Source organism: Mustelus asterias, chromosome 11 (assembly GCF_964213995.1).
Source record: "Mustelus asterias chromosome 11, sMusAst1.hap1.1, whole genome shotgun sequence".
NCBI lineage: Eukaryota > Metazoa > Chordata > Chondrichthyes > Carcharhiniformes > Triakidae > Mustelus > Mustelus asterias.
The window spans coordinates 9,658,937-9,731,025 of record NC_135811.1 but is presented as its reverse complement, the minus strand read 5'-3'; the positions used below and the strand labels follow the sequence as shown (position 1 = coordinate 9,731,025).

Below are 72,089 nucleotides of genomic sequence, written 5' to 3'. Positions count from 1 at the left end.
TCAGGGTAATTAAACAGGGTGGTGCAACAGCTTAAGTTGCTATGCTCCAGGATGATTTAAAACATGAAATATGCACATCTGAAATGGAACTGGATAAACACTGAAGTGACTTAACAAGCTAGTGAGTATCAGGCAGGTTAAAGTTAAGGCAGTCCTTCGTCAGAAATGACATGATTGGACTTTCATCTACTTTGACAGGTTGAATCAAGCACCTTGAGAAGGCCAGTCAGGTGTTGGGCGTTCCTCACTGGGCTACGTGACAATTTCCAACAACTTTTCCATATATTGAGAGAACTAAGAAAATAAATCTACAAATGTCACACATTCAGTGTGTTATTACCCAAATTAATGCAAGTTTAATTCTGCGGCTGATAATGCATCAGAGCACTAATTATTTTCTTGAAATGTCTGGTTTTCTAATGGGGCCACGGCTAAGATGGCTCCGCGTTAGTTATTTTCTCTCTCTGTTCAGAGTGGTTGTCCACCATTCACTCTGTTGGTTTGGTAGTTCTGTACTTACTATGGTTTGTTACTGTTTCACATTGTTCTCATAGAATCATAGAAACCCTACAGTGCAGAAGGAGGCCATTCGGCCCATCGAGTCTGCACTGACCACAATCCCACCCAGGCCCTACCCCCACATATTTTACCCGTTAATCCCTCTAACCTACACATCTCAGGACTCTAAGGGGCAATTTTTTAACCTGGCCAATCAACCTAACCCGCACATCTTTGGACTTTTGTAGGTGTTAAAATTATCAGTGAAAACCAGTGCATAACCAATCAGACACACCATTCCTCCATTTCTCCTTTTCCCAAGTACCATTACCTCTTTTGTCATTTGATCTCTCCTGCCTTCTGCCATATCAGTAAGAAGTTTAACAACACCAGGTTAAAGTCCAACAGGTTTATTTAATAAACCTGTTGGACTTTAACCTGGTGTTGTTAAACTTCTTACTGAGTTTACCCTAGTCCAACGCCGGCATCTCCACATCATTTCTGCCATATCACCAACCTTCACTTTTGTCCTTTCTTTCTCTTCCTCCCCCCCTCACCTTCCCAGCCTCTTGCTCAAAACCCGTCACATTTCTAACATTTTCCAGCATCGACAAAATGTCCTCAGCCCGAACCGTTAACCATTTAACTCTCCACCGATGCTGCCAGCATTTTCTGTTTTGAAATTGTCCAGGACTGTCACCCTTAAGATTTACTCAACAGTATCCAGAGGTAAGGTGGGAAATAGATTGGTGTGAGCCTCTGCTCCCTTCCCGATCTGCCAACCTTTAGATGAGGATTTGGCCGGATGGGCAAGATGCCAAAGAGTTGCTCAGCTAAGTTTTTAAGTTTAAGTTTTTTTTAACTTTATTCATTAGTGTCACAAGTAGGCTTATATTAACACTGCAATGAAGTTACTCTGAAAACTTCACAGTAGGCCAGACCAAATAGGGATGTTACATTTCCTTCCCTAAAGGACATTACTGAATCAGATGGGTTTTTCATAGAAATCATAGAAACCCTACAGTGCAGAAGGAGGCCATTCGGCCCATCGAGTCTGCACCGACCACAATCCCACCCAGGCCCTACCCCCACATATTTTACCCACTAATCCCTCTAACCTACGCATCCCAGAACTCTAAGGGGCAATTTTTTTAACCTGGCCAATCAACCTAACCCGCACATCTTCGGACTGTGGGAGGAAACCGGAGCACCCGGAGGAAACCCACACAGACACGAGGAGAATGTGCAAACTCCACACAGACAGTGACCCGAGCCGGGAATCGAACCCGGGACCCTGGAGCTGTGAAGCAGCAGTGCTAGCCACTATGCTACCGTGCCGGTTTTTCTGACAATCGACAATGGTTTCATGGTTATCAGTAAATTCTTAATTCCAGACGTTTTTTATTGAATTCAAAATCCACCATCTGCCGTGGCGGGATTCGTACCTGGGTCCCCGGAACATTAGCTGAGTTTCTGCACTCCATTCCAGCACCTGTTTGGGTACACTGAGGGAGAATTTAGCATGACCGGTGCACTTAACCAGAACGTCTTTCAGACTGAGAGTGGAAACCGGAGTACCCGGAGGAATCTCATGCAGACACGGGGAGAACGTGCAAACTCCGCACAGTGAGCCAAGCCGGGAATCGAACCTGGGTTCCTGGCGCTGTGAGGCAGCAGTGCTGATCACTGTGCCACCGTGCTGCCATAGCTCCTGTGGAATTCAACCTCACCAAGGGTAAATTCATCAATCTCACACTCCCAAGGGGGAGCTACACTCAAACGGAGCTCAAGTCACAATATTGGTGTTCTGATATTACATCCTTGTCCCTGATCCAAGCTCCCATCAAACTTCCCACTGGCAGCAAGGGAGAAAATCCAGAAAAAAGTAAGGACAGAAGAACCTTAGTCATAGAGTCATGGCGGTTTACAGCATGAAAACAGGCCCTTCAGCCCAACTTGTCCATGCCGCATCTTTTTTCTAACCACTAAGCTAGTCCCAATTGCCCACGTTTGGCCCATATCCCTCTATAGCCATCTTACCCATATAACTGAACATTTTTTAAAAGACAAAATTGTACCCGCCTCTACTACTACATCTGGCCGCCTGTTCTGGACACTCATCATCCTCTGTGTGAAAAGATTGCCCCTCTGGATCCTTTTGTACCTCTCCCCTCTCACCTTAAACCTATGCCTTCTAGTTTTAGTCTCCCCAACTTTAGAAAAAGATATTGACTATCTAGCTGATCTATATCCCTCATTATTTTATAGTCAAAGTAGGATTACAGCTGTCTCTAAACTAGATATATTATTGTCGGTACAAATATTACATATAATAGAAGGAATGTCCACAAAGTCTGTTAAGACGTGATGTGACATAAATTTGTCTTGTGTGATAGCACAGAAATCATCTGATAGTCCATTTACGTTCCGTCCAATTTTTAATTTCCTTTCACCCTAATCTCAATTCAATTTTGATTCTCAGATAATCCAGGAGGATTCACAATCTTACTTCTCACTAGCTCCCTGGTTTGAAATGGGTGAGAAGTCAAGGGAAGGAGTGAAGATATCGCAGGCCCGGCTTTTGCTACAGCAGCTGAATTTTGGAATGGAAACCCAGGCCTTTGTCTTTCTGTGCAGGCCAGAATCCACTCAGCTGAAACGAACCAGTGTGGGACCAAAGAAAGAAAATGCAGAAACGGTTGCCTGGCCAGGTACCTGGTGTACACACCAGATGTCTGTGTGTGTGGTCTCCCAAGGATATTGTGCAATGGTTGCGGGGGTGTGGGAAGAGAGGAGAGGAACCAGCAAAAACACTGACTTGGCAATCCCGTCAGTGAATTGCGAATCCTTCGTCTGTGAACCTGAGCAGATTTGGCCGAGCAAGCAGTTGCTGAGGTGAGAGTTGCTGTGTCCATTTCTGCAGAGCAGTCCAAATTGCTGAATCGAAGTGTGATATCATGTACGTAGCACAAATGCCAGGTCTGTCAGAAGGTCATCAGCCGGAAGTGTTAACAAGGAACAAAGAACAAAGAAAATTACAGCACAGGAACCGGCCCTTCGGCCCTCCAAGCCTGCACCGACCATGCTGCCCGACTAAACTAAAACCCCCGACCTTGCGGGGACCATATCCCTCTATTCCCATCCTATCCATGTATTTGTCCAGACACCCCTTAAAAGTCACTATCGTATCTACTTTCACTACCTCCCCCGGCAGCGAGTTCCAGGCACCCACCACCTTCTGTGTAAAATAACTCGCCTCGTACATCTAACCCTGTTTCTTACTTCCTGCCTGCTCCACAGAAGCTGCCTGACCTGACCAGCATTTTCTGTTTGCACTTCAGATTTCCAGTATTTTGCTTATTCATTTTATCTTGTTTGTTTTAACAGGGAATGCAACAGTGGTAATTGTATCCCATTCAGTGAGAGGAAGTAGTCATTTGTATGGTTCTGTTGTGGAATGTAATTTAAGAGAGATGTTTATAAACTCAAATACTGCTGGTGATTCCAATCCACAAATATTGACACAAATGCATATTGTGGATCTCTGGCGGATAGGAGACATTACTGTTTCAATGCAGAAATGCAACAATCAGTAGTTCAGTTTTTTTTTGAAATATATGATAAAATGAAACACAAAAGAAAACTGAAATATTTTCAAGGTCTAAGTAAAGGATTAGTGCTCACTTTCTGTAACTGTGTAGTAAATCTGTGACAAATTTCGTGCTGACTCACTGCACAATTTTTGTAACATTGTTAAACACTCTCAGTCAGTAGGAGCTAGAAGAACCTACACCAGTTGCCTGGAACATCACACGCCGGAGGCTTGATAAAGACGTCTTGCTAAATGCCTGCTTGCCTGAGATGTGTGTATGAACAGGAGAAAAGGAACAATTGCCAATCACGCTGTAATTTAGCTCTTTAAATGACATATTCAGTTAACACGTACACTACTCAACATTTAAGTGTACACTGTAATTTAATATCATCTTGGTTGTACCATAAATACTCACATATAAGGTGAGTCATTTACATAACATACAAGTCATCGGGTCCAGAGTAGGCCATTTGGCCTTTTCTGCCTGTTCTGCCCACCGCTAATCAGTAAGATCATGGCTCATCTCCTACCTCAACTCCACCTTTTTCCTTTGTATGCAATAGTGAGATTTTCCAGCCGCTCCGACCGGCGGGATCTTCCAGTCCCGCCGAAGTGAATGGGAGTTTGGATGGCCCGCCATATCCACAGCGGCAAAGCGGGATAATCCCAGTCCAAAAACTTATCAGCCTCAGTCTTGAATAAACTCAGCATGGGGCAACATGGTGGCACAGTGGTTAGCACTGCTACCTCACAGCGCCAGGGACCTCGGTTCAATTCCCGGCTTGGGTCACTGTCTATGTGGAGTTTACACATGGGTTTCGTCCGGGTGCTCTGGTTTCCGCTCACAGTCCGAAAGATGTGCTGGTAGGGTGCATTGGCCATGCTAAATTCTCCCTCAGTGTACCTGAACAGGTGCCGGAGTGTGGCGACTAGGGGATTTTCACAGCAACTTCATTACAGTGTTAATATAAGCCTACTTGTAACTGATAAATAAACTTTAACTTTGAAACTCAAAGACTGAGGGACGGAATTGTCCCGTCTCGCCCGCCACGGGAATTGTAGCGTGCAGGGGCGGACCACGCCAAGGTCCGTTGACCTTGGGTGGGAATTTCCGTCCATGGGGCAAGCGCAGACGGAGGATCCCACCCTGAGCATTTATAGCCCTCTCTGGGGTAGAGAATTCCAAAGATCCACAACTCACCGCTCCCACCCCCCTCAAATGAAGAAATTTCTCCTTCTCTCAGTTCTAATTGCCTGGCTCCTTACTCTGATACTCTGACCCCGTGCTTTAGATTCCCCCAGCCAGGGAACAAAGGAAAGAAGAAAGGACTTGCATTTATATCCCACCTTTCATTTCTTTCAGTTGTCCCAAGTGCACAGCAAGATCCCACATATAAGTGGGATAAATAGCCAGTTAATTTGATTTTAATAATGTATTCAGGGGATCATTGCTGACTAGGACAGCGGCAAACTTCCCTGCTCTTTGAGTGCCACGAGACATTTCCAGTACAAACAGGCTGGATCTCAGTTTGAACTCTCAACCAGAAAAGTGGCACCTCTGACAATGCAGAATTCCCTCTGCACTTCAAGGGAATGTCAGTACTGGAAACGTGAACACATAACTTTCCAAATGGAAGGCTAGCTACCAGCTGAACCCAAGTTGACAGTAGTTATCCAGTGATTTGGGAAACGGTATTAGGGAGGAAGTCACTTTACACGGGTGTGTAGAACCAATCACAGGAATCATTGCAAGTATAATTGGCAAATCAACACTCTATCTCAATTCACTGCATTACTCTATTTTACTCAGCATCATTTATTGAATCATAGAATTCCTACAGTGCAGAAGAAGCCATTGGGCCCATCAAGTCTGCACTGTCTGACAGAGTCACTTACCCATTTCCTCTCCTGTGATGTGCAGGTTAGGTTGATTGGCCATGATAAATTAACCCCAGTGTCAGGGGGATTAGCAGGGTAAATATGAGGGGTTATGGGAATAAGGCCTGGGTGGGATTGTGGTCGGTGCAGACTCGATGGGCCAAATGGCCTCCTTCTGCATTGTAGGGATTCTATGATTCTCTGCCTTATTACCGTACCCCCACATATTTATCATAGCTAATCCATCCAACCTACACACCTAGGGACACTAAGGGTCAATTTAGCATGGCCAATCCACCTGTCCTGCATATCTTTGGACTGTGGGAGGAAACCAGAGCACCCAGAGGAAACCCACGCAGACATGGGGAGAATGTGCAAACTCCACACAGACAATCACCCCAGGCCGGAATTGAACCCAGGGCCCTGGCTCTGTGAGGCAGCAGTGCGAACCATTGTGCCACCATACTGCCCCATGTATTCAGTACGAAGAAAGAGAGATCTCTTATATATGGGCCAGCCTACAGGTACATGATAAATTCATTGGGTCATTTAGTGAATAATTTCATCATCTATACTTCTCCGCTCTGCTTCCTTCTTCCCCTAAAGCAGTGGTTCCCAAACCTTTTCACTGGGCCGCACTTTCGGAATAAAAATTTGCTCACGCCACACCGAATTTTTTATTGATAAGAAATACTTTCAAAAACAAAAAAAAACAACTCCTTGCAGTGCTTGATTCATAACACAGAACACAACTACTTTATAATATGATCATGGGACATCCAGAAAGTATAAAACAATGCTTGTTTAAACCATGTTTAAATGTTTCTTTGATTGTCCTTGAATCTTCCCGCCACACTTGCCATCCCCTCTCGCCGCACCAGTGTGGTGCGCCATACCCTTTGGGAACCACTGCCCTAAAGGGACTAATTTGTGCTGTGATAGAGTTCCACTGGTGCTAAACCGCTCTCCCATAATTTACTCAAATGTTTTTCTGTCTTTGTGAGCTTTGGATTGAGATTCAAGAGGTTCCTTCATGTTGTGATGGAGCAACAGAGGCAATAACATGATTTATGTAGCAACTTTAATGCATTAAAATGTCCCACAGCATTTCACAGTAGCATTATAAGTCAAAGCTTGACACTGAATCACATTTCGCTAAGGTCCCCCATGCAAGACTTCTCGAGAAAGTGAGAGGGCATGGGATCCAAGGGGCTGTTGCCTTGTGGATTCAGAACTGGCTTGCCTGCAGAAGGCAGAGAGTGGTTGTAGATGGGTCTTTTTCTGAATGGAGGCCGGTCACCAGTGGAGTGCCCCAGGGATCTGTTCTGGGACCGTTTGCTGTTTGTCATTTTCATAAATGACCTGGATGAGGAAGTGGAGGGATGGGTTGGTAAGTTTGCCGACGACGCGAAGGTTGGTGGTGTTGTGGATAGGTTGGAGGGATGTCAGAAGCTGCAGCGTGACATAGATAGGATGCAAGACTGGGCGGAGAAGTGGCAGATGGACTTCAACCCGGATAAATGTGTAGTGGTCCATTTTGGCAGGCCAAATGGGATGAAGGAGTATAATATCAAGGGTAAGACTCTTAGCAGTGTAGAGGATCAGAAGGACCTTGGGGTCCGGGTCCATAAGACTCTTAAATCGGCCTTGTAGGTAGAGGAGGTGGTTAAGAAGGCGTATGGTGTGCTGGCCTTCATCAATCGAGGGATTGAGTTTAGGAGTTGGGAGATAATGATGCAGCTTTATAAGACCCTCGTCAGACCCCATTTGAAGTACTGTGCTCAGTTCTGGTCGCCTCATTAGAGGAGGGATGTGGAAATGATTGAAAAGGTGCAGAGAAGATTTACAAGGATGTTGCCTGGATTGGTTGGCATGCCTTATGAGGATAGGCTGAGGGAGCTCGGTCTTTTCTCCTTGGAGAGACGAAGGATGAGAGGTAACCTGATAGAGGTGTGCAAGATGTTGAGAGGTATAGATCGGGTGGATTCTCGGAGGCTTTTTCCCACGGCTGAAATGGGTGCTACGAGAGGACACAGGTTTAAGGTGCTGGGGAGTAGGTACAGAGGAGCTGTCAGGGGTAAGTTTTTCACTCAGAGGGTGGTGGGTGAGTGGAATCGGCTGCCGTCAGTGGTGGCGGAGGCAAACTCGATAGGGTCTTTTAAGAGACTTCTGGATGAGTACATGGGACTTAATAGGATTGAGGGTTACAGGTAAGCCTATATATAAGCCTAGGTAGGCAGGGACATGGCCGCGCAACTTGTGGGCTGAAGGGCCTGTTTGTGCTGTATTTTTTCTATGTTCTATGTTCTATAAGGAGATATTAAGGCAGTGGCGTAGTGGTATTATCACTAGACTAACAATCCCGAGACCCTTGGGAACTGGGTTCAAATCCCACCATGGCAGACAGTGAAATTTAAATCCAATAAAAATCTGGAATTGGAAGTCTAATGATGGCCGTGAAACCATTGTCAATTGTTGTAAAAACCCATCAGGTTCTGTAATGTCCTTTAGGGATGGAAATCTGCCGTCCTTACCTGGTCTGGCCTACATGTGACTCCAGAGCCACAGCAATGTGGTTGATTCTTAAATACCCCATGAAATGGCTGAGCAGGGCAATTAGGGATGGGCAATAGATGTTGGCCCAGCTGGTGATGCCCACATCTCATGAATGAATTTTTAAAAAATTAGGACAGGTAACTAAAAGGTTTTAAGGAGCGTCTTGAGAGATAGGGAGGTGGAGAGCTGAATGAAGTGAATTCTACAGCTCAGGGCCCAAGTAGCTGAAGCAGGCGGCCATTCGGCCCATCGAGTCTGCACCGACCACAATCCCACCCAGGCCCTACCCCCATATATTTACCTGCTAATCCCTCTAACCTCCGCATCTCAGGACTGTAAGGGGCAATTTTTTTTAACCTGGCCAATCAACCTAACCCGCACAACTTTGGACTGTGGGAGGAAACCGGAGCACCCAGAGGAAACCCACACAGACACGAGGAGAATGTGCAAACTCCACACAGACAGTGACCCAAGCCGGGAATCGAACCTAGGTCCCTGGAGCTGTGAAGCAGCAGTGCTAACCACTGTGCTACCGTGCCGCCCTTGGTGGAGTGATTAAAATCAGGAATGCTCAAGAAGCCAGAATTAGAGGAGCGTAGATATTTCGGAGGATTGTTGGCTGAAGAAGGTTACAGAGAATGGGAGGGGCAATCATAGAGGGATTTTAAAACAGGGAAGCATGATAGTTTCCACACGTGTACATGCACATACACATACATAGACACATACATGTACACATGAACATGCACACTCCTGGAGAGCAGGAGCACTGGCTTCATTTTCTCTTCCTGAGCCAAGGGATGCTGAATCTAATTGTATTGCTCTAACTGCGTAGAGCTAACCAGCGTATAGCAGGCACCAAACCTTGCACCCTCCTGCCCTACGTGTCTCTACTGTGCATTGTAACTGCTCTCAAGGAGCACAGTCTCACATGAAGCAACTAATGCACACATATCATAGTTTGTATGGAGCTTTTTCTATAAGCAATGTTACAATCTAAATCTAAGTTTTCAGGGAGTCAGCGTACTTTATATACTCGAATCTCTGGAGTGGGGATTGAACCCTCTCAATGTTGGCCCTCTCTTTCTGAAGGTTATTCTTGTCCCTCAGGCATCTCAGAGAAGATAGGTAGTCTGCCCCAATCTCTCTCTGAACCAATAGTAAGCCACACACAAGGTCAGGGGAGATGCCTAATGATAACTTTCTCCCTTTTTTGCAGGAAGATGTCTAGGGTCCATCTACTTCTCACACATCAATAGATATAGCACTTGGGGTGAATGGGATCAAAAGTTATGGGCAGAAAACAGGATTAGGCTATTGAGTTGGATGATCAGCTATGATTGTGATGAATGGAAGAGGAGGCTTGAAGGGCTAATGGCCTCTCCTGCTGCTGTCTTTTATGTTTCTGTGTTTCCTACAGATGAATAGTACCATTTTTTAAAAAAAGTCACTTAGAACAAAGAACAGTACAGCACAGGAAACAGGCCCTTCGGCCCTCCAAGCCTGTGCCGCTCCTTGGTCCAACTAGACCAATCGTTTGTATCCCTCCATTCCCAGGCTGCTCATGTGACTATCCAGGTAAGTCTTAAACGATGTCAGCGTGTCTGCCTCCACCACCCTACTTGGCAATGCATTCCAGGCCCCCACCACCCTCTGTGTAAAAAACATCCCTCTAATATCTGAGTTATACTTCGCCCCTCTCACCTTGAGCCCGTGACCCCTCGTGATCGTCACTTCTGATCTGGGAAAAAGCTTCCCACTTTTCACCCTATCTATCCCCTTCATAATCTTGTACATCTCTATTAGATCTCCCCTCATTCTCCGTCTTTCCAGGGAGAACAACCCCAGTTTACCCAATCTCTCCTCATAGCTAAGACCCTCCATACCGGGCAACATCCTGGTAAACCTTCTCTGCACTTTCTCTAACGCCTCCACGTCCTTCTGGTAGTGCAGCGACCAGAACTGGACGCAGTACTCCAAATGTGGCCTAACCAGCGTTCTATACAGCTGCATCATCAGACTCCAGCTTTTATACTCTATATCCCGTCCTATAAAGGCAAGCATACCATATGCCTTCTTCACCACCTTCTCCACCTGTGTTGCCACCTTCAAGGATTTGTGGACTTGCACACCTAGGTCCCTCTGTGTTTCTATACTCTTGATGACTCTGCCATTTATTGTATAACTCCTCCCTACATTATTTCTTCCAAAATGCATCACTTCGCATTTATTTGGATTAAATTCCATCTGCCATTTCTCCGCCCAATTTTCCAGCCTATCTATATCTTGCTGTATTGCCCGACAATGCTCATCGCTATCCGCAAGTCCAGCCATCTTCGTGTCATCTGCAAACTTGCTGATAACACCAGTTACACCTTCTTCCAAATCATTTATATATAATCACAAATAGCAAAGGTCCCAGTACAGAGCCCTGCGGAACACCACTGGTCACAGACCTCCAGCCGGAAAAAGACCCTTCGACCGCTACCCTCTGTCTCCTTTGGCCAAGTAAGAAGTTTAACAACACCAGGTTAAAGTCCAACAGGTTTATTTGGTAGCAAAAGCCACACAAGCTTTCGGTGCTCCAAGCCCCTTCTTCAGGTGAGTGGGAATTCTGTTCACAAACAGGGCATATAAAGACACAGACTCAATTTACATGAATAATGGTTGGAATGCGAATACTTACAACTAATCAAGTCTTTAAGAAACAAAACAACGTGAGTGGAGAGAGCATCAAGATAGGCTAAAAAGATGTGTATTGTCTGCAGACAAGACAGCCAGTGAAACTCTGCAGGTCCAAGTTCCTCGTTTAAGATGTTTAACCTGGTGTTGTTAAACTTCTTACTGTGTTTACCCCAGTCCAACGCCGGCATCTCCACATCCTTTGGCCAAGCCAGTTCTCCACCCATCTAGCCACTTCTCCTTGTATCCCATGAGCCTTAACCTTCTTAACCAACCTGCCATGTGGGACTTTGTCAACTGCCTTACTGAAATCCATATAGACGACATCCACGGCCCTTCCTCAATCTCTCCATATAAGACATCACTCATCCCAGGACTCAATCTAGTGAGCCTTTGTTAGATTCTGCCTGAGGATATTAGAATTTTAATTGAGTCAAAAAAAATTCTTCGAGAATACTAAGATAAGTATCCCCGTCAACCGAAAGAATACTTCATAGAAATCATAGAAACCCTACAGTGCAGAAGGAGGCCATTCGGCCCATCGAGTCTGCACCGACCACAATCCCACCCAGGCCCTACCCCCACATATTTACCCGCTAATCCCTCTAACCTACGCATTTTAGGATTCTAAGGGGCAATTTTTTTTTTTAACCTGGCCAATCAACCTAACCCGCACATCTTTGGACTTTGGGAGGAAACCGGAGCACCCGGAGGAAACCCACGCAGACACGTCTTAGTATTCTCGAAGAATGTTTCTTGACTCAATTAAAATTCTAATATCCTCAGGTAGAATCTAACAAAGGCTCACTAGATTGAGTCCTGGGATGAGTGATGTCTTATATGGAGAGATTGAGTAGAATGGGCCTATGCCCTCTGGAGTTAAGAGTTAGAGGTGATTTCAATGAAACTTATGCAATCTTAGAAGACTTGACAGGGTAGAGGCTGGTAAGCTGTTTCCCTTGGTTGGAGAATCTAGAATTGGAGGATCATAGTCACATGTTAAGGGATCAGCCATTTACAACTGAGATGATGAAAAATGTCTTCCCTCAGAGGGCTGTGAGTCCTTTGAATTTTCTACCTCTGGGGGCTCTACATGCCCAGCCATTGAATATATTCAAAACCGAGACTGAGAAAGTCTCATTGAGGTAATCAAGGCATGTGGAGATCAGGTACAAAAGTGTTGAGATCAGCCACGACCTTATTAAATGGTGGAGTGGAGTCAAAGGGCCATATGGCCCACACTTGCTGCTATTTCTTATGTTCTTATGAGTATCCTACTACACTTCTGAGCTTCCCAGCCAATTGTTATCGCTTGCCCAAGTAAATGATGAACCATTCTCAGTCTGTGCCGAGGATTCAGATTGGGAACTCGACGTTCTAAGGAATCACAGGCACAATTCAAGTCCTACTCTTCCGCAGTCTCCATAATGCCAGCTTAGTTCAGTTGGTTCACCCCTTAATCACAAGGTTATGGATTCAAGCCACAGTGTAAGACCTGAACGCACAACTTGACTAAAGCTTCAATGCTGAATTACTGGCAGTGTTGTCCTTCTAATGAAACACTAAACTGAGGCCTCATCCAGCTGCTTAAATGTTTCAGATGTGGGTAGGGCATCTCAAGGTGTCATGTTAAGTGCAGCAAGATCATAACCAAAAGTCAATCAAAATTAATTCATTCCATTACTATGGTTCACTTAGGGTAAGATTCTGGGGTTATCATTGGCCAGAAACTGAACTGGACTAGCCATAGAAATATTGTGACTAAGTGTAGGTCAGAAGCTGAGGAGTCTGCAGTGAGTAACTCAACATCTGACTCTCCAAAGCCTGTCCAACATCTTCAAGGCACAACCCAGGAGTGTGATGGAATACTCTGCATTTGACTGGATGAATACAGTTCCAACACCAGTCAAGAAACTTGACACTATCCAGGACAAAGCAGCCCCCTTGACTGGCACTCCATCTACCACCTTAAACATTCACTCCTTCCATCACTGTCACACAATGGCAACCGGGTATACCATCCACAAGATGCACTGCAGCAATTCACCAAGCATCCTTCAACAACACCTTCCGAAACTGCAACCCCTACCATCTAGAAGGACAAGGGCAGCAGCGTCTAGGAACACCACCACCTGCAAGTTCCCTTCCAAGCCACTCACTACCCTGCCTTGGAAATATATCGCTGTCCCTTCAAAATTCTGGTTCTCCCTCTAACAGCACTGTGGGTGTACCTACACCACATGGACTTCAGCAGTACAAGAAGGTGGCTCACCACCACCTTCTCAAGGACTGGTAGGGATTGTTATAGTGCAGAAGGAGGCCATTTGGCCCATCGAGTCTGCACCGACCACAATCCCACCCAGCCCCATAGCCCCACATACTTACCCAAGCTAGTCCCCCGACACTAAGGGCAATTTAGCATGACCAATCAACCTGACCCGCACATCTTTGGACTGTGGGAGGAAACCATAGCACCCGGAGGAAACCCACGCAGACACGGGGAGAACGTGCAAACTCCACACAGACAGTGACTCAAGCTGGGAATCGAACCCGGGTCCCTGGCGTTGTGAGGCAGCAGTGCTAACCACTGTGCCACCGTGCCGGGTAACAGATACTGGCCTGGCCAACGAAGCTATGGGAGATTCATTTTGAAACTCCCACTGAAAAAAACCAGTGGGATTTACTCCAGCTTTCATGCGAATTCGACACTTGGAATTTTTTTGGATAGTCCCGGCCATACTTCAGCAGTGAGGTGACCATTTACACACTGAGTAGGAATCTTTTTAATTTTCATGGGGAGAAACAGTTAAGTGGAATCTTTTATTTTTTAGTCAGGGACAGACATGCAATGCCAGATATTCCACCATTAACATGTCTCATCAAAGTCACACAATGCTCTTTCAAAAGAAAACTAGCTATGCAGAGTATTCGCAAAGGTGATAATTTTGGGACTGATTGCCTTCCCTCTTTTTTTTTGTTTCCATTTTGCATTCTGTACCCGTATAGTACACCACCCTCGAAGAGTGAAATTGTAATCCTTTACTGTCTGTTCATCGGTTATGACATTCTTGTGCTGGCCTGCCTAGAAAGGCTGTAATTATAACACATTCATGCTGATAAGTACCACTTAAGGAGCCAACTTGTTCTCCTGGAACGCCGGATTAATCCCTCCTTTCCTGAAGTTTGTGAAGAGTTCTTTAAATTCTATTTCTCTAATCTCTTCATTTGTTTTTTTGTTAAAAAATAAGATCGATAACTGTATACACACACACACACAGATAATGATGTTTAAAGTTTATTTATTAGTCACAAGTAGGCCTACATTAACACTGATGTGGAGTTGCCGGCGTTGGACTGGGGTAGGCACAGTAAGTAGCCTCACACCAGGTTAATGTCCAACAGGTTTATTTGGTAGCACGAGCTTTCGGAGCGCTGCTCCTTCATCAGGTGAGTCTCTGCACAGACAGTCACCCAAGGCCAGAATTGAAACCAGGTCCCTGGAGCTGTGAGGCAGCAGTGCTAACTACTGTGACACCGTGTAACCATCCAGATGCCTCTTAAGTGTTGCTAATGTACCTGCTTCCACTACCTCCTGTGGCAGCATGTTCCAGACACCCACCACTCTCTGCCCCGCACATCTCCCTTAAACTTTCCCCCTCTCACCTTGAACCTGTGCCCCCTTGTAATTGACACTTTCAACCTGGGAAAATGCTTCTAACTAGCCACCCAGTCTACGCCTCTCATAATTTTGTAGACCCCTATAGGTCTCCCCATAGCCTCCGTCTTTCCAGTGAGAACTGTTTGAGCCTCTCAGCTGCTGTAGGGGAAAGAGACATGAGTTCTGCTTCTTCATAAAATACCTTTATTTCTTTGAATCAACTCCACACACAATTCTCCACCAACCAATAGTGCCACCTGTGCCTTTATATATCAGTGACTTTTATTGAATAATTGACATCAAATTAGGACTTAATTGGAAGGTCTGTTAACACATTCCAAACAAAAACGATCCTAGTTTATTCAACCTCTCCTCATAGCCAATGTCCTCGAGACCAGGTAACATCCTGGTGAACCTTCTTTTTGCACTCTCTCCAAAGCTTCCATGTCCTTCCGGTAGTGTGGCGACCAGAGCTATATGCAAAACTCCAAAGGCGGCCTAACCAAGGCCTAATTGCAAATTCAAATCTATGCTTTGTGATCTTCTAGGGGTTGGAAAGCTCAATTGACTAGAGTGTGGTGCAGAATGATGCCAATGGTGTAGCTTCAATCCCGGTACTGGATGTGGTAGTTCATGGATGTCTGTCTCCTTACCCTGCCCAATGCTTTATGTGGAGTGATGCCCCTTGAGCTACACAACCACCTGTCTCTCTCCAACAGAGAAAGGTGCTATGGTTCCTTGTGGATATTACCTCAGCTAAACTTTGGGATCTTTTATCCCCACCTTTGTTTAATATCTCATCTGAAACTGAAAGAATGAAAAGTCAACCTAGGTTCCTGTTCCTGATAACTATAATTGAAGATTTTTTTCCTTCCTTCAGACTAGGTGTGGTTAACTGTACTGGTTCACTCGGATCCTGGTTGAGACTCTCAACCTCAATGCAAACTATGACCTGATCTAGCTTTCATGGCATCACATCACAAGATGCATTTAGCTCCTAGGCAGGTTGAGGGGCTATAAATCTCTCTCCTGAGTCCTGATGGAAAATGCAAACAGTAGATAAGATAAAGGGTTCCAAAGTCAAATAATTCCTGGGTTCATATGCGAAGAGTGATGCATTTAGATAAGCACTTGAAATGCAATAACATACAAGTGGTTAGCACTGCTGCCTCACAGCGCCAAGGACCAGGGTTCGATTCCGGACTTGGGTGATTGTGTGAAATTTGTATGTTCTCTATGTGTCATAGAATCATAGAATCCCATCAGTGCAGAAGGAAGCCATTCAGCCCATCGAGCCTGCACTGACAACAATCCCACCCAGGCCCTATCCCCGTAACCCTAGCCCTGTAAACCGATGTGTTTGCCCTTGCTAGTCCTCCTGACACTAAGGGGCAATTTAGCATGGCCAATCAACCTAACCTGCACATCTTTGGAGTGTGGGAGGAAACCGGAGCACCCGGAGGTAAACCCACGCAGACATGGGGAGAATATGCAAATTCCATACAGACAGTGACCCGAGGCCAGAATCGAACCTGGATCCTTGGCACTGTGAGGTGGCAATGTTGTGCCGCCCAGTGCCTGTGCCTGCATGGGTTTCCTCCGAGTGCTCTGGATTCCCCCCACAGTCCAAAGGTATGCAGGCGAGCTGGATTGGCAATGCTAAATTGCCCCTCAGTGTGTCAGGATGTGTGCATTCGGAAGTAAATTCGTGAAGTAAATACATTGCGTTACGGGGATAGGGCCTGGGTAGGATGCTCTGTCAAGGAGTCGGGGAAGACTCAATGGGCCGAATGACCTCTTTCTGCACTGTATGGATTCTATGATTCCAAGGCTCCGAACCAAGTGCTGGAAAATAGGATTAGAATAGCTAGGTGCTTGATGGCCGGCGTAGACACAATGGGCTGAAGGGCCTCTTACTGTGTTGTAAAACTCAATGACCATGGCTGGAGCCGGTTTGAGAAGAGGAGCTACCAGTTACTCAAGGAACAGTATCTTGATTTGGGGAAGGGGAACAAAGGACTGACTTGCAGTGACGGCTTTACACACCCCTTTTATTGCTGAAATAGATTCTATAGTGCCATGATTCCATAATTCCATAACGTCTTACAGCAACCCAGTGATAAACATTTCATACAGTGCCCTCCTTTGTTGGAGAATTATCTGGAAGCTCGATATAAAACTAATCTTTTGTTTGGAACTAAACCGTGACCAAGAGAGATACATCATGACAACTGCTACAATGTTGTCTTCCAACAAGATGCAATATTTAAGAGAATCTAGAATTAAGGACTCTACAGTGCAGTTAATAATCGCGTTTAGATTACACCAGAATTTGCAGGAATATCGCAACTTGTTACCAAACAAGATTGCCTGCACAGGCCTTGATTCAAAACAAGAAGATGTTTAAAAAGGTACATTTTTTGAACACAGAAAAAAACCTTATCAGACATATCTTGTTGAAACTTGATGCAAAAGAAACAGAACGGTTGAACAAGAATTACATAAGGTAATGAGGTTGAAAGAATCCATGAGATTGAAATTGTGTCACACAACCCCAATACTATCACGTATCCACAGCACTGATTTTTGCAATGATCTCTTTACATCGACATTTTCCTTCAAATGGTTTTTCTCAACTCTGGTAAAAAGATTAACAAAGTAACTTGCATTCAGATTCCACCTTGCATAGCATCCCGAGATCCCAAAGCACTTTGCAGACAATGAACTCATCTTTGGAGTGTCGTCACCGCTGTAACATCAAAAATGCAGCAGCCAATTTGTGCATAGAAAGCTCCCATAAACAGCTGCAAAATATTCAATCGTGGGACATGGGCGTCGCTGGCTGGCCAGTATTTCTTGCCCATCCCTAGTTACCCGAGGGCTGTTGAGAGTCAACCACATTGCTGTGGCTCTGGAGTCACATGTAGGCCAGATCAGGTAAAGATGGCAGATTTCCTTCCCTAAAGGACATTAGTGAACCAGATAGGTTTTTCCAACAATCAGCAATGGTTTCATGCTCATCTTTAATTCCAGACTTTTTAAAATTGAATTCAAGTTCCACCATCTGCCGTGGCGGGATTCAAATCCAGGTCCCCAGAACATTAGCTGAGTTTCTGGATTGATAGTCTAGCAATAATACCACTAGGCCATTGCGTTCCCAGGTAACCTACTCTTAGAACTTAAGAACATAAGAACTAGGAGCAGGAGTAGGCAATTTAGCCCCCTGAGCCTGCTTCACCATTCATTACAATCATGGCTGATCTCATCTTGGCCTCAACTCCACTTTGCTGCCCGTTCACCATAACCCTTCAAACCCATTACTAATTAAAAACCTGTCCACCTCTTCCTTAAATTTACTCAATGTCCCAGCATCCACTGCACTCTGGGGTAATGAATTCCACAGATTCATGACCCTTTGAGAGAAATAATTCCTCCTCATCTCCGTTTTAAACCTGCCGCATATCCCAAAACTATGACCTCTCGTTCTAGACTGCCCCACAGAAGGGGAAACATCCACTCCACATCTACCCTGTCAATCCCCTCTATCACCTTGTACACCTCAATTAGATCTCCTCTCATTCTTCTAAACTCTAGAGAGTATAGGCCTTAACTGCTCAACCTCTCTTTCAGTGATGTTGGTTGATAAGTATTAGCCCAGACTCCAGGGAAAACTCCCGGATCTGCTTCAGAACAGTGCCAAGGAATCTTTTGCACTCACACGAGAGATCCCATGGGATCTCGGTTGTACATCTCTGAAAGACAGTGCCTCTGATTGTACAGCACTCTGTCAGCACTTTACTGGAATGTCGGCCTAGATATATTGTTCAATGGAGTTGGAGTTGACCCCATGACCCTTCACTGAAACTATTCCAGAAAATGTTGCCTGGCCTCCCTGAGCCCCTGGTGAGCCCCTGTCGCTGGTCACTGAACCTCCTTCCTGTGGCATCAGTTTCCCCTTATATACTCCATCAAAGTTTCAAGTAGGGTGACATGGTGGCACATTGGTTAGCACTGCTGCCTCACAGCTCTGGAGACCTGGGTTCGATTCCTGGCTTGGGCCATTATCTGTGTGGAGTTTGCACATTCTCCCCGTGTCTGCATGGGTTTCCTCCAGGTGCTCCGGTTTCCTCCCACAGTCCAAAGATGTGCAGGTTAGGTGGACTGACCATGCAAAATTACCCCTTGGTGTTCCAGGATACGTAGGTTAGAGGGATTAGTGGGGTAAATATGTGGGATTATGGGGGTAGGGCTTAGATGGGATTGTTGTCGGTGCAGACTCGATGGGCTGAATGGTGTCCTTCTGCTTTTTTTATTCATTCATGGGACATGGGTGTCACTGGCTGGCCAGCATTTATTGCCTATCCGTAGTTGCCCTTGGAGGGCAGTTGAGAGTCAACCACATTGCTGTGGCTCTGGAGTCACATGTAGGCCAGACCAAGTAAGGATGGCAGATTTCCTTCCCTAAAGGACATTAGTGAACCAGATGGGTTTTTCTGACAATCGACAATGGTTCTATGGTCATCAGTAGGGTTCCTGTACTGTAGGTATTCTATGATTCACTTTTATTAAATCTCCCCTTAAACGTCTACACCATGAGGAGAATATAGTCTCAGCTTCTGTGGTCTGCTCCAAAATGGAAATCTCCAGTGGAGGTCTTAACCTTCCCAAAATGTGATGGCCAGAATCGGGCACAGTGCTCCAGCTAACTGAAGTCCTATTTGAAAGATAATTTCTGACCTGCACCTTCCAAAGTGCATGAAATGGGAGCTAGGAGAGGATCTATTTTGCAAGAGTTTGGTTTTAGTAAATATTAACCCGAGTAGAGAATTCCATCCCCAGGAGGTCAAAGGGTTTGTTTATTCAGGGTTCTGTAGAGCTGAGGCTCCGTTTCGCCATGTAGAACTCACTCTGAATTGATCACTGGATTCCAAACGCGAGTATTATGAATCCTCTTCTCATCTGGCCATTCCTCGTCTCCCAGGCCATCACCGCCGACCCAATCCCCTGCCAAGCCAGGGAGCCGGCAAGCTACTCCCTCAGCTTCCTGGCAGAGTGGAACAGCCTTTCCTTTCCAAAGCAATATCCGACACACAGGCCTCCAGCCCAATGGTCCATGCTTTTCGGTAAGTCACGACGTTTGGTTGCATTTGTGGTTGAGACGTCTCTCATTCTGCTTCAAATAAATCTTATTGCAGAAAACCAGTAGGCTGAATCACTCCAGCCACGAACTGATAAATAAAAAGGGATTTAACGAGAGAACTGTTTCTCCTCTGAATCCATTGGCCTAGATATTCCACGGTGCTGCATCCGTTTCTCAAGAGCAAAATGATTGCCTGAGCTTCACAATAGGGGGTAGGGGGAGCCATCTCATCACACCCCAGAACTGGCTGCCTGCCATACTCGTTGAGACCAAAAGAGAGGTACCCAAGGCCCTGCTCTTCGGTAGGTATTTAGCTGTTTGCCCATCTGTAATGCCTGTTGAGAGGCCCCTTTGCAAATTTGGGGAGTCCCTGAAAGCACACTGTGGTGGCAGCATCCAGGAAAACACAATTCCCATCCCAAAGGGCTGGGCTCAGAGTTCAAAATCCCATCAGCGTAGTTTGTGAATTTGAATTGGGAGCTGAAATGAAAAACTGGTTTCAGTAAAAGTGACCATGAAGCTGTTGGATTGATATAGAAATTCCAATGGTTCACGAATGTCCTTTCGGGAAGCAAGCATACTTTTCCGGCCGCGCTCACCCCAAAACCGGAAAATCCCACCCGAGATCAATGTACCCTTGCACGCTCTGCCCCAATGCCTGCCACAATTCCAATGGTGTGCAGGACGGGAAAAATCCCCTCCACTGTCCTGACCTGTATCCTCTTCCAGTCCCGACATCAACATGCCCTCTGAGGGGAAGAAAGCCACTCAGTTGAATGAAACCACAACAGCGGCTCAAGAAGGAGGCTTGCTACCATCATCTTCTCATGGCCAACGAGACATGGACAATAAACTGCTGGCTTTGCCAGTGACGCTCACTTTCTGAGAAGTATCTTTTTAAAAAAAAAATCACCCTGTACAATGATATAAATTCAACTGAACTGTAAATTCAATTGAACTGCATCGTGGTGAACATATGATCCCATGAGGTAACGCACCTTTAATTTATTAACTGTAGATAAAAATTGTTCTTTGTTTGCACCATAAGTCGCTTTAATGCTGCCAAGGATCCAGTGCTTGTCCTGCAATGCTCTCAATTTACAACAGTATGAAAGTTGAATAACTCAATCAGTCGACACATTTGGAAACTGTACCGTGACATTTATTTGAACAAATAGGAAATTGTGCGGCAAATAAATTTTAGTCATCCTTTATTCTGAATTGTTGCTCAGTCATCCAATCAAATTAAAAATAAATACAGGCAGTCCTTGGACTTACGACACAGCTGGTTCAGAAAACCACATCTTAAGTGCCATGTGCTAGTGAGGCTAGGAACAGGGAGATTGTGCAGCTGAACACGTGGCTAAAGAACTAGTGCAGGGGGGAGGGTTTCGGATTCGTGGATCACTGGGAAGTCTTCCAGGGAGGATGGGACCTGTACAAGAAGGACGGGTTACACCTGAACTGGAGGGGCACCAATATCCTGGCTGGGAGGTTTGCTAGTGTGGTTCGGGTGGGTTTGAACTAACGTGGCAGGGGGGTGGGGATCAGAACAATAGGTCAGCAATGGTAGAGACTGGGCACGAGCATGGGGCCAAGACAAGGCTACCTAAGAGGAAGAGCAATCTGGGGGAGGATGAACTCAGTGGGCCTGGAGGTCTGGAGTGCATCTGCTTCAATGCAAGGAGCGTCACGGGCAAGACAGATGAACTTAGAGCCTTAATGCATACGCGGAACTTGGATGTGGTTGCAGTGACAGAGACTTGGTTAACAGAAGGACAGGACTGGCAGCTGAATATTCCGGGGTATAAGTGTTTTAGGCGAGACAGAGGAGGGGCTAGAAGAGGTGGGGGAGTAGCAATACTGGCTAGGGAACATATTACAGCGGTACAGAGGGTGGACAATTTGGAAGGATCATGTAACGAGACACTGTGGGTAGAGCTCAGAAACGGGAAGGGCGCAGTCACTATGCTGGGGGTATACTACAGGCCTCCCAACAGCCCACGGGAAGTTGAGGAACGGATATGTAAGGAGATTCTGGACAGGTGTAGAAAAAATAGGGTTGTTGTAGTGGGAGACTTTAATTTCCCTCATATAAACTGGAAATCCCTTAGGGCTGGTGGTCCGGACGGGGAGGAATTGTAAAATGTGTCCAGGAAGGTTCTTTGGAACAATATGTTGATAGTCCAACTAGAGAGGGGGCTATACTGGACCTAGTACTGGGGAATGAGCCCGGTCAGATCATCAAAGTTTCAGTGGGGGAACATGTGGCGAACAGTGACCACAATTCTGTAAGCTTTCAGATAGTCATGGAAAAGGATGAGTGTTGTCCTATGGGTAAGGTGCTGAATTGGAGGAAGGCTAACTACAGCCAGATTAGACAGGATTTGGTGGCTGTTGATTGGGAGCGGCTGTTCGAGGGTAAATCCACATCTGGCATGTGGGAGTCTTTTAAGGAGCAGTTGATAGGAGTGCAGGACAGGCATGTGCCTGTAAAAAGGAAGGACAGGAAAGGTAGGATTAGAGTGCCGTGGATAACCAGAGAAATTGTGGGTCTAATCAAAAAGAAAAAAGATACATACATAAGGTCCAGGCAGCTAAAAACAGATGAAGCACTGGAGGAATACAGAGAAAGTAGAAAAGAACTCAAACAGGGAGTTAGAAGGGCAAAAAGGGGTCACAAAATACCCTTGGCAGACAGGATTAAGGAGAATCCCAAGGCATTTTATACATACGTTAGGAACAAGAGGTTGTCAGAGAAAGAGTCGGACCTCTCAAGAACAAAGGAGGGGAATTATGCTTAGAACCCAAGGAAGTAGGTGAGATCCTAAATGAATACTTTGCATCAGTATTCACAAAGGAGAGGGACACGTTGATTGGTAGTGTTTCAGAGGGATGTGTAGACCCGTTCGAACAAATCGCAATTACAAAGGAGGAAGTGTTCGGTGTTTTAGGAAGCATTAAGGTAGACAAATCTCCAGGGCCAGATGGCATCTGTCCTAGACTACTGAGAGAGACAAAAGATGAAATTGCTGGGCCTCTAAAAGAAATCTTTGTTTCTTCATTGTACACAGGTGAGGTCCCAGAGGATTGGAGGATAGCAAATGCGGTCCCGTTATTTAAGAAGGGTAGCAAGGATAACCCGGGTAATTATAGGCCAGTGAACTTGATGGCCATTGTAGGGAAATTGTTGGAGAAGATTCTTAGAGATAGGATCGATACACATTTAGAACTGAATAGTCTCATTAGCGATAGACAACATGGTTTTGTACGAGGGAGATCATGCCTCACAAATTTGGTTGAGTTTTATGAGGAGGTGACAAAAATGATTGACGAGGGAAGGGCCGTGGATGTTGTCTACATGGATTTTAGTAAAGCATTTGACAAGGTCCCTCATGGCAGGCTGGTGCAAAAGGTTAAATCTCACGGGATCAAAGGTGAACTAACTAGATGGGTACAGAACTGGCTTGGCCATAGAAGACAGAGGGTAGCAGTGAAGGGGTCTTTTTCTGATTGGAGGTCTGTGACTAGTGGCGTTCCGCAGGGCTTTGTACTGGGACCTCTGCTGTTTGTGATATATATAAATGATTTGGAAGAAGATGTAGCTGGTCTGATTAATAAGTTTGCGGACGACACAAAGATTGCTGGAGTTGCGGATAGTGATGAAGATTGTCAGAGAATACAGCAGGATATAGATAGGCTGGAAAATTGGATGGAATTTAATCCAGATGAATGTGAAGTGATGCATTTTGGTAGATCTAATGCAGGGGGGAGCTATACAATAAATGGCAGAACCATCAGGAGTATAGACACAAAGAGGGATCTGGGTGTGCAAGTCCACAGATCCTTAAAGGTGGCAGCACAGGTGGAGAAGGTGGTGGAGAAGGCATATGGTATGCTTGCCTTTATTGGACGGGGCGTAGAGTATAAAAGTTGGCATATGATGTTGCAGTTGTATAGAACGTTGGTTAGGCCACATTTGGAATACTGCATCCAGTTCTGGTCGCCACACTACCAGGAGGACGTGGAGGCTTTGGAGAGAGTGCAGAAAAGGTTTACCTGGATGTTGCCTGGTATGGAGGGTATCAGCTATGAGGTGAGATTGAGTAAACTAGGGTTGTTCTCCCTGGAAAGACGGAGGTTGAGGGGCGACCTAATAGAAGTTTATAAAATTATGAAGGGCATAGATAGGGTGAACCGTTGGAAGCTTTTTCCCAGGTCAGAAATGACAAACACAAGGGGTCACAAGTTCAAGGTAAGGGGGGGCATGGTTCAACACAGATGTCAGGGTGACGAATGCACTACCAAGCAAGGTGGTTGAGGCAGACACGCTCGGATCATTTAAGACTTATCTAGATAGCCACATGAACAGACTGGGAATAGAGGGATACAAACGGATGGTCTAATTAGGAACACATGATCGGTGCAGGCTTGGAGGGCAAAAGGGCCTGTTCCTGTGCTGTATTGTTCTTTGTTCTTTGTTCTTTTGAAACTTCAGGGCCGGGATTCTCCCCAGAAAATTCTAAGTGCCGTATTCGTGCAAAAACTGGAGTTGGTTTCTTTCGCGGGATTTTCAAAATGAATCTCCCACACTCCAAGCACTGCAGTACCTCAGGGAGATTCACGCTGTAAATCGGGGACGGGGCCTATTCCCGCCCAAGAGGCAGGCAGCATAGTGCTGAGCGGGCCACTGTGCGTGTGCCAATCTGGCAGCGTTGAGATTGACGCATGCGCAGTAGCGCCACACTGCCGGCCTCCCGTTCGCTGGCCAGCTCAAGCACAGCAACACCCTATCCCTGCCCCTCCGATTCCCCCCACTCCCCTCCCCCGATCACTGGCCTTCCTGACGTCTCTGGGACAGCCCTGATGCCCCCCTCACCCCCGCCAACCCCGATCTCCCCAACCGGCAGACCAACCCCACCCCATGGCCAGCCTTGAAGAGACCTTTCCCTCCGTCTGCCCACGATCCTGACTGCAGAGTGGCAGCGGGACACCCCCATCGATCTCCCCCTGATAGGCCAGATCCCAATATGGCCTGCTTCCTCTGGCCCTCTCCCTTTGGCACTGCCCGATGCCCCGTGGGCAGTGCCAAGTTGCCCTTTAGCATTGCCAATTTGCTCCTTGGGCAGTGGCAGGAGACCAGGCTGGCTTTGCCCAGGGGCCCCCCCTTACGCACAAGCTCCTGGGAGTACCTCCATGGCCTCTGTTCCCTCTAGGGGGGCTGGGCCATCAGCTCCCCGTTAGTGGGGAACTATTGTAAACCCCGCTGGAGTGAACCACTCCTGGCAGGGGAAGAGGCTAGTGGCTCCGGAGACTTCAGTCCCAGGGCCGCTAATGGGATTCAAATACAGATTTAAATATGGAAATCAACTCTGCGCCGAGACGCGCGAAGGCTGTGGCACCCAGCGGGGAGCCCACTAAACAGCCTCTGCTGATGCTAGAGCAGCGCAGCGGGCTGGGAGAATCACCGTCCCGGAACTCGGAACTGATTCACCCATAAGAACAATGGCCGGAATTCTCTGGCCATTCACGTCCCGCTACTGCTGCCAGTGAGAATGGAGAATTACACGTTCAGCCAAATCTCCATTCACAGCAGCGGGACTGGAGAATCCCAGCTGCGGGTGAAGTCGGAGAATTCTGGCCAATGTTATAAATGGAGGGGTTGGTTCCTGAACCAAGGCTCAATACTCAACTTTCACCAAAATAACCCAGAATTTTTAGGCTAGAGCAACATTAGTTTATTTACGTTGCAACTTGCAATCATATTTTAAAAATCACATATAATGATACATATAGAAATATGGTGTTGTACTGTACACTGAGTGAGGGAGATGGGCAGTGCAGAACATCAATGCGCACATATAAACATTTGAACCTGTTGGTTGGTGAGGCGTCATGTCGGAGCGAGCATTGGAAAGTCGACTTCCTGCAATTGGGATTCAGGAAGAATGTCATCTCCATATAGGATTGAAACAGATCCTGCTCTCAGGATCAGATTATACCAAGAAATGCTGGCTAATTGTTTTGGTTACATCTCCATGGTGACAGTTTATGGTGCTGATTCAGAATCTCAGTGCATTTGGTGTCAAGGGGAAGAATACCACTCACAATGAATAACTGATGAGTGATCAATGAAAGGCCATTTGATCGCACATAACTCTAATCCAGTGTCTCTTCATTCTTGGCCCTTTGTCCTTTGCAGGCTGTGTCCATAACTATGACTTCACTCTGTGGGCTGAAGGGGCCATGGCTTCTTCTGGCATTAAAATGTTTGTGGAGGATGGCGAACTTAAAACTCTATTGGAAGAGGTGAACACTACGCTGGGCGCTGTGCAGAGCTGGTTTCACGCCAACCCCATCATGGCAGGAGAAGGAAAATCCAGCACAGTGTTTACTGTCACTCCTACACACCCTCTGGTAAGTAAAAAGAACAGAAAGCTTCTTTGCCTCAACACGTGTTTTGTAACTCTCCAGGGTGATCATAGAAATCATTGAATCCCTACAGTGCAGAAGGAGGGTCATTAAGCCCATCAAGTCTGACCACAAGCACCGGCAACAATCCCATCCAGGCCCTATCCCCATAACCCCATGTATTTACTTTAACTAGTCCCCCCTGACACTAAGGGGCAATTTAGCATGGCCAATCCACCGAACCCGCATATCTTTGGACTGTGGGAGGAAACTGGAGCACCCGGAGGAAACCCACACAGACACGGGGAGAATGTGCAGACCCCACACAGACAGTGACCCAAAGCAGGAATCAAACCCGGGTCCCTGGCATTGTGAGGCAGCAGTGCTAACCACTGTGCCAGTGTGGCGTCCGTGAGGGTGTATATTTTATCCACTCTCTACTTTTAGACACCTTTGGTAGACTCCTGAAGGCAGTGACTCTTGCTGATGTGTAGTTAGTGTTTGCAGCACCATTATCAGTATCTGGTGGCCCTTCCTCATCCATGAAATTTGAATGTATTTGGCAATGTGGATGGCAATGGAGCACCCTACAGCCCAAGCCATTGGTGTCCTTCTTGCCCGTGAAGACACATATGTGTACACACATGTACATGCACACACACATACTTTCCAGCAAAATTTCTCTGCATGCCAATGTAATGACTACTTTGGACAAATTATCTGCTCATTATTTCATCACTGCCTGCAGAACCTTGCTGCCACGTTTCCTATATTACACTGGTGACTATACTTCAAAAGTACTTTATCAGCTGTGAAGTGCTTTAGGACAGCCTAAAGTCCTGAAAAACACACACAATAGAAATGCAAGTCTTTCTTTTCTTTCTTTCAGGCAGGACCAGCAACACGTTTGGGTTCTTTTTCTCCTTTCCAAGCTCAGAAACATTGAGGCCAATTGTTTTGTTGTGATTAATCCAGTGCTTAAACCTTCAGAAACCCATCACCATATTTGGGATTGAACCAAATGCCTCAGAATTCTAACTCATTGTAACTTATGTTTGTTTGATATGGAGGCACATCCTCTCCCTTGAGAGTTTAGAAAGGGAAATTATTCCTACTGGTGGAGGGGTTGGGAACAAGAAATCAGCCATTTAAACTGATTGGCAAAGGAACCAACAATGTAACAACAAGAAACTTTTATATGAAGCAAGTGGTTAGGGACTGGAAGGCACTGCCTGGATATGGTGGAGGCAGGGGCAATTGGGGCTTTGAAAAAGGAATAGGATAAGCAATGGAAAATAAGAGAAATTGTAAGGCTTTGGGGAAAGGGCTCGGAGTGGGATTAGCTGAGTTGATCTTGCAGAGGAGCACCAGGAACAAGATGGGCCAAACAGCCTCCGTTCTGTATTCCAACCATTCTCTGGCCTGGACATTCCAGTTTCTGGGTCATGAGAGACCAGATGTGTAACCAAAGGTGCGCAATGGGACCCTGTGAATGTCCTGACACATTGACCTCCGAGGGAATTACCCAGGAAATTTGAACTTCCAATGCCAATTTCCCTACTCCCCAGGACACTCCGCAAAAGTCTCCTACTTATTTTGGACTGTTCCAACTAACTTACTTAGAAATCATAGAAATCATAGAAACCCTACAGTGCAGAAAGAGCCCATTTGGCCCATCGAGTCTGCACCGACCACAATCCCACCCAGGCCCTATCCCCATATCCCCACACATTTACCTGCTAATCCCTCTAACCTACGCATCCCGGGCCACTAAGGGGCAATTTAGCATGGCCAATTAACCTACTTGGATAGCCAACCAGGAAATGTTAGACAGAAAATTCATAGTCTCCTAGGTAACTACAGAACTGATCCCCCAATCCCCCTTCAATTCTCCCCAAGCTCCTGACGAACAGCTGACTGCCCCCTAATCTTTGACCACCCCCTATCTGACTAGTTCCCCAACCCCCACCCCCAGTCTTTGGTAACCCCACCCCAGGACATTGATTGTGGGGGACTCAGCGATAGTGATGTCATTGAATGTCAAGGGGGTATGGTTAGACTCTCTCTCGTTGGAGATGGTCATTGCCTGGTACTTGTGTGGCACAAATGTCACTTGTTCCTTATCAGCCTAAGCCTGAATATTGTCCTGGTCTTGCTGAAAGCTGCTTCAGTATCTCAGGATTGGTGAATAGTACTGAATATTAAATCTTCCTTAATAGCATAAAAGTGTTTTACTTTATAGATAATCAGAGTCCAATGACAGACTGCCATCTTGAGTGGGGCAGGAGCTGTAAGTTTAGTGTCTGTGGAATCACTATCGGCCATGTTGAGTGTGGCAGGGGCTGTTTCAGGCTTTCTACAAACAAGGAGATAAAATGGCCACATGAACAAGCAAATGTTTTTTTTATGTTGGCATGTTTGAAATGTGAGAAAAATGTGACAATTTAGCAAAAGTCGAAAGACAGTGAACTCCATAGAAACACTGCGTCTGTATTTTCTCATGAGCCTGCTATGGAGTTAAGAAGAGTATTTATGGGATGAATGATCCAGTTCAAAGGTTGTGGTTTTATCATATGATTGAGGTGAGGTCACATAACTCCCAAGTACTTACCACAAACATCATCTGATAAGGAGCTTCAGCTGTGTCTTGTTCTTATCCTCGATATTTTTCTGCTCCTCAAGGTGAGGTACATCAGTGTGAAACACTCTCCAGATTTTGCAGCTGCGATCACCACCAAGTGCATTATTTATCCCATTTTTATTTTTGACCAGTGTTTGACATGCACATAAAGACAAACTTTGTCAGGCCTCATGCCACTGACAAGGCCCCACGTGCAGTCAGAGTGCTTGCTGGGAAGAGTTGTTGGAAGTGTATAAGGCCCAATTCCTGGCTTTGCAGAACTTACTTGTTAACTTTTCATTCCAGATTTCTTAGTAGTCAAAATTACAGCCTGTAGACAAAAAGAAAACACAAGAAACCCAAAACAGTTCCCTGCCACTGTCACCGCTCTCAGTTATGACAGATAGACAGCCATATCAGGCAAATTGGGCAAAACATTTCTCATCAGTATAGGCACCCAAACTGAATAAAATGCATTGTTATTTTGCACAGTTCAGTGTTTACTGGCTTACTTTTTATAAGCCATTTGAAAATTTTTTTTTCAACACCAAATTAACATCTTATTTTAGAATATAAACACGAAGATATTGTGTGACTGATCCCATGTTAAGAGCATAAGAACATAAGAACTAAGAGCAGGAGTAGGCCATCTGATCCCTCGAGCTTGCGCCGCCATTCAATAAGATCATGGCTGATCTTTTTGTGGACTGAGCTCCACTTACCCGCCCGCTCACCATAACCCTTAATTCCTTTACTGTTCAAAACTTTTATCTATCCTTGCCTTAAAAACATTCAGTGAGGTAGCGTCAACTGCTTCACTGGGCAGGGAATTCCACAGATTCACAACTCTTTGTGTGAAGAAGTTCTGCCTCAACTCAGTCCTAAATCTGCTGCCCCTTATTTTGAGGCCATGCCCCCTAGTTCTAGTTTCACCTGCCAGTGGAAACAACCTCCCTGCTTCTATCTTATCTATTCTTTTCATAATCTTATATGGTTCTATAAGACCTCCCTTCATTCTTCTGAATTCCAATGAATATAGTCCCATATTAAACACATTGGCCGACTGAAGTTTCCCAAGACTTCATTAGCCTTTCAGATGGTGAATAGTCAGTAAGTGGAGACGTTGGGGAGTTTCAGTAGGCTGACACAACTGAAATGTGATCAGACCAACCTCAACAACATCATTCATCACGGGATGTGGGCATCGCTGGCTAGGTCAGCATTTATTACCCATCCCTAATAGCCCTTGAGAAGGTGGTGGTGAGCTGCCTTCTTGAACCACTGTGGTCCATGTGATGTAGGTACAGCCACAGTGCTGTTAGGGAGGGAATTCCAGGACACTGGCCCTGCGACAGTGAAGGAATAATGATAAGTTTTGAAGTCAGGATGGTGTGTAGCTTGGAGGGGAACTTGCAGGTGGTGATGTGTCTGCTGCCATTGTCATTCTAGGTGGTAGCAGTTGTGGGTTTGGAAGGTGCTGCTAAGGAGCCTTGGTGAGTTCTTGCAGTGCATCTTGTAGGTAGTAGACACAACTGCCACTGTTTGACAGTTGTGGAGGGAGTGAATGTTTGCGGAAGGGGTGACAACCAAGCAGGGCTGCTTTGTCCTACAGCCAGGCAAGTGTAGAACAGTCCACCACATTCCTGATTTGTGCCTTTTAGATGGTGGCCAAGGATTGAAAAGTCAGGAAGTGAGTTACTCTGCAGAATTCCCAGTCAGTGACCTGCTCTTGTAGCCACAGTATTTATATGTCAAAGTCCAGTTCAGATACTGGTCGATAGTAACCCCCAGGATGTTGGTTTATATTTTAATGTACTAAAGTGCCTCAGGTACTACACAGGAGCCACATAAGGAGGCATTAGGTGTCAAAGTGGTAGTTTTAAGGGGCATCTTAAAGGAGAAAGGATGGCAGAGGTGAAGAGGTCTAGGGTGGCAATTGCAGAGCGTAGGACATGGTGTCCAGCCCCTATGCTCTGCAATTACCACCCGAAATTTGTTTTATAGTCATGTTATTTGAGGGATAAATGTTATAGAATCCCTACAGTGCATAAGGAGGCCATTTGGCACATCGAGTCTGCACCGACCACAATCCCACCCAGGCCCTATCCCCATAGCCCCATGAATTCCCCCTGACACTAAGGAGCAATTTAGCATGGCCAATCCACCTCACCGACACATCTTTGGACTGTGGGAGGAAACGCAGACACGGGGAGAATGTGCAAACTCCACACAGACAGTGACCCAAGCTGAGAATGTTGCACAGAACATGAGGGCCACCCTGCTGTCTTTTGAAATAGTGCCTTGGGGTCTTTGACATCGAGGTTGGAGGGCGGGCCTTGGTTTAACTTCTCATCCAAAAGATGTCACCTCAGACATTGCAGCACTCCCTCAGCACAGGAGCTGGATCCCGTGCTCACGTCTTCAGAGTGAGAATGAACCCACGACTTCTGATTCAGAGGTGAGAGTATTACTCACTGAGCTGCGTAAGGTTTTTGTTTAAAACGCAGTGATGGAATTAAAAAGAAAGAAGCAGCTTTTATAGAATACCTTTCACAGCCTCGGGGCATCCAAAAGCAGCTTACAACCATGTACTTTTGAAGTGTAGTTGCTGTTATGGTGTTGGAAATGCTGTAAAGTTTGCATGATATTCTTTTTGTTTATCAAGCCTTAGGGGCCTCGATATGTACAGAAATGTAACATTTCTACTAATTGAAAATCTTCAACATCAATCAGATATCAGGATGTAAAGGATCAGAATGATCAAAGCCCGGCAAGGCCTTAGCCAGTCCTTTTCGAGCTCCGTCTTACACTGTGATCCAGTCCAGGTTTTGTTATTTACTCTTCTCACTTGTCGAGAAGTTTCTTGAAATGTGTTTTATTTTAATGAAAAAAGGATAGTTTGCCGATTAATCTCCCCATCTCCTTTTGAAATTCAGACATAAATACTGCTGTCAAGCCCAGTCAATCAGAACCATGCATTCCGAGTATCAGGCATGAATCTTATTTTTACTTTAAGATTACATATTTTGACAGTAGTCATGCATGCCCAACTGTGACATTCCATTACGAGGATAAAGGCATGATGGAACCTCTACTGACATCGTGGTTGTCAAGAGCAAAAGAAAATATGCTACCTTAAAATTACATGATGCTTCCAACCTTCTTCCGTCGGGAAAAAGATACAAAAGTCTGAGGTCACGTACCAAACGACTCAAGAACAGCTTCTTCCCCTGCTGCCATCAGACTTTTGAATGGACTTACCTTGCATTAAGTTGATCTTTCTCTACACCCTAGCTACGACTGTAACACTACATTCTGGACTCTCCCCTTTCCTTCTCTATGAACGGTATGCTTTGTCTGCAGAGTGCGCAAGAAACAATACTTTTCACTCTATACTAATACATGTGACAATAATAAATCAAACTCAAATCAAATCAAACATTCAATATTTCCTCCGAACATTTTGGTTTCCTCCCACAGTCCAAAGATGTGTGGGTTAGGCTGATTGGCCATGCTAAATTACCCCTTAGTGTCAGGGAGATTAGCTGGGTAAATACGTGGGGTTACGGGGATAGGGCGTAGGTGGGATTATTGGTGCAGGCCCGATGGGCCGAATGGCTTTCTTCTTCTTGCACCGTATGAATTCTATGATTCTATGATGTCACAAATTGATTTGTGCATGGACTGCGAACATGGCAGTCACCAATAGCAGCACCACCCCATAAACAACACTAATGGCCAATGAAGCTGTTTCAGTGGCGTTGATTGGCTAGGAAATGTTGGCAAAGACACCAGGAGAACTCCTTTCTGTTCGTAACTGCTGTGGAATCCTTAATGTCACCCACGTCACCTCAATAATCAGACAGGAACCTTGTCTCAATGTCTCTGCTGATGATTGGCACCTCAGACTTTGCAGCAGTCCTTCAATATCACACTGGAATGCCAATTTAGATCCTACAGTCAAAAGCTGACATGGCAAGTTAGAAAGCTATCAACTTGGCCAAGAAACATTTGCAATTATTTTATGAATTTTATTAGTAAATTATATCTTTAGAAATTTTAATTGTAAAGTCCGATTTTAAAAATAATTATTCTTAATATGGAATCATAGAAAGCCAACGGCACAGAAAGAGGCCACTTGGCCCATCATGTCTGTGCTAGCCGAAACATGAGCCACCCAGCCTAATCCCACTTTCCAGTATTTGGTCCGTAGCCTTGTAGATTACGGCACTTGAGGTATAAATCCAGGCACCTTTTAAATGAGTTGAGGGTTCCTGTCTCTGCTACTCTTCCAGGCAGTGAGTTCCAGACCCTTACAATCCTCTGGGTGAAAAACCTTTGCTTCATCTCCCTTCTAATCTTTTTACCAATCATTTTAAATCCATGTCCCCTACTCACTGATCACTCTGTTATGATAAATAGGCCTTTCCCATCCACTCTGTCCTGGCCCCCCACAATTTCACCCATCTCAATCAAATCTCCCCTTAGCCTCCTCTATTCCACGGAGAACAATCCCAGGCTATCCAATCTTTACTCGTAGCTGCAATTTTCCAGTCCTGACGTCATAGAATCCCTACAGTGCAGAAGGAAGTCATTTGGCCCATCGAGCCTGCACTGACTCTCCGACAGAGCATCCCATCCAGGCCCTATCCCCGTATTTACCCACTAATCTCCCCTAACCTACACAGCTTGGGACAATTTAGCATAGCCAATTAACTTAACCCGCACATCTTTGGAGTGTGGGAGGAAACTGGAGCACCAGGGGGAAACCCATGCAGACACAAGGAGAATATGCAAACTCCACACAGACAGTCACCCAGGGCTGGAATTGAACCCGGGTCACTGTGAGGCAGCAGTGCTAACCACATCCTCATAAATCTCCCGGCACCGTCTCGAATGCAATTACATCCTTTCTGTAATGAGGTGACGAGAATTGCAGACAGTATTCAAGCTGTGGCCTAAGCAATGCTTATCATAGTTCCAGCATAACCTCCCCATCCTCACATTTGATACCTTGGCTAATAACTAGAATGATTTCATATGCCTTGTTAACTATCTTATCAAATTATCCTGCTACCTTCAGGGATCTGTGGACATTCACTCCAAGGTCCTTCACTTCCTCTACACCGTTCAGTATCCATCCATTTATTGTGTATTCCTTTGCCTTGTTTGACCTCCCCAGATACATCATCTCAAACTTCTCTGGGATGAATTCCATTTGCCATTTTTCTGCCCACCTGACCAGTCTATTGATATCTTTCTGCAGTCTACAGTTATCCTCCTCACGAGCAATTGCATGGCTAATTTTTGTGTCACCTGCAAACTTCTCGATCTACATTTACATCCCTACATTTACATCCAAGTCACTCATACATACCTCAAAAAGCAGGGGACCTAATACTGAGCTCTGCAGAACCCCACTGGAAACTGCCTTCCAGTCACAAAGATATCCATCAATAATTACACCTGGTGAATGTACTGGGAATCTTTGGAATTCTCTCCCCGGATGCGGATGCTCCATTGTTGAAGACATTTAAGGCTCGGGATGGACAGATTTTTAGTCTCTCAGAGAATCAAGGGATATGGGGAGGGGACGGAAAGTGGAGTTGAGGCCCAAGTTCAGACATGATGATACTGAATGGTGGAGCAGGTTTGATGGATCATATGCTCTACTCCTGCTCCTGTTGCTTGTGTTCCAGGGTATAGTTTACTTGAAGTTCCTCAAAGACTCATAGAAACATAGAAACTAGAAGCAGGAGTAGGCCACTTGGCCTTTCGAGCCTGCTCCGCCATTCATTATGATCATGGCTGATCATCGAGTTCAATATCCTGATCCCCCTTCCTCCCATATCCCTCGATCCCTTTAGCCCCAAGAGCTATATCTAATTTCTTCTTGAAATCAGACAACATTTTGGCCTCACCTATTTTCTGTGGTAGTGAATTCCACACATTCACCACCCTCTGGGTGAAGAAATTTCTCCTGATCTCAGTTTTAAAAGGTTTACCCCTTATCCTCAAACTATGACCTCTAGTTCTGGACTCCCCCACCATTGGGAACATTCTTTCTGAATCTGCCCTGTCTAAAACCCTGTTAGAATTTTACAAGTTTCTATGAGGTCCCCTCTCACTCTTCTAAACTCCAGGGAATGTAATCCTAACTGACTTAGTCTCCCCTCATATGACAGACCTGCCATCCCAGGAACCATCCTGGTAAGCCTTTGCTGTATTCCCTCTATAGCAAGGACATCCTTCCTCAGATACTCTGTGGGTAAATAACACATAGGGTGAGATTTTTGGCTTGGCCACCAAGTGGGCACAATAATGGCAATGTTCTTATGGTGCCCACCCAACACAGCAGTTGGGAGCTTTGAACCACTTTTAGGTTCCAATCTCTTCATTACTTTCTTGGTGAGCTGCCAGTGGTGGGCAAGTACAGGTTGGTGGCAGGCCAGAAGGTTTTGATGGCGAGTTCTTGCACTTTGAGATCCCACAACATTTTTAAAATCGAAATGCCACGCCCCCCCGCTCCCCCCCCGCCACCCCCAGATCCCACCTTTTGAGAGAGAGGCATCTAACAATCAGTTTAAGATTGCTGAGCAGGACTCTTATTACCTGGAGAAATTAGACTGGCATGGGCTATTTGTGCTTCACCCATTTCCCCTCGAAAATCGCAGTCAGGGTCTTAGCACAGGTGTTAAACCTTAATGTGTACATCAAAATGGTCTCTCACCTGTTTTAGGCAAGAGTGTTGGTGCCCATCCAAAGCCCTGACTTGACTGGTGGTTGATTTAGACAGACAAATGGACACATAAGGTGCCCGCCCAGACTTTCAAATGCTGATTGCCTGTTGCTTGGGTGCACTGCCAAGGTTGCCATCTTTCAGATGATCTCAGCCAAGATTGGGTTCATCATTGCCAGGCTACTTATTTTGTTACGATTGGGTTTCTGGGAAACAACATTACCCAGGACTGCCATTTCTAATCATTGTACAATTCTACTGGAAAGTGTGAGTGCGTGGGTGTCAGGCAGAACAGGGTTGACCCGTCAACACTTGTTAATTTCCGCTATCAGAGTGAGTGTAAAAGTATCTATTATGCACCCTATCATTCCAATGACTCAGAATCCAAAAATATTGCACCCTTATTCAAAAACAAAGGTGTAAGGACAACCCAGCAACCACAAGCTTGTCAGTTTAACCTCAGTGATAAGAAAACTTTTAGAAAAGATAATCAGGGACACATTAAACAGTGATTTGGCCAAGTGTGAATCAATTAAGGAAATGCAGCAAAGATTTATTAAAGGCAAATCATGTTTATCTGACGTGTTTTAAGTTTATTTATTGGTGTCACACATAGGCTTACATTAACACTGCAATGAAGTTATTGTGAAAATCCCCTAGTCGCCACATTCCGGCGCCTGTTCTGGTACACTGAGGGAGAATTTAGCACGGCCAATGCACCTTATCAGCATGTCTTTCGGACCGCGGGAGGAAACCGAAGCCCCCGGAGGAAACCCACGCAGACACGGGGAGAATGTGCAAACTCCATACAGCAGTGACCCAAGCCAGGAATTGAACCCAATGCCCTGGTGATGTGAGGCAGCAGTGCTAACCACTGTGTCACCATACTGCCCCAACATTTATGAGGCCGTACAGGGGTTGGTGAGGTCAATCTTGTTGATGTCATGTACTTGGACATTCAAAAGACATGTGATGATGTGCCACATGATAGGCTTGTCGGCAATGTTGGAACCCACGGAATAAAAGGGACCATGGTCGCATGGATAGAAAATTGGCTGAGTGAGAGTAGAGGTGAATGGTTGTTTCTTGGTCTGGAAGAAGCTTATAAAGTAGACTTTCACAGGGGTTGGTTACAGCATCAAAGCTTTTCTTGCTGTATATTAATAACATAGACTTGGGGGTACAGAAAACAATTGCAAAATTTAAAGATGACATGAAACTTGGATATATTGTGCATTGTTATGAGGATAGTGACAGCGAACATAATCAAGTCGGTGCACAGTATTGGTCTCCTTACTTAAGGAAAAATGTAAATGCGTTAGAAGCAGTTCAGGGAAGGTTTGCTAGACTAGGATGGCATAGTGGCACAATGGTTTGCACTGCTGCTTCTCAGCGCCAGGGACCTGGGTTCAATTCCAGCCTGTCTGTGTGGAGTTTGCACGTTCTCCCCGTGCCTGCGTGGGTTTCCTCCGGGTGCTCCAGTTTCCTCCCACAGTCCAAAGATGTGCGGGTTAGGTGGATTGGCCATGTTGAATTGCCTCTTAGTGTCCCAAGGAGGATTAGCGGCTAAATATGTGGGGTTATGATTCCATGAATATCAGGAATGGGTGGGTTGCTACTGCATCACCATCTATGCGCAGACAGCCCACCTTCTGAAATAGCAGTTGAGGACTCAGTAAATGTATTCCGACCGCAACATTTTAAATGAATTGAAGAAGTATTTGCAAAGGGAGAGGAGATTACAAGGAAAGGGCAGGGAAATTTCATGAGGAAACTTGAAGATTCAAGGCAGTTTTACAACCTCGCCCGATCTTACTTACCACTAAATCCAATGGTAAACCCAATCCGGGAGTAAAACAGGTGGACAACGCAGAGTAATCCTGGCAGGCATGTTAGGTTAAAATGGCCTCTGATGGGTCAGTGCCTTGAGGGAAGGAGGGTAGATAATGAGGTTGTGGAGGGGTAAAGGATCTGCTTTGTAAGGTGGTAGTAACTCAGCAACCTCTTTTAGATTGCACCAATTTCCTCATTGCCAATTCGCCACCACCTGCTTTGCACTGCCCCCAGGGTGAATTTCATCCCTTAGGAACGGGGATGGTAGGGGACAGGGGAGGCAGTGGTGTCGTGGTTTTATCACTAGACTAACAATCCAGAGATCCAGAGTAATGCTCTGGGGGCCTAGTTCGAATCCCACCATGGCAGATGGTGAAAATTGAATTCAATAAAAATTTGGAATTAAGAATCTACTGATGACCATGAAACCATTGTTGATTATTGTGAAAAACCCATCTGGTTCACTACGGCCCTTTAGGAAGGAAATCTGCCGTCCTTATGTGGTCTGGCCTACGTGTGACTCCAGATTCAAAGAAATGTGGTTGGCTCTTAATTGCCCTCAGGCAAACAGGGTTGGGCAAATGAATTTTTTTTTAAAAGTTGGGATTCTTTAATTCTTTCCTCTTGTGAGTCAGACTTTATTTCTTATCAGGTCTGGCAGCATCTGTAAGGAGAGAAACGTTGTTCCTATCCCTATGAGCACATGGTCTAGCTAAGGCTTGCTGAAACGTTCCAGTGAAGCTCAACGCAAACTGGAGGAACAGCATCTCATCTTCCGGCTGGGCACTTTACAGCCTTCCGGCCTCAGCATCGAATTCAACAACTTCAGATGATTTGCTCTACCCCACCTCCACCCCTTTGTTTTCATTCTATTTTATTTAATTTTTTAATGTTCTCCACCTTTTATGTCTTTATTGTCTTTCTTCAATTTTCTTCCTCCCCCCCTCCTCCCCCCCACTTTACACCCCTTTCCTTCCCTTTTCTCCCCTTTTGCTTCTCCTTTTCTAAATCTTACCTCTGTCCCATCCATTTTCCTCCCCACCCCACCCCGTCCTCCGCTCCCCCCCCTCCCCCCCGCCTCCCCCAACACCTTCATTTTAGCTTCTCTGCCGTTTGGCCAGTCTCACCCTTTATTCTCTCTGTGGACAGCTATTAGCTGGTTTCCGCTGGTTTCTGTGGCTATGACTCATCTTCCATTCCCTCGCCCTGCAGTATAAATATCTCCCACTTTCTATGCCTTTTAAGCTTTGACAAAGGGTCATCTGGACTCGAAACCTCAGCTCTTTTCTCTCTCCACAGATGCTGCCAGACCTGCTGAGATTTTCCAGCATTTTCTCTTTTGGTTTCAGATTCCAGCTTCCACAGTAATTTGCTTTTATCCAGACTTTATTTCTTTGTAGTTTTGAGTTTACACAAAGATTGAGGAACTAACTGGGCTTTTCACTTTGCTGTTCAGGTGTCATTTTTGGTGCGTATAATTCCCAGTCCCGATTGGTTTCTTGGCGCTGACAATATCAACCTGTGTGAGGATAATAGCTGGAAAGAATCCTACACCTTGGATCTATTCCCTTGGGACGCTGGGACAGACAGTGGATTTACATTTTCATCTCCAAACTTTGCCACCACCCCTCAGGAGACAATATTCCAAATAACTGCCAAGCACCCGTCCCATCCAGCTAATTCCTTCTACTACCCACGTCTGGAAACCTTGCCCAGAATGGGCCGCTCAGAGTTCACTCTGCTCTCCGCCGTCTCGCCCTATCAGGCACCGACCGAGGGACCTGAGCAAACACAATCAACCCAAGGATGGAAACAAAACTTGACAGAACTTCCGCAGTCCAACCGGACGTTCACTGAGAATGGGACGAAGGCTGAAGCTGAGCTCTTCAAAGTCGACGATGTTTTCAATGACGTGCTTGAAAAGCCCTTGAAAAAGGAGCTCGGAAGTAGGTACAACACAAGTGGAAAGTGTAAGTGATAACCTTAGCTGGACCATGCGCTCACAGGGATAGGAACAACATTCAATCTTCTGAGCCCCTTCTGCCATTCTATTAGATCAAGGTGGATCTGACCCTTAACTCCACTGACCTGCCTTAACTTCACATCCCTGAACACCGTCAACCATACAAAAATCTATCAGTTTCAAACTTGCAAGCTCCAATGCCCCAGTATCCACAGTTTCGTGTGGGCAGCGAATCACACATTTCTCGTTACCCTCTGTGTGATTATACTGCTGAACAACTGGCTGTAATGTTAAAACAAAGTCCCCTCATTCTTAATTGCCCCACTAGAGGAAACAGTTTCTCTGTATCACCTCTAATGTGGGTGGCACGATAGCACAGTGGTTAGCACTGCTGCTTCACAGCACCAGGGACCCGGGTTCGATTCCCGGCTTGGGTCGCTGTCTGTGTGGAGTTTACACGTTCTCCCCGTGTCTGCGTGGGTTTCCTCCGGGTGCTCCGGTTTCCTCCCACGTTCTGAAAGACGTGCTGGTTAGGGTGCATTGACCCAAACAGGCGCTGCGCTGTGGCGACTTGGGAATTTCACAGTAACTTCATTGCAGTATTAATGTAAGCCTTACTTGTGACTGATAAATAAACTTTAATGGATCGATTTAAAGGTGTGGACACCTCAATCAGATCACCTCCTAAATGTGTAAGTACAATGGCACGGTGGCACAGTGGTTAGCACTGCTGTCTCACAGCGCCAGGGACCCGGGTTCAATTCTGACCTTGATTGACTGTCTGTGTGAAGTTTCCACAGTCTCCCCGTGTCTTTGTGGGTTTCCTCCGGGTGCTCCGGTTTCCTCCCACACTCCAAAGATGTGCAGGTTAGGTTGATTGGCCATGCTAAATTGACCCTAGCATCAGGGGGATTGGCAGGGTGAATATTTGGGGTTACAGGAATAGAACCTGGGTGGGATTGTGGTTGGTGCAGACTCGATGGGCCAAATGGCCTCCTTCTGCACTGTAGGGATCCTATGAAGACAAGCTGATGTAACCCCCTCCTTATCACTTACCCTCTAAGCCTGATTAGACTCCAATTTTTAAAAAAAGTTTATTTATTAGTCACAAGTCGACTTACATTAACACTGCAACGAAGTTACTGTGAAAATCCGCTAAACCCCACACTCCGGCACCTGTTCGGGTACGCTGCGGGAGAATTTAGCATAGCCAAACCACCTAACATGCACATCTTTGAACTGTGGGAGGAAACTGGAGCATCCGGAGGAAACCCATGCAGACACGGGGAGAATGTGCAAACTCTACACAAACAGTGACCCAAGCTGGGAATCGAACCCGGGTCCCTGGCACTGGGAGGCAGCAGTGCTAACCCCTGTGCCACCGTGCCGCTCCAATTTGTGGTAGTTGGCTCAGAAATTCTTCAGATCTTCATCTGCCTTGACTTTGTTAGGTTTCCACTGCACTTTTGGTGGAGCAGCTCCAAGGAATTCTCCAGCCGTTGTGATAGGCAAAACTAAAAGAACATTTAGTACACAAATCAACTTATTACATTTCATTTGTTTACTTTTGAGAGGTAGTTTAAGGCAGCTACAATATGATCTGGAACTTATTCACTGGGATCACATATTGGGAACTCAGACAGAGGATTTGTATAGACTTTCCATCCATTAAACTTTGCAACAGAAGTGTCAATTCACAAGATTCATTTGACCATTGGAAGTCATAAAATCTGATTTTGTAACCAATGCTCCTATAAAGAGAGCCACACAATATTGCTGCTCCACCTCTGATTTGTACTCCCTTCAAAAGTGAATTCCGTGCTGGAAGTGGGAAATCATGGAATTGACCCTTTTTTCCCTCTATTATCTTCCACTGCATGGATCCGATCACAAAGTCTAATCTGACACCCTGCGGCAGTGTACTGAGTGCTGCACTGTCAGAGGTCCTGTCTCTTTAGTTTTAGCATTCAACCACGACACCAACTACCCTCTCAGTTGGATGAAAAAACGCCAATTTGAAAAAAGACTGGCGAGGTATCCCCAGTGTCCAGGACAACATTTAGTCACTAAAGGCAGATAATCAAATTACTGACACATTGCTGTTTGTTGTGTGCAAATTGACTCCCATGTTGCCTCCAGCAAAACTACCTAATTGATGGGAAAGCACTTTGGGACATCCTGAGATTGTGGAAAGTGTCCCAGAAATGCAAGTTTTTTTCCTTTTACTGCTATGCACGGTACACCGAGGGACTTTCCCCTGTTGTTCCTCTGATAAGACTAAGACATAGGAGCAGAATTAGGCCACTCGGCCCATCGAGTCTGCTCCGCCATTCAATCATGGCTGATATTTTTCTCAGCCCCATTCTCCTGTCTTTTCCCCATAACCCCGACCCCCTTATTAATCAAGAACCTATCTATCTCTGTCTTAAAGACACTCAATGACCTGGCCTCCACAGCCTTCTGCAGCAAAGAGTTCCACAGATTCACCACTCTCTGGCTAAAGAAATTCCTCCTCATCTCTGTTTTAAAGGATCATCGCTTTAGCCTGAGGCTGTGCCCTCTGGTTCTAGTTTTTCCTACTGGAGGAAACATCCTCTCCATGTCCACTCTATCCAGGCCTCGCAGTATCCTGTAAGTTTCAATAAGATCCCCCCTCGTCCTTCTAAATTCCAACGAGTACAGACCCAGAGTCCTCAACCATTCCTCATACGACAAGCTCTTCATTCCAGGGATCATTCTTGTGAACCTCCTCTGGACTCTTTCCAAGGCCAGCACATCTTTCCTAATTTGATTTGATTTATTATTGTCACATGTATTAACATACAGTGAAAAGTATTGTTTCTTGCGCGCTATACCGTTCATAGGGAAGGGAACAAGAGTGTGCATAAGAACATAAGAAATAGGAGCAGGAGTAGGCCATCTAGCCCCTCGAGCCCGCCCTGCCATTCAATAAGATCATGGCTGATCTGAAGTGGATCAGTTCCACTTACCCGCCTGATCCCTATAACCCCTAATTCCCTTACCGATCAGGAATCCATCTATCCGTGATTTAAACATATTCAACGAGGTAGCCTCCACCACTTCAGTGGGCAGAGAATTCCAGAGATTCACCACCCTCTGAGAGAAGAAGTTCCTCCTCAACCCCCCTTTATTTTGAGGCTGTGCCCTCTAGTTCTAGTTTCCTTTCTAAGTGGAAAGAATCTCTCCATCTCTACCCTATCCAGCCCCTTCATTATCTTATAGGTCTCTATAAGATCCCCCCTCAGCCTTCTAAATTCCAACGAATACAAACCCAATCTGCTCAGTCTCTCCTCATAATCAACACCCCTCATCTCTGTATCAACCTGGTGAACCTTCTCTGCACTCCCTCCAAAGCCAATATATCCTTCTGCAAATAAGGGGACCAATACTGCACACAGTATCCCAGCTGCGGCCTCACCAATGCCCTGTACAGATGCAGCAAGACATCTCTGCTTTTATATTCTATCCCCCTTGCGATATAGGCCAACATCCCATTTGCCTTCTTGATCACCTGTTGCACCTGCAGACTGGGTTTTTGCGTCTCATGCACAAGGACCCCCAGGTCCCTCTGCACAGCAGCATGCTGTAATTTCTTTCCATTTAGATAATAATCCAATTTGCTATTATTTCTTCCAAAGTGAATAACCTCGCATTTGTTAACATTATACTCCATCTGCCAGATCCTCGCCCACTCACTCAGCCTGTCCAAGTCTCTCTGCAGACCTTCTACGCCCTCCACACGATTCACTTTTCCACTTATCTTTGTGTCGTCTGCAAACTTTGTTACCCTACACTCAGTCCCCTCCTCCAGATCGTCTATATAAATGGTAAATAGTTGAGGCCCCAGTACCGATCCCTGCGGCATGCCACTAGTTACCATCTGCCAACCAGAAAAGCACCCATTTATTCTGACTCTCTGCTTCCTGTCGGATAGCCAATCCCCAATCCACGCTAACACCCTACCCCCAACTCCGTGTGACCCAATCTTCTTAAGCAACCTTTTGTGAGGCACCTTATCAAACGCCTTTTGGAAATCCAAAAACACCGCATCCACCGGTTCCCCTCCATCAACCGCACTAGTCACATCTTCATAAAAATCCAACAAGTTCGTCAAGCACGACTTTCCCTTCATGAATCCATGCTGCGTCTGCTTAATCGAACCATTCTTATCCAGATGGCCTGCTGTTTCTTCTTTAATGATGGATTCCAGCATTTTCCCAACTACAGACGTTAAGCTAACCGGCCTGTAGTTGCCCACCTTTTGTCTATTTCCTTTTTTAAACAGCGGCGTAACATTAGCCGTTTTCCAATCCGCCGGCACTACCCCAGAATCCAACGAATTTTGATAAATAACCACTAACGCATCCACCATTACCTCTGACATTTCTTTCAGTACCCTGGGATGCATTCCATCCATCTCGGGGACTTGTCCACCTTCAGTCCCATTAGTCTACCAAGCACTGCCTCCCTGGTAACATTAATTGTATTGAGTACCTCTCCTCCTACCAACCCTCTATCGTTAATATTCGGTAAACTATTTGTGTCTTCCACCGTGAAGACCGACACAAAAAACTTATTTAAAGTTTCAGCCATTTCCTCATTTCCCACTATTAAATCCCCCCTCTCATCCTCCAAGGGTCCAACATTCACTCTTGCCACTCTATTCCTTTTTATACTGCAGAATGTAGTGTTACAGTTATAACTAGGGTGTAGAGAAAGATCAACTTAATGCAAGGTAAGTCCATTCAAAAGCCTGATAGTAGCAGGGAAGAAGCTGTTCTTGAGTTGGTTGGTATGTGACCTCAGACTTTTGTACCTTTTTCCTGAAGGAAGAAAGTGGAAGAGAGAATGTCTGGGATGTGTGGGGTCCTTAATTATGCTGGTTGTTTTGCCGAGGCAGCGGGAAGTGTAGACAGAGTTAATGGATGGGAGGCTGGTTTGCATAATGGATTGGGCTACATTCACGACCTTTTGTAGTTCCTTGCGGTCTTGGGCAGAGCAGGAGCCATACCAAGCTGTGATACAACCAGAAAGAATGCTTTCTATGGTGCATCTGTAAAAGTTGGTGAGAGTCATAGCTGACATGCCAAATTTCCTTAGTCTTCTGAGAAGGTAGAGGTGTTGGTGGGCTTTCTTAACTATAGTGTCGGCATGGGGGGACCAGGACAGGTTGTTGGTAATCTGGACACCTAAAAACTTGAAGGTCTCGACCCTTTCTACTTCGTCCCCATTGATGTAGACAGGGGTATGTTCTCCTTTACGCTTCCTGAAGTCGATGACTATCTCCTTCGTTTTGTTGACATTGAGGGAGAGATTATTGTTGCTGCACCAGTTCACCAGATTCTCTATCTCATTCCTGTACTCTGTCTCATCATTGTTTGAGATCCAACCCACCACTGTGGTGTCGTCAGCAAACTTGAAAATCGAATTGGAGGGGAATTTGGCTGCAGTCATAGGTGTATAAGGAGCATAGTAGGGGGCTGAGGACACAGCCTTGTGGGGCACCGGGTGTTGAGGATGATCACGGAGGAGGTGTTGTTTCCTTTCCTTACTGATTGTGGTCTGTGAGTTAGGAAGTTCAGGATCTAGTCTCAGAGGGAGGAGCCAAGGCCCAGGCCACGGAGTTTGGAGATGAATTTTGTGGGAATAATAGTGTTGAAAGCTGAGCTGTAGTCAATAAATAGGAATCTGACATAGGTGTCCTTGTTATCTAGGTGTTCCAGGGGTGTTCCAGGATTAGATATGAGGCCCAAAACTGCTCACAGTTATGATGTTAATGCACCGTCCTACACAGGCTGCCTCCTAGTTGAATCCTCACTGTGTCCCGGTGGCACAGTGGTTAGCACTGCTGTCTCACAGTGTCATGGACCTGGGTTCAATTCCAGCCTTGGATGACTGTCTGTGTGGAGTTTGCACATTCTCACCCTGTCTGTGTGGGTTTCCTCTGAGTGCTCCAGTTTTTAATTTAACTTAATTAATTCATGGGACATGGGCGTTGCTGGCTGGCCAGCATTTATTGCCCATCCCGACTTGCCTGAGGGCAATTGAGAGTCAACCACATTGCTGTGGCTCTGGAGTCACACCTTGGCCAGACCAGGTAAGGACAGCAGATTTCCTTCCCTAAAGGACATTAGTGAACCAGGTGGTTTTTTCCAACAATCGACAATGGTTTCCGTGGTCATCAGTAGATTCTTAATTCCAGACATTGAATTCATATTCCATCATCTGCCGTGGCGGGATTTGAACCCAGATCCCCAGAACCTTCGCTGAGTTTCTGGCTTAATAGTCTAGCGATAATACCACTGGACTATCGCCTTCCACAATCCAAAGATGTGCAGGTTAGGTGGATTGGCCATGCTAAATTGCCCCTTAGTAACAAAGGGATAAATATGTGGGGTTAAGGCAATAGGGCCTGGGAGGGATTGTTGTCAGTGCAGGCTTGATGGGCCGTCAGCACTGTAGGAATTCTGTGATTCTATGTGTCAAAACCTGAGATACATCATTTTTTCTGTTACTCGCCATAAAGGTACTCTATGCACATGATTGTAAAGATAAAGATAATAGCTATATAAGACCCTCGTCAGACCCCACTTGGAGTACTGTGCTCAGTTCTGGTCGCCTCACTATAGGAAGGATGTGGAAAAAATTGAAAGGGTGCAGAGGAGATTTACAAGGTTGTTGCCTGGATTGAGTGGCATGCCTTATGAGGATAGGCTGAGGGAGCTCGGTCTTTTCTCCTTGGAGAGATGAAGGATGAGAGGAGACCTAATAGAGGTGTATAAGATGTTGAGAGGCATAGATCGGGTGGACTCTCAGAGGCTTTTTCCCAGGGTGGAAATGTCTGCTACGAGAGGACACAGGTTTAAGGTGCTGGGGGGTAGGTACAGGGGAGATGTTAGGGGTAAGTTTTTCACACAGAGGGTGGTGGGCGAGTGGAATCGGCTGCCGTCAGGGGTGGTGGAGGCGAACTCAATAGGGTCTTTTAAGAGACTCCTAGATGAGTACATGGAGCTTAATAGGTTATAGATAGGTCTAGAAGGTAGGGATATGTTCGGCACAACTTGTGGGCCGAAGGGCCTGTTTGTGCTGTAGTTTTTCTATGTTTCTATAATATTGAGGAAATCACCAAAGTGAGGGGCTGAATTGTTCCTGTTCCTAGTCCTTAGGTTATGTTCTTATGTTCAAGACCCATCATGCAGGATAGCAATCATTAGAAAACACAGAATCCTACAGTGCAGAAGCAGGCCATTCGGCCCAATGAGTCTGCACCGACCACAATCCCACCCAGGCCCTATCCCCGTAACCCCACACATTTACCCTGCCAATCCCTCTAACTACGCAGCCCGGGACACTAAGGGGCAATTCAGCATAGCCAATCAACCTAACCCGCACATCTTTGGAGTGTGGGAGGAAACCGGAGCACCCGGAGGAAACACACGCAGACATGGGGAGAATGTGCAAACTCCACACAGACAGTGACCCGAGGCTGGGAATCGAACCCATGTCTCTGGAACTGTGAGGCAGCAGTGCTGACCACTGTGCCACCTTGTTGCCGCCCCATCAGAGGTATAAACAGTTAAAGGGGAAACAAAAATTGGATTTTAAAAGTCTGAAGATTGTAGAATGAAGGAAAATGACTGGCGATCAGAAGGATTTGGAATACTGCGCCCAGTTCTGGTCACCACACTACCAGAAGGACGTGGAGGCTTTAGAGAGAGTGCAGAGGAGGTTTACCAGGATGTTGCCTGGTATGGAAGGGCTTAGTTATGAGGAGAGATTGGGTAAACTGGGGTTGTTCTCCCTGGAAAGACGGAGGATGAGGGGTGACCTAATAGAGGTATATAAAATTATGAAAGGCATAGATAGGGTGAACGGTGGGAAGCTTTTCCCCGGGTCGGTGGTGCCGTTCACGAGGGGTCATAGGTTCAAGGTGAAGGGGGGGAGGTTTAACACAGATATCAGAAGGACATATTTTACACAGAGGGTGGTGGGGGCCTGGAATGCGCTGCCGGGCAAGGTGGTGGAGGCGGACACACTGGGAATGTTTAAGACTTATCTAGATAGCCACATGAACGGAGTGGGAATGGAGGGAGACAAAAGAATGGTCTAGTTTGGAGCAGGGAGCGGCGCGGGCTTGGAGGGCCGAAGGGCCTGTTCCTGTGCTGTATTGTTCTTTGTTGTTTGATAGACCTCACTGGGTTGGTTTTTCCCAGTCCTGTACATTCCAAAGCACAGAACACTGGACTGAATTCTAAACCTGTAGCTATGAACAGGAAAGATCTGCTAATGCCAAAACAAAAAAATTCCTCAGCAACTCCCACTGTTACTTTCTAGAGCTACAAGAAAGCAGAGATTTATTGACCTCTATTGATGACAGGAGCATGTTTTTTGTTTCTACTTGGGCTTAGATTGTCATCTTGAGCATTGCTGTTGCAGAGCTGAGCAGCCCAAGAGAATCCTGGCCTGTCTCCTCTGCTGGGGGTTAAGGAAGTTACGGCCCTAGCTGCCAAGTGAAGCCCTGCAGCAAGGAGGGGAGGTTATGTATTAAAATTTTCATAGAATCCCTGCAGTGCAGAAGGAGGCCATTTGGCCCATCGAGTCTGCACCGACCACAATCCCACCCAGGCCCTATTCCTGTAACCCCACATATTTACCCTGCTCAGCTCCTGATACTAGGGTTAATTTATCATGCCCAATCCACCTAACCCCATACATCTTTGGACTATGGGAGGAAACCGGAGCACCTGGAGGAAACCCACGCAGACACGGGGAAAATGTGCAAACTCCACACAGACAGTGACCCAAGCCGGGAATCGAACCAGGGTTCCTGGCGCTGTGAGGCAGCAGTGCTAAACACTCTGCCACCTTGCCACCCTTCATTTAGCCTTCATTTTTAACAGGATGGGTGGGTGCCACTAAAGAGCGTTGCCTGACTCGTGCATTGACAAGATAATTGGGGCTCAAATCAGGTTGTCTTTGTCTGGCATTGATGGGTTGGTAATGGCTTCAATCTGGTGTCAGTAGTTTTATGATCCTATTAACACCTGCAATGTGGCTGTACCCATTTTAAAATTGGATGAGGTTTGGTTTTCCAAATTGCCCATCTGATTCAGGCAATGGTCTCCTTTCAATACGATGACAGGACCTTAGTCAGTCTGCTCCACCTGCAGCTTGTTCCATGGATGATGTTAGGGTCCTGCAGCAGCAGGAATGTTCTTCTGGTGATCACGGAAATATTCCTAGTCACTACTGCTCCAGGACACACCCTCTGCGATTCCACCCAGTCTTTCCTCTCCTCCCCAAACACCACTTAGAGTCATAGAATCCCTGCAGTGCAGAAGGAAGCCATTTGGCCCATCAAGTCTGTGCCGACCACAATCCCACCCAGGCCCTATTCCCATAACCCCACACATTTACTCTGCTGATCCCCCTGACACTCGGGTCAATTTAACATGGCCAATCCACCTAACCCGCACATCTTTGAATGGTGGGAGGAAACCGGAGCACCCGGAGGAAACCCACACAGACATAGGGAGAACGTGCAAACTCCACGCAGACAATCACCTGAGGCTGGAATTGAACCTGGGTCCCCGGTGCTGTGAGGCAGCAGTGCTAACCACTGTGCCACTATGCCGCCCCCTTCCTGGAGGCAGCTTCAAGTCCAGTTTCCCTCACCGACTCTGGCAAACTGCACCATCAGGTTTTTCTGATGACGCTTGGGCCTCAAAATCATGGGTTCGGTGGTGGTGAGCAGGATACCTTCACCTCGAGACTGGGTGGTCGCAAGTCCAAATTGATGCCTGCAGTTTTTTTATTCCTCTGTGAGATGTGAGTGCTGCTGGCTGGACCAGCATTTATCATCTAATTGTCCTTGTAGTGTTTGCCAGGACGTTTCAGAGGACATTTTAAGAGTCAACCACATTGCTGTGGGTCTGGAGTCACATATAGGCCAGGCCCAGTTAGGACAGCAGATTTCCTTCCCTTAAGACCATTAGTGAATCAGATGGTTCTTCTATGGCAATTAACAATGGTTTCATGGTCATCATTAGAATTTTATTTCCAGATTTATTTTTTATTGAATTCAAATTTCAACCTGCGATTTGAACCCAGGTCCCCAGATTTTGGGGTCTCTGGATTAATAGTCCAGTGACAATCACGTCATCTCCTCTCCTGATATTCCTGATATATCTGGCTGGCCATATTCCTGGACATTTCATCACATGACCTCATGCCTCCCAGCTACCTTCCCCCCTCACTCCAAAGCTTCCACCTGATATCCTGAGGGTGGCCTATGTTCCCACATTAATTAGGTAGAGATCAGACTGTACATGGCTGTTGGACCAACCATTCTTTCTCTCCCACCCCTTCCAATGTCCAATGTTTTAGAATTAATAGATAAAAATGTTCAAATAAAATTAAATAGGGTGGCATGGTGGCACAATGGTTAGCACTGCTGCCTCACAGCGCGCCAGGGGCCCGGGTTCGATTCCCGACTTGGGTCACTGTGCGGAGTCTGCACGTTCTCCCCGTGTCTTCGTGGGTTTCCTCCGGGTGCTCCGGTTTCCTCCCACAGTCCAACGATATGCGGGTTAGGTTGATTGGCCGTGCTGAATTGACCCCAGAGTCAGGGGATTGGCAGGGTAAATATGTGGGGTTACGGGGATAGGGCCTGGGTGGGATTGTCGGTGTAGACTCAATGGGCCGAATGGCCTCTTTCTGCACGGTAGAGATTCTATGAAAATAACTTTCCTCCTGGTTGCTCTTGGCAGTGCCCTAGAGATTAATATTTGATTTCTGGAGATTCTAATCCTGTTGGATTGCGGACCCTAATCGCCCCCGACCTGGGCCCACTCCGTGCTGAGTGTAAAAACTTGGAATCGTGTTTTCAATCATAGCATCTGAAAACTGATGAGTACAAAAATTCACCAGAAAAAACCAAGCACTTTTTTCCTTTGACAAGTGTTATCTCTTCATTGACATTGGGCAGCTTTGCATGCTTTCTGCTGTACTAGTATTTGTACTGCACCACTAATGGTGGGCTGTCTAAAGCCAGGGATTATCGGACAACCTGCATAAACCAATACATTAACACAAGGTTATCAGCCAACAGCCTCAGCAGGCAATTAATTCACCAGCAACAACCTCCAGGAGAACCAAATGATTTCTTTTCTCAGTCCCTATTATTTGATTTATATTAGGCCTCCCATCCCAAGCGTCTTTTGAGAAAAGGTGTGGGCAAGTGATTTATCTCCTGTCAGCTCACCCCTCAGCACTGACACAGGAACAGGACTGGCCCATTTAATTCCTACCATCTGTTCCACCCTGCCACTCAGTGAGATTATGGCTGATCTATGGCGGTGGCACAATGGTTAGCACTGCTGCCTCACGGCACCAGAGACCCGGGTTCGATTCCTAGCTTGGGTCTGTGTGGAGTGCGCACGTTCTCTCTGTGTCTGCGTGGCTTTCCTCCGGGTGCTCTGGTTTCCTCCCACAGTCCAAAGATGTGCAGGTTAGGTTGACTGGCCGTGATAAATTGACCCTAGTTTCAGGGGGATTAGTAGGGTAAGTGTGTGTGGTTACGAGAATAGGGTGGGATTGTTGTCAGTACAGGTTCAATGGGCCAAATAGCCTCCTTTTGTACTGTAGGGATTCTATGATTCTAACTCCATAAACCAGCCTTTGCTCCATATCCTTAATACCTCATTATCAGTCTCAAATTCAGGGACATAGGGAATTAATAATTGACCTAGCATCAACTGTTGTTTGTGGAAGAGAGTTCCAAATGTCCCCTAAGCTTTGCTTGTTGAAGATATGCTGACCATTCCCGGAAGACCTGGCTCTAATTAGTTGGCTGTTCCCCCTAGAGATTGGATACTTGACCCCTTTGGCAAGTCACAGCTAAGAACAGATGCCTCCTTATTCCATGGCTCTATGAGTTGCTATGCTAAAACGCTTTTACATTCCACTGCCTTGAGTCAGCAACAACTCTAACACTGCTACACAAAGTCAAGTATAAATGTGCCAAATTAACATTGATAATCTCTCTGCTCCCTTCTCAACTGATGCGCTATCAATTAGGCAAAAGACAACTTGTGTGCCAGTACAACTGTAGGCTTTTATTCATAACAGAATCAGGAGCACATCCCAACAGGTAACCGACCCGAACTGAACAAGGGGGAGGAAACAGCTACCTTTATACTAGGTGACAAGGGGAGGAGCCAAGCCAGCAGGGGATGTGTCCAGGCATAACAAACACACAACGGTGGTCCAGGCAGGACAAAGGCACAACTGAAGTCCCCCACATTCACCCCTCCTTTAAAAAAAACAACACGGGGTGAAGCGGAAACAATATCACAAGTCCAGACGATCTGGTGGCTTGATCCGCCATCGCGATCATCGTAGTGCAGGTTGCAGAGTCGTCCGAGCAGGGAGCGATGTCGGCCCAGGCTCCAGGAGGCGCCAGGTGGTGTGAGGCGGACCCATCCGTCCCGTCCAGTAGTCGGGTACTGCGTGGCGACGTCTCCGGTGACTCAAGCGAGCTGTACATAGGGGTGAGGGAAGTGAGCTGTGGCCCTGGTGGTGTATGGAGAACAGTGGGAACTGGGGCTGGGGGGTGGAGGGACGTAGTGGGCTCTGGGTGCACAACACAAGGGACAGTGGGGCGGAGGGACATGGTGGCCTCAGGGGCACCTGCGGGTGCCAAGTCGCGGACAGAGACCGTGTCCTCTCGCCCATCAGGGTACGCTACATAAGCGTATTGAGGATTAACGTGGAGCAATTGGATCTCCTCGACCAAGGGGTCTGCCTTATGGATCCGGACATGCTTCCGAAGCAGAACGGGCCCCGGGGACATCAGTCAAGCTGGGAGCGAAGTACCCGAGGAGGACTTTCTGGGGAACGTGAACATCCGCTCGGGAGGGGTCGCATTGGTCGCTGTACACAAGAGTGACCTAATTGAATGTAATGCGTCCGGGAGGACGTCTTGCCAACGGCTGACTGGAAGGCCCCTAGACTGTAGCGCTAATAGAACAGCCTTCCAGACCGTTACGTTCTCCCGCTCTACTTGACCATTGCCCCTGGGGTTATAGCTAGTGGTGCGGCTGGAGGCAATGCCTTTGGCGAGCAGGTACTGCCGCAGCCCATCACTCATGAATGAGGACCCACGGTCGCTATGAATATAGGATGGAAAGCCAAACAGGGTGAAGAGCGTGTTCAGGGTCCGAATCACCGTAGCCGTGGTCATGTCCGGGCAGGGGAAGGCAAAAGGGAAATGCGAGTATTCATCGATGACATTCAGAAAATAAATATTGGAGTTAGAGGAAGGGAGGGGGCCTTTAAAATCAATGCTGAGGTGCTCAAACGCGCGAGTGGCCTTTATAAGGTGCGCCCTGCCTGGCCGGTAGAACTGCGGTTTGCACTCTGCGCAGACCCTGCATTGCCTGGTAATCGATCTGACTTCCTCGAGGGAATAGGGCAGGTTACAGGCTTTGACAAAGTGGAAAAGTCTGGTGACACCCGGGTGACAGAGATCGTTATGGAGGGACTGTAGCTGGTCCAGTTGGGCGCTGGCACATGTTCCACGGGACAGGGCGTCTGGGGGCTCATTGAGCTTCCCGGGCCGGTACATGATGTCATATCTGTAGGTGGAGAGCTCAATCCTCCACCGCAAGATCTTGTCATTCTTAATCTTGCCCCTCTGCCTGGTGTTAAACAGAAAGGCAACGGACCGCTGGTCCGTAAGTAAAGTGAACCGTTGGCCCGCGAGATAATGGCGCCAGTGCCGGACGGCTTCCACGATGGCCTGGGCCTCCTTCTCGACCGAGGAGTGTCGAATCTCAGGGCCTTGTAGGGTCCGGGAAAAAAAAGGCCACCGGATGGCCCCTTTGGTTAAGGGTGGCGGCTAGGGCAAAGTCAGACGCATCACTCTCCACTTGGAATGGGATGGATTCATCCACAGCATGCATCGCGGCCTTCGCGATGTCCGCTTTGATGTCATCGAAGGCCTGATGGGCCTCCTCCACCAGGGGAAAAGAGGTCAATTTGAGGAGCGGACGGGCTTTATCCGCGTAACGGGGAACCCACTGAGCATATTAGGAGAAGAAGCCCAGGCATCTCCTCAGTGCTTTGAGAGTAGTAGGGAGGGGAAGCCGCATAAGGGGACGCATACGGGCTGGGTCGGGACCAAGGACACCATTTTCTACCACGTACCCAAGGATGGCGAGGCGACGTGTCCGAAATACACACTTCGCCTCATTATATGTCAGATTCAGGAGAGTGGCCGTACGGAGGAATTTTTGTAAGTTGGCATCATGGTCCTGCTGGTCATGGCCGCAGATGGTGACATTATCCAGATACGGGAAAGTGGCCCGTAGCCCGTGCTGGTCCACCATTTGATCCATGGCCCGCTGGAAAACTGAGATCCCATTGGTGACACCAAAGGGGACTCGGAGGAACTGGTAGAGGCGACCGTCCGCCTCAAAGGCAGTATATGGGCGATCCTCCGAGCGGATAGAGAGCTGGTGGCAGGCCGATTTTAAATCAATCGTAGAGAAAACCCTATAGTGCGCGATGCGGTTGACTATGTCTGCAATGCGGGGAAGAGGGTACGCATCTAGTTGCGTATACCTGTTTATGGTCTGGCTACAGTCGATCACCATGCGGTGTTTCTCCCCCGATTTAACTACGACCACCTGCGCCCTCCAGGGGCTGGTGCTGGCCTGGATAATCCCTTCCTTGAGCAAACGTTGTACTTCGGACCGAATGAAGGCTCGGTCTTCCGCACTATAGCGCCTACTTTTGGTGGCTATAGGCCTGCAATCCAGGGTGAGATTATCGAATAAAGTGCGGGGGGGGGGTAATCTTGAGTGTCGAGAGACTGCAGGTGGTGCGCGGGGGGCGCTGCAGTGACGGCGCCTTGCAGACAGAGTGTGGGGGATAAGGGCCATCATACTGCAGGGTGACGCTACTATGATGGGTGAGGAAATCTAACCCCAGCAGTACAGCTGCGCAGAGTCGCGGCAGCACGAGGAGCCGAAAACGCTCATAGACTGTGCCCTGTACTGTCAGCGTCACCCAACACCACCCGAGGACCTCCACCGAGTGAGAATCCGAAGCCATGGAGATAGTCCATCTCCAGGGCCGCACGGGAACTGCATATCGACGCACTGTGCGAGGGTGTATAAAACTTTCTGTGCTCCCGCAGTCGAACAGGCAGTTTTCTGCATGGTCATTTATCTTGATCTCCATTATTGACTTGGAGAGTTGGTGAGGCTGCGACTGGTCCAGGCAAATCGATTCCACCGTCAAATCCAGTAAGAATCCATCTTCGTCCGCGTCTGATGACGTCACGGATAAAGGTTCCCACTCGGCGCGCCTTGATGACGGCATCAAAGATGGCGATTCCCGCGCATCCACTGACTGCATCAAAGATGGCGACTCACGCGCATCCGGCGACTGCATTAAAGATGGCGAATCGTGCGCAGCCGCTGACTGCATTAAACATGGCTGCGCCCGCGGAACACATGTGGTGCCACAAGGCTTCGCGATCGGCTTCGCCCGGCAGACTTTGACGAAGTGGCCTAACTTACCACATCCAGAGCAGATCGCATCCTTTGCCGGGCAGCGACGCCGAGGATGCTTGGATAGGCCTCAAAAGTAGCATTTGGGCCCCGCTGGAACAGCCGTCGCGGTGGAACCGTCGATGGAACGGGATGCAGGGTAGGCCCCGAGATTGCGGGAGGCCGCTTCTAGCGATTCAGCCACCGTGGCCGTTTTCTGGAGATCCAGGCCACCCTGTTCAAGCAGGCGCTGCCGAATGTAAGCAGACTCAACACCCGCGACGTAGGCGTCCCGGATCAGGTCCTCCGTGTTCTGAGCGGCTGAAACAGCCTTACAGTCGCAAGCTCGAGCTAGAACCCGCAGGGCGCGCAGAAATTGGGCGCACGATTCTCCTGGCTGCTGCCTGCGAGTAGCCAAGAGATGTCTGGCGTAGACCACGTTAGGGCTCTTTTGAAACTGCCCTTTTAAGAGTTCTATAGCATCCACGTATGTAGTGGCGTCCCGGAAGATAGCGTAGACTGCATCACTTACCCGGGCGCAGAGCACATGGAGCTTATCGCCGTTGGAGTCGACGACCGCAGCGGCGTCGATGAATGCTTCAAAGCAGTCCAGCCAATGGTCACATTTATCAGAGACTCCGACCTCTTGAGGGTCCAATGTTAACTTGTCGGGCTTTAAAAGCTGCTCCATGTCGGTCAAATGTAATGAATAAAATTGATGCGCTATCAATTCGGCAAAAGACTACTTGTGGGCCAATACAACTGTAGGTTTTTATTCATAACAGAATCGGGAGCACATCCCAACAGGTAACCGACCCGAACTGAACAAGGGGGAGGAAACAGCCACCTTTATACTAGGTGACAAGGGGAGGAGCCGAGCCGGCAGGGGATGTGTCCAGGCATGACAAACACACAACGGTGGTCCAAGCAGGACAAAGGCACAACTGAAGTCCACCACATCAACCCTAGCCAAACTCCCAAGTCCCAGCTAACCTGGTTCCTACTTATTTCCTTCTACTGTTGGAATTTTGTTGAGATGGCAACAGGAGAAGTTGCCAATTTAGAGAAACATCCAACGGCAAAAAAATGATTAACCTCTGTCTGGCCTTATGACCTCTTCAGATCAACACCCTGTGATGAGTTTTAGACTACTGGCCTTAAAAGAATACGTCAATAATTAAATGTGACAAACATGCTTAACACCTCAGATGTGGAGATGCTGGCTTTGGACTGGGGTGGGCACAGTAAGAAGTCTCACAACACCAGGTTAAAGTCCAACAGGTTTGTTTGGTATCATGAGCTTTCGGAACGCTGCCCCTACATCCGGTGAGTGAAGAGTTGGATTCACAAACAGGGCATATATAAACACAAGCTCAATTACAAGATAATGGTTGGAATGCGAGTCTTTACAGGTAGTCAAGTCTTTACAGGTACAGACAATGCGAGTGGAGAGAGGGTTAAGCACAGGTTAAAGAGGTGTGGATTGTCTCCAGCCAGAACAGTTAGTGAGATTTTGCAAGCCCAGGCAAGTCGTGGGGGTTACAGATAGCGTGACATGAACCCAAGATCCCGGTTGAGGCCGTCCTCATGTGTGCGGAACTTGGCTATCAGTTTCTGCTCAGCGATTCTGCGTTGTTGTGTGTCTTGAAGGCCGCCTTGAAGAACGCTTACCAGAAGATCAGAGGCTGAATGCTATGAGACCATGCGGACGCTTCGACAACAGATGAATGGACACCACTTGACAATCACCAGGCAGGAGTGTTTCCTTCCTGTCGGGGAACACTTCAGCAGTTGAGGGCATTCAGCCTGACAAAGGGTCATCTGGACTCGAAACGTCAGCTCTTTTCTCTCCTTACAGATGCTACCAGACCTGCTGAGATTTTCCAGCATTTTCTCTTTTGGTTTCTCATCTCTTGTGAACCAATTGTGATTTCTATTACTCATTTTTTGTTTATTTACCAGAAATCCAATTAGCCACATTTGTGTTCCCAATTAGCTCCATGTAACTTGTGGCTAATGCATTGAACAACACTGGGTTAAAGCATGCTATTGAATTGGGAATTTAAGCGATAAATCCAGGTATCAAAGTAGTCCAGCGTTCGTTGGCAACAATAGCCCTTTATTCGGAAGCGAAGTCAAAATGCACACCCATGCTCACAGCAGTAAAGACTGAATGCAGTGACATTGTAAGGTAGAAGTAACAAGGTGTTTTTTTGTTACCCTTCAGATTCCCAGGAAAAGGAATTCATCAGCACACCCTTGGACTGCGAAGTCTCTGTTTGGTCTTCCTGGGGTCTCTGCAGCCACAGCTGTGGGATTGGCATCCGGGAGAGGACACGGTTTATCTTGCAGCATCCTGCCAATGATGGGGAGACCTGCCCAACCTTGCTGATCCAGGAAGAGTGCGAGGAATCTCCTTGTCCGACAAACAGCAATGTCACTGTTTCAGAGCCAACAGAAGGAGCTGCAAAGACACACTTTGGGACGAACCTGAACAAAAGCGGAGACTCTAACTTACTGAAAGTGCCCCTGCCACAGCAAAACGAAACAGCCGGTGAACCAGAGACTATCACAGCACAAACTCATCCTGACTCAATGCAAGGCCAAGAAAGAAACCAATTCCTGAAACTCACAAGTAAGTTACTTCTGCCCTTCTTTCCTGGATCAAATGCACCAGGAAAGGCGAGTAGAGTTTTTAATAAACATTTCTCTTTTACTGCAGTGACTGTTGACCTGGACACTTGTTGACTTTGGGGAAGTAAATAGTAATATTCGTCTTCTTGTTTCTGTACCTGTTGCAAGATGACAAGTGCAGCGAATGTTTATTTATTAGTGTCACATTAACACTGCCATGAAGTTACTGTGAATCCAAAAGGGAAAATGCTGGAAAATCTCAGCAGGTCTGGCAGCATCTGTAAGGAGAGAAAAGAGCTGACGTTTTGAGTCCAGATGACCCTTTGTCAAAGCTACTGTGAAAATTCCCGAGTCGCCACACTCTGGCCTCTGTTCGGGTACATGGAGGGAGAATTTAGCATGGCCAATGCACCAAACCAGCATTCCTTTTGGACTATGGGAGGAAACCGGAGTACCCGGAGGAAACCCATGTGGACACAAGGAGAACGTGCAGACTCCGCAGAGACAGTGACCCAACAGTGATCCTTGGCGCTATGAGGCAGCAATGCTAACCATTGGTCCACCATGAATGTGGGAACGTGCGTGTCGGAAGGTTCAAGCTCGAACCAGTGGGAAGTTAGCCAACCCCACAATTTTAATAAAGCAGCCAATTTGCATATGGCAAATTCCTTCAACATGATAATAACCAGATCATCTGTTTACTGATGTTGGTTGCAGGATCCATGTTGGCACGGACTATGGGGAAAATTCCCCTGCCAATGACATCCATCTGGGAGGGCAGACGGGGCCTCATTTTAATATCTCATCGGAGAGACAACCCCTTTGACTGTGCAGCACTCCCTTACACTGCACCAGAGTGCCAGCCTAACTCTTGTTCTCAACTCTCTGGAGCTAGATTCGAACGCACAACCTTCTGAGTCAAATGTGAGAGGGTTACCCATTGAACCACAGCTGCCATGTTGAGACTTACCATTCCCCCATAACCAGATTTTGTTTCATATCACTCCAGAGGTTTACTTCTATGACCCCACCGAATTCTGGTTCTACCAGCCTTATCACCCATAACCAAATAGCCATTCTTTATGCACATGTTTAGCTGGTGAATGAAATCATGTGTTTGGCCATAAAGGCGCATAGTCAATTCTCAATCAGTATCTGTACAATTGCACTTCTAGCAGGGATCAGTTAATAGTAATGGAGAGCAGGAACCATGGGGTTCTGAAGCCCCAAACTTGGGTTGGCACAGTGGTTAGCACTGCTGCCTCACAGCGCCAGGGACTCAGGTTCAATTCCAGCCTCGGGTCACTGTCTATAGGGAATTTGCACATTCTCCCCATGACTGCATGGGTTTCTTCCAGGTGCTGCGGTTTCCTCCCACAGTCCAAAGATGTGTGGGCTAGGTGGATTGGCCATGCTAAATTGCCCTCTAGTGCCAGGGGGACTAGCTAGGGTAAATGCATGGGGTTACGGAGATGGGGCCTGGGTGGGATTGTGGTTTGTGCAGACTCGATGGGCCAAATGGCCTCCTTCTGCACTGTAGGATTCCATGATCAAGGATTGAGATTGAAACAGGATGACTCTGGTCTTCAGGTTTAGGTTCCTTATGGGCAATGCATTTACCCATTGAATTTTCAGGGGAAGAAAAATCGAGTTTTTAATAAACATTTATCTTTTACTGCAACGACTGTTGACCATGATACTTGTTTACTTTACTTTAGGACCTGGGAATTAAATAGTAATATTAGATAAGCAAGGACAATCAAAATTAAAATGATTAAAAATGTACAAAACAAACTGTAAATTTGAAGTAGTTTGTAGATATACACAGTGACTCTACCAGCATTGCTCCCACCATGCCAGCATCAAACCAGCAGAGGGAAGCCATTTGGCCCATTGTGTCTGCACCAACTCTTTGAACGCGCAATACATCTAGTAGCATTCTCTCACCTTACAAAGAACAAAGAACAAAGAACAGTACAGCACAGGAAACAGGCCTTTCGGCCCTCCAAGCCTGTGCCGCTCCTTGGTCCAACTAGACCAATCGTTTGTATCCCTCCATTCCCAGGCTGCTCATGTGACTATCCAGGTAAGTCTTAAACGATGTCAGCGTGCCTGCCTCCACCACCCTACTTGGCAGCGCATTCCAGGCCCCCACCACCCTCTGTGTAAAAAACGTCCCTCTGATGTCTGAGTTATACCTCGCCCCTCTCAGCTTGAGCCCGTGACCCCTCGTGATCGTCACCTCCGACCTGGGAAAAAGCTTCCCACTGTTCACCCTATCTATACCCTTCATAATCTTGTATACCTCTATTAGATCTCCCCTCATTCTCCGTCTTTCCAAGGAGAACAACCCCAGTCTACCCAATCTCTCCTCATAGCTAAGACCCTCCATACCAGGCAACATCCTGGTAAACCTTCTCTGCACTCTCTCCAATGCCTCCACGTCCTTCTGGTAGTGCGGCGACCAGAACTGGACGCAGTACTCCAAATGTGGCCTAACCAGCGTTCTATACAGCTGCATCATCAGACTCCAGCTTTTATACTCTATACCCCGTCCTATAAAGGCAAGCATACCATATGCCTTCTTCACCACCTTCTCCACCTGTGTTGCCACCTTCTCCCTGTAACCCCGCACATTCTCCCTTTTCAGATAACAATCTAATACAAGAGCAGGCAAGGGAAATATTTTTACGCAACAAGTGGTTAGGATTTGGAGTGCAATGATTAATAGGCTGGGGGAAACATATTTAATAGAAGGCTTCAGAAGGAAGTTGGATAAATACTTGAGGGAGAAAATATTGCGGGGATATGGGGAAACAATGGAAGAATGGCACTAACTGGGTTAATAAAGCTCTTATGGACTTGATGGGCTGGGTTGTATTCTATGATTCTGCAAAACATATTCTGTGCACTGGCAAAATTCGGTCCTTGAAGTATCTGAACTTGTGCAAGTCTCGTCAACAATGGCCTGGGGCAATCTTTGTAGAGAGGTATGGTATGAGTCCATTTTGAGTGCAACATGGTGTAAGTCCTTCACGGCAGGCCAGATGCTAACCCTGTGTGAGGTTAACTGTATAACAATTCACAATAGATCGTGCAGTTTCAGACGGATTGCGGGAGCAGTAATTTTCACTGTGACTAATATCCGATCAACCACCATTCATTTCATTAAAAGCAGCGAGCGGGAAGTGACCTTTTCCCTCGTTACATCTGTCTAGGCCAGTTCCAAACTAGAAGGTACTTTCACCCGTGGATATCAGTAACAGATGACTCGAATTTGAGAGCCGTTTATTGCTTTAAAGCATTTTCAATTCTTTCATGGGATGAAGGTGTCACTGACAGGGCCAGCATTTGTTGCCGCCCATTCTAATTGTCCATTTGAACTGAGTGCCATTGCAGAGTTAAGAGTAAGCCACAATGCAAAAGGTTGGCAGATTTCCTTCCCTAAAGAGCATTAGTCAACCAGCTTCACTGTAAATGCCTTTATAATCCAGATTTATGAGTTATATTAGTCTGGGTCGCTGGATTACAAGCCCAATGATTTTATCACCACATCACTGTCTTCCCTGAGGTTATTCCAGCTCACATGACAATTAAATCTATTTATATTTCTCTCTCTCCCTTACCTGCAGATGAAAGCCAGGAGATCTCAGAGGCTGGCGCTCAATCCATTGAGAATCTGCCAGAACTTCCAAATGCTTCTACTGATCAGCCCTTCACTAACCTAACCTCAACCACAGCAACAGAAGAGGATGGATAAGGAATTACCCCAATTTGCTGAAGTCATCAGACCCCATACTGGTTCTGATGAACTAAATGATGAAAAAAATTAAAGTTGTTTGTTAAGCATTTTTGTGTAGAGTGTGATTTCGGTGAAATTGACAAATGTGGAGCATGTGGAGTGGCACGGGTGGCACAGTGGTTAGCACTGCTGTCTCACAGCACCAGGGACCCGGGTTCGATTCCCGGGGGCACGGGTGGCACAGTGGTTAGCACTGCTGTCTCACAGCACCAGGGACCCAGGTTCGATTCCCGGGGGCACGGGTGGCACAGTGGGTTAGCACTGCTGTCTCACAGCACCAGGGACCCGGGTTCGATTCCCGGGGGCACGGGTGGCACAGTGGTTAGCACTGCTGTCTCACAGCACCAGGGACCCGGGTTCAATTCCGGCCTCAGATAACTGTCTGTGTGGAGTTTGCACATTCTCCCCCATATCTGCGTGGGTTTCCTCCGGGTGCTCCGGTTTCCTCCCACAGTCCAAAGATGTGCGGGTTAGGTTGATTGGCCAGGTCAAATTGACCCTTAGTGTCAGGGGGATTAGGACTGTAAATATGTGGGATTATGAGAATAGGGCCTGGGTGGGATTGTTGTTGGTGCAGTCTCGATGGGCCAAATGGCCTCCTTCTGCACTGTAGGGATTCTATGATAATATCAGAGACACAGGCTTCGGACATATTGTAGAGTTTTGGGCGGGAGTTTCCGGCCACAGTCACCCCGAAACTGGAAAATCCTGCCCGAGGTCAATGGTCCATGGTCCACCCTTCGCCCGTTTCAATTTCTGTGGCGGGTGGGACGAGAAAATTCACCCATAAGTTTGCACTCTCATGGTATAGCTTTTCTCAACAAGAGCAAGCTGCACTCAATTCTAGTCACCGATGTAGGTCAGGCAAGAGCTACGAGGCTGCATCCTCATATTTCAGTGATAAGGAGGGACTGGAGGGATCTGTGCCCTCTAGAAGGTAAGTGGAGGCATAAAGACAGTTAACAAGTGGAAAAGAGAAATCCAGAGCAATGCCTCAAACTAAACTCTGAGCATAGGACAAGGGGCCACGGGGCTAACTGCTGAATGTAGGGCTGAGCTCAGGAAGCTCTTCACACAATTCCCCTCCAATTCGATTTTCAAGTTTGCTGACGACACCACTGTAGTGGGTCGGATCTCAAACAATGATGAGACGGAGTACAGGAATGAGATAGAGAATCTGATGAACTGGTGCAGCAACAATAATCTCTCCCTCAATGTCAACAAAACAAAGGAGATTGTCATCGACTTCAGGAAGCGTAAAGGAGAACATACCCCTGTCTACATCAATGGGGATGAAGTAGAAAGGGTCGAGAGCTTCAAATGTTTAGGTGTCCAGATCACCAACAATCTGTCCTGGTCCCCCCATGCCGACACTATAGTTAAGAAAGCCCATCAACACCTCTACTTTCTCAGAAGTCTAAGGAAATTTGGCATGTCAGCTACGACTCTCACCAACTTTTACAGATGCACCATAGAAAGCATTCTTTCTAGTTGTATCACAGCTTGGTATGGCTCCTGCTCTGCCCAAGACCGCAAGGAACTACAAAAGGTCATGAATGTAGCCCAATCCATCACTCAAACCAGCCTCCCATCCATTGACTCTGTCTACACTTCCCGCTGCCTCGGCAAAGCAGGCAGCATAATTAAGGACTCCATGCACCCCGGACATTCTCTCTTCCACTTTCTTCCATCAGGAAAAAGAGACCAAAGTCTGAGGTCGCGTACCATCCGACTCAAGAACAGCTTCTTCTCTGCTGCTGTCAGACTTTTGAATGGACTTACCTTGCATTAAATTGATCTTTCTCTGCACCCTAGGTATGACTGTAACACTACATTCTGCACTCTCTAGTTTCCTTCTCTATGAACAGTATGCTTTGTATAGCGTGCAAGAAACAATACTTTTCACTCAATGTTAATACATGTGACAATAAATCAAATCAAATCAAACAATGGCAAAAAACAATGGACTCACAGTTGGGTCTCTGGACGAATGGGTTTGTAATTCACTTGCAATATTCGGGAATGTGAGCGCGGGAACAATGTGCCAGCTTGTAACTGGAGTTAGTTCCACTGATCACGATTCCAATTTGGGAGCAAAAAATAGCCTCAAAAAACTTAAATACGGGGAGACTATCATGCCAACATCAATTTCTGCTATTCGACAAAGGTTGCACTCGAACCAGAGTACTGATAGGTGTTTACAGAACAACTTAATGCATTAATTGCTTGACCTTTTGCCCCACCAGCAGTCAATCAGCTACTCCAGGTAAACCGTCTCGCCGACTAGTTCAGTCTTAGGAACACCTGGAATTTCCCTCTTAATGAAGAATTGAAGAAGTCATTCGATAATGATCAACTTGGGTGGCACGGTGGCACAGTGGTTAGCACTGCTGTCTCACAGCTCCAGGGTTCGATTCCTGGCTTGGGTAACTGTCTGTGTGGAGTTTGCACATTCTCCCCATGTCTGCGTGGGTTTCCTTTAAGTGCTCCTGTTTCCTCCCACAGTCCAAAGATGTGGTTAGGTTGATCAGCCATGCTAAATTGCCCCTTAGTGCCCCTGGGGTGTGTAGGTTAGAGGAATTAGCAGGGTAAATGTGTGGGGTTGTGGGATAGGGCCTGGGATGGGATTGTTGTCAGTGCAGACTCAATGGGCTGAATGGCCTCCTTCTGCACTGTAGGGTTTCCATGATTCTATGATCTCCCATTGGTCATGCTAAATTCTCACTCAGTGTACCCGAACAGCATCCGAGTGTGGCAACTCTGGGATTTTCACAGTAACTTCATTGCAGTGTTAATGTACGCCTACTTGTGACACTAATAAATAAACTTTAAAATCTTTCACAGAAAGCACATTTCCAAGTCCTGGGTTTCCGTGTCTTTTTTTTTCAATAAAGCCGATTTATTAGGTGTTTATTCACAATATTAAATCCTTTAACTGAGCTGGAGTTTACTAACATCCGCAGAAGGAGACCCCAATGAACATAGTTTAGTGAACCAGAGTATGATTGTGTGCCAAAACCCAGCATTGAACCGGGAACACTTAGATCTTCAGGTCTAACACCTCTTCTGTGGTCTTTTGGCACTCTCACCAATTTAGGAGAAAACTGAACTTTCTCTGACGTGAATGGAGAAGGTTTCTAGCAGAGGAGAAGGATATGGAAAACTCCAGTGGCGTGATCTTATGAGAAAAATTCCAAGTGTGAATGAGTGAGAAAACGGGAGAGTTTCAGATCTGTTTTCTCGGCGAGGGAAGATATCCAATTTTATGAAACTTTGTTCAAAAAATGAGACAAGACTTCAGAAACATTGAGCAAAGATATTGGGCTGGGGTATGTAGTAGAGGTAGGACTGTGCGGAGACCATTAGCTGGGGTGAGACCATTGTACAGAGGTTGGGTATGATGTGGAGATACCGGCATTGGACTGGGGTGGGCACAGTAAGAAGTCTCACAACATCAGGTTAAAGTCCAACAAGCTTATTTGGTATCACAGTCTTACAGAGGTTGAGTAGGTTGAGGTACAGATGTTTAGAACTTAAGAACATATGAACTAGGAGCAGGAGTAGGCCATTTGGCCACTTAAGCCTGCTCCGCTATTCATTAAGATCATGGCTGATCTTTCTGTGGACTCAGCTCCACTTACCCGCCCGCTCACCATAACCCTTAATTCCTTTACTGTTCAAAAATCTATCTATCTTTGCCTTAGAAACATTCAATGAGGTAGCCTCAACTGCTTCACTGGGCAGGGAATTCCACAGATTCACAACCCTTTGGGTGAAGACGTTCCTCCTCAACTCAGTCCTAAATCTGCTCCCCCTTATTTTGAGGCATGCCCTCTCGTTCTGATTTCACCCACCAGTAGAAACAACCTCCCTTTTCTATCTTATCTATTCCCTTCATAATTTTATATGTTCCTATAAGGTCCCCCCTCATTCTTCTAGATTCCAATGAATAGTCCCAGTCTACTCAATCTCTCCTCATAAGCCAACCCTCTCAACTCCACAATCAACCTAATGAATCTCCTCTGCACTTCCTCCAGTGCCAGTATATCCTTTCTCAAATAAGGAGAACAAAACTCTACACGGTACTCCAGGTGTGGCCTCACCAGCACCTTATACAGCTGCAACATAACCTCTCTGTTTTTAAACTCCATCCCTCTAGCAATGAAGGACAAAATTCTATTTGCCTTCTTAATTACCTGCTGCACCTGTAAAGCAACTTTTTGTGATTCATGCACAAGGACACCCAGGTCCCTCTGCACAGCAGCATGCTGCAATTTTTTACCATTTAAATAATAGTCCATTTTGCTGTTAGTCCTACCAAAATGGATGACCTCATATTTACCAACATTGCATTCCATCTGCCAGCCCCTTGCCCACTCACTTAAACTATCGATATCTATACCATTTAAATAATAGTCCATTTTGTTGTTATTCCTACCAAAATGGATGTTTGGAGGGGTGGGGGTTGGGTGGAGGGTGAGAACATTAACACACCACAGTGAGGATTTGACATGGGCTGAACTGGGCAAGTTGCAGCAGCACTGTGCTATATAAGGAATCGTCTGCTGTCGACCTGATTGTTCAGTGTGCATTATATTACTGGGAGCTTCATTCATAGAATCATAGAATCCCTACAGTACAGAAGGAAGCCATTTGACCCATCAACTCTGTACCGACCACAATCCCACCCAGGCCTTATTCCCGTAACCACGCACATTTACCCTGCCAATCCCCCTGACATTAAGGGGCAATTTAAAGTTAAAAGTTTATTTATTAGTCACAAGTAAGGCTTACACTAACATTGCAATGAAGTTTCTGTTAAATTCCCCTAGTCGCGACAGTCCGGGCCAATGCACCTAACCAGCACATCTTTCAGACTGTGGGAGGAAACCAGGGCACCCGGAGGAAACCCACGCAGACACAGGTAGAATGTGCAAACTCCACACCGACAGTGACCCAAGCCGGGAATCGAACCCGCGTCTCTAGCACTGTGAAGCAGCAGTGCTAACCACTGTGCTACCATGCCGCCAATCAACCTAACCCGCGCATCTTTGGAGAGTGGGAGGAAACTGGAGCACCCAGAGGAAACCCACGCCGACACGCAGAGAAAGTGCCCCTATTCTGGTGCCTTTTGTACTCCAGGGCGTGTGTGTGCAAAAAAACAATTAAACTATTAAATTGTAGCAACTGTTATTCAGAGGGGGCAAAACTAGGCCCACTCATATTCCAACCACATGAATGGTCACAGAGGGGTCGGAAGAATGCACCCTCACACACACAGTGAATGCACCCTCACAGACACACAGAGAATGCACCCTCACACACACAGTGAATGCACCCTCACAGACACACACAGAATGCACCCTCACACTCACAGGGCGAGGGGAGGATCAGACTTGCAGTTGTTTGCAGGAGACAGAATTCATTACTTCTTGTCCAGATCATTTCTGAGCAAAATCTGCAAAGATTAGCAAGCGGGGACCTCACACGAGATACAAAATGACAACCACCAGATCCAAAGACAGTACTTTCATTAATGTAGCGCCTCTGACAAATTTCAGGGCTTTCCCAAGGAGCTTAACAGCCAATGAAGCAGTATTGCAGTATCAGAATGAAGTACCATTTCAGTGCAGGAGTTCATCTGCGTTCAGCTTCCAGATCAGCTGCTTTTTACTGATGTTGATTGAGGGATTGGACCAAGACACCTGGTAAGACTTACCTTCCCATCTTGAGTCACTTACCACCTGGAGGATTTGATTTGATTTATTATTGTCCCATGTATTAGTATACAGTGAAAAGTATTGTTTCTTGCGCACTATACAGACAAAGCATACCGTTCATAGAGAAGGAAAGGAGAGAGTGTAGAATGTGGTGTTACAGTCAAAGCTGGGGTGTGGAGAAATATCAATTTAATGTGAGGTGGGTCCATTCAGAAGTCTGACATCAGCAGGGAAGAAGCTGTTCTTGAGCCTATCCAAAGCCTTGGTTTAACACCCCATCCAAAAAAAACCCCCACCTCTGACAGCGCAGGACTCTTATCGTGCAATGGAGTGTCAGCCTAGATTTAATCTGGGGTGGGTCATGAATCCTTCTGACTCAGAGGAGAGCAGAGTGTTTCCCAATGAACCGTGGCATTATCATAACATTACCAGGTTCCAAGCACTTGCTTCCTCGCTTATATACACAGTTCTGCCATTGACGTTACATCTGCCCATTGACTGGGAAATACCGAATGAAATATCCTGCAGTGCTGTTTGATGGATATTGTGCAAAGAGGGTTATGACTGTACAATGTATGACAGATTGTCAAGTACTCAACAGGTGAGGTTTGTCCATTTAGTTAACTAGTGTTGAGCGATTTTAATTAGGGCTATTGTTCACCTTTCAAATTGACCCTACAGTGAGGCGAGAAAGGAATAATCATGCTTTCAAATGGAAAATACTCCCCAATCAATATTAGTCAGAGAAACAAACACCTTGGCATCCAAAGCTGAATAGAGAATTGTGTGTTTTCACGGGCAATAACCCTCAAATAGTGAGGAGCTTGCAGCAGCTTGTGACTGAAATGCCTGAATTCAAATGTCTGAAAAATGTTGGATTGTGATTTGTTTATCTTACAGCCCAACGTTTAATGAGCTGCTTGTAATACGATGAGTGATAGATTCACTATTCACTAATGTCCTTCAGGGAAATAAATCTTCTGCCCAAACCTAGTCTGGCCTACGTGACTCCAGACCCACAGCTATGCCATTGACTCTCAGCTGCCCTCTGAAATGGCCGAGCAAAGCAAACCCAATTGTAACAACCCGCAGCAAAGAGGAGAACAATAAACCCAGACTAGCCACCCAGCAGTGATCTATGTGCATTGGACACAACAATGGCGCACTCAGCCTAGTCTAACTCTGCAACACCACCTCACCAACACCTAGTGATTTGTCTCCAAATTGGGAGAGCTGTACCTCAGACTAGTTGAGCAACAACCTGACATCGTCATGTTGATATAATCACACCTTTCGCTTTCAGCCAAAGTCCCCGACTACTCCACCATCATCCCTGGGTATGTCTTCTCCTACTGGCATGATAGACCAACCCGGGGTGGAGGCAAAGCCCAGAGGGTGTGGCCCTGGGAGCATTGGGCATTGACTTTGGACCCCATGAAGTTTCATTTGATTTGATTTGATTTATTATTATCACATGTATACAGTGAAAAGTATTGTTTCTTGCGCGCTATACAGACAAGGCATACCGTTCATAGAGAAGAAAAGGAGAGACTGCAGAATATAGTGTTACAGTTGTAGCTAGGGTGTAGAGAAAGATCAATTTAATGCAAGGTAGATCCATTCAAAAATCTGAAGGCAGCTGTTCTTGAGTGGGTTGGTTATGTGTCCTCAGACTTTTGTATCTTTTTCCTGATGGAAGAAGGTGGAAGAGAATACTTCCGGGCTGCGTGGGGTTAATTATGCTGTCTGCTTTTCCGAGGCAGCGGAAAGTGTAGAATCAAAGTATCCCTACAGTGCAGAAGGAGGCCATTCGGCCCATCGAGCCCACACTGACCACTATCCCAAGCCCTATCCCTGTAAGCCCATGCATTTTACCCTAGCTAATCCCCCTGACACTAAGGGGCAATTTAGCATGGCCAATCCACCCAACCCGCACATTTTTGGAATGTGGGAGGAAACCGGAGCACCTGGAGGAAACCCATGCAGACACGGAGAGAATGTGCAAACTCCACACAGACAGTGACCCAAGCCGTTAATCAAACCCCTAGTGCTGCGAAGCAGCAGTGCCAACACTGTGCCACCGTGCCGCCCAATGTCACTGGGTAGGTGGCTGGTTTGAGTGATGGACTGGGCTTTGTTCACGACCCTTTGTAGTTTCTTGCGGTCTTGGACAGAGCAGGAGCCATACCAAGCTGTGATACAACCAGAAAGAATGCTTTCTATGGTGCATCTGTAAAGGTTGTTGAGAGTCATAGCAGACATGCCAAATTTGCTTAGTCTTCTGAGAAACTGGAGGCGTTGGTGGGCTTTCTTAACTATAGTGTCAGCATGGGGGGGGACCAGGACAGGTTGTTGGTGATCTGGACACCTAAAAATTTGAAGCTCTCGACCATTTCTACTTCATCCCCATTGATGTAGACAGGGGCATGTTTTCCTTTACGCTTCCTGAAGTCGATGACTATCTCCTTCGTTTTGTTGACATTGAGGGAGAGATTATTGTTGCTGCACCAGTTCACCAGATTCTCTATCTCATTCCTGTACTCTGTCTCGTCATTGTTTGAGATCCGACCCACTACGGTGATGTCATCAGCAAACTTGAAAATCGAGTTGGAGGGGAATTTGGCCGCACAATCATAGGGGTATAAGGAGTATAGTCAGGGGCTGAGAACACAGCCTTGTGGGGCACCGGTGTTGAGGATGATCGTGGAGGAGGTGTTGTTGCCTACCCTTACAGATTGTGGTCTATGAGTTAGGAAGTTCAGGATCCAGTCTCAGAGGGAGGTGCCGAGGCCCGGGCCATGAGTTTGGAGATAAGTGTTGTAGGAGTAATGGTGATGAAGGCTGAGCTGTAGTTGATAAATAGGAGTCTGACATAGGTGTCCTTGTTACCTAGGTGTTCCAGGGTTGAGTGCAGGGCCAGGGAGATGGCGTCTGCTGTGGACCTGTTGTGGCGATAGTCGAACTGTAGTGGATCCAGGCAATCCAGGAGGCTGGAATTGATTCGTGCCGTGACTAACCTTTCGAAGCACTTCATAATGATGGATGTCAGAGTCACAGGACAATAGTCATTAAGGCACGCTGCTTGGCTTTTCTTTGGCATCGGGATGATGGTCATCTTCTTGAAGCAGATAGGGACCTCAGATTGGTGTAAAGAGAGGTTGAATATGTCGGTGAATACTCCCGCAAGTTGGTTTGCGCAGGATCTGAGTGCTCGTCCGGGTACCCATCCGAGCCAGTTGCTTTCCATGGGTTGACTTTCGAGAAAGCTGCTCTGACATCTGCAATGGTAACCTCGGATAAAGGTTCATCCAGGGCTTCCAGGGTGGAGAGCATGCTCTCGCCGAACTCTGATCAAAACGGGCATAGAATGCATTGAGCTCATCAGGGAGGGGTGCGTTGGTGCCGGCGATTTTACATGCCTTCATCTTGTAGCCTGTTGTGTCTTGCAGATCTTGCCTTCGTCGGCGGGGGTCCGTGTGGCTCGACTGGGATTCTAAGCTTGGTCTGGTACTGTCTTCATGTCATCAGGTCAAACAATCCTTCAGATTCCCATCTACCACCCTCCCGTATCTGATGAACCAGAACTCCTCCGTGGTGAACAGCACTTGGAAGAAGCCCTGTGGTGCATCAAATCAATGTCCAACAGTGAATCAGGGGCATTTGTGAAGATTTGTGCACTGGGATGAGCCACACCGCTAGCCAAGCTGTTCCAAGATGTGGAGATGCTGGCGTTGGAGTGGGGTGGGCACAGTAAGAAGTCTCACAGCACCAGGTTAAAGTCCAACAGGTTTATTTGGTAGCACAAGCCTGTTGGACTTTAACCTGGTGTTATAAGACTTCTTACCAAGCTGTTTCAATACAGCTACATCACAAACAATTATCAATGGGGAAACTTGGTATGTTCAGTTCAGAAAAGACAAGACAAATCGAATCCAGTCAACTACCACTCCAGCAGTCTACTCTCAATGATCAGTAAAGTGATGGAAGGTCTTATTGACAGTGCTGTCAAGCAGATCTTCGTCAGCAATATTCTGTGCACATTGTGTTTCACCAGGAACAACCAGCTCCAGATCTCATTGCAGCCTTCGTCCAAATCCGGACAAAAGAGCTGAATTCAGGAGATGAGGTGAGAGTGACTACATTTGACCATCTGCAATATCAAGAAGCCCTGGGAAAACTGAAGTCAGTGGTAATCAGGAGTAAAACATTCCATTGGTTGGAGTCATACCAAGCACAGAGAAAGATGGTTAGAGTTGTTGGAGGCCAATCATCTCAGCCCCAGGACATCGTTAAAGTCTTTCCTCAGAGTAGCGCCCTGGATCCAACCATTTTCAACTTGTGAAATTGCAGCTACAAGGGCAGGTCAGAGTATTAATATGCAGCAGCGAGTAATCCACATCCTGATACCCCAAAGCCTGTTCACTGTCTGCAAGACACAGGCAGGAGTTTGATGGAATACTCCCTGCTTGCCTGGATGAGTGCAGCTCCAACAACAATCGAGAAGCTCAACACAATTCATGACTCAACTCATGACGATGGAACTTGCTGCATTGGCAACTCATCCACCATCTTAAGGCACAGTGACACAGTGGTTAGCACTGTTGCCTCACAGCGCCAGGGACCCGGGTTCGATTCCTGGCTTGGGTCACTGTCTGTGCGGAGTCTGCACGTTCTCCCCGTGTCTGCGTGGGTTTCCCTTGGGTGCTCCGGTTTTCTCCCACAGTCCAGAGACGTGCTGGTTAGGTGCATTGGCCATGCTAAATCCTTCCTCAGTGTACCCGA

The 72,089-nt window shown here is 46.7% G+C and overlaps 1 protein-coding gene across 1 annotated transcript; it reads left to right on the top strand.

The window, feature by feature from the left end:
* The first annotated feature begins 19,753 nt into the window (after positions 1–19,753).
* LOC144500870 (spondin-2-like) lies at positions 19,754–61,622 on the top strand. The gene is made up of 5 exons (XM_078224344.1): positions 19,754–19,990; positions 26,210–26,424; positions 39,067–39,580; positions 57,379–57,786; positions 61,418–61,622. Exons 1-5 carry the CDS (start codon positions 19,810–19,812, stop codon positions 61,543–61,545), a joined length of 1,446 nt encoding a protein of 481 aa, XP_078080470.1. The 5' UTR covers positions 19,754–19,809; the 3' UTR covers positions 61,546–61,622.
* Positions 61,623–72,089: the final 10,467 nt, after the last annotated feature.

Excerpts from the sequence above, each read along its gene's own strand:
- LOC144500870 (XM_078224344.1), top strand. The coding sequence starts at position 19,810 with ATGAATCCTCTTCTCATCTGGCCATTCCTCGTCTCCCAGGCCATCACC. Across the intron at positions 39,581-57,378 it reads GTACAACACAAGTGGAAAGT|ATTCCCAGGAAAAGGAATTC; the intron begins GTAAGTGATAAC and ends GTTACCCTTCAG. Across the intron at positions 57,787-61,417 it reads CCAATTCCTGAAACTCACAA|ATGAAAGCCAGGAGATCTCA; the intron begins GTAAGTTACTTC and ends CCTTACCTGCAG.